The 59,726-nt window shown below is 35.8% G+C and overlaps 8 protein-coding genes and 3 pseudogenes across 8 annotated transcripts; 9 read left to right on the top strand and 2 right to left on the bottom strand.

Moving 5' to 3' along the window:
- Window positions 1-750: 750 nt before the first annotated feature.
- LOC116138546 lies at window positions 751-1,690 on the bottom strand (annotated as a pseudogene).
- Window positions 1,691-2,817: 1,127 nt separating this feature from the next.
- Window positions 2,818-3,747, bottom strand: LOC116138548 (metalloendoproteinase 3-MMP-like). Its single transcript, XM_031424258.1, has one exon. It carries the CDS (start codon window positions 3,745-3,747, stop codon window positions 2,818-2,820), a length of 930 nt encoding a protein of 309 aa, XP_031280118.1.
- Window positions 3,748-8,359: 4,612 nt separating this feature from the next.
- LOC116138566 lies at window positions 8,360-9,841 on the top strand. The gene has a single exon (XM_031424281.1). It carries the CDS (start codon window positions 8,589-8,591, stop codon window positions 9,570-9,572), a length of 984 nt encoding a protein of 327 aa, XP_031280141.1. The 5' UTR covers window positions 8,360-8,588; the 3' UTR covers window positions 9,573-9,841.
- A 4,708-nt stretch (window positions 9,842-14,549) lies between these two features.
- Window positions 14,550-15,479, top strand: LOC116138549 (metalloendoproteinase 3-MMP-like). The gene has a single exon (XM_031424260.1). The coding sequence runs from the start codon at window positions 14,550-14,552 to the stop codon at window positions 15,477-15,479; it is 930 nt and encodes a 309-aa protein (XP_031280120.1).
- A 1,106-nt stretch (window positions 15,480-16,585) lies between these two features.
- LOC116138547 (metalloendoproteinase 2-MMP-like) lies at window positions 16,586-17,524 on the top strand. The gene has a single exon (XM_031424257.1). The coding sequence runs from the start codon at window positions 16,586-16,588 to the stop codon at window positions 17,522-17,524; it is 939 nt and encodes a 312-aa protein (XP_031280117.1).
- Window positions 17,525-18,687: 1,163 nt separating this feature from the next.
- Window positions 18,688-19,560, top strand: LOC116138619 (metalloendoproteinase 2-MMP-like). Its single transcript, XM_031424326.1, has 2 exons — window positions 18,688-18,958; window positions 19,034-19,560. The coding sequence occupies exons 1-2, from the start codon at window positions 18,688-18,690 to the stop codon at window positions 19,558-19,560; spliced, it is 798 nt and encodes a 265-aa protein (XP_031280186.1).
- Window positions 19,561-23,523: 3,963 nt separating this feature from the next.
- Window positions 23,524-24,489, top strand: LOC116138618 (annotated as a pseudogene).
- A 1,820-nt stretch (window positions 24,490-26,309) lies between these two features.
- LOC116138572 (metalloendoproteinase 3-MMP-like) lies at window positions 26,310-27,481 on the top strand. The gene has a single exon (XM_031424287.1). The coding sequence runs from the start codon at window positions 26,310-26,312 to the stop codon at window positions 27,240-27,242; it is 933 nt and encodes a 310-aa protein (XP_031280147.1). The 3' UTR covers window positions 27,243-27,481.
- Window positions 27,482-27,762: 281 nt separating this feature from the next.
- LOC116138617 lies at window positions 27,763-29,272 on the top strand (annotated as a pseudogene).
- A 1,463-nt stretch (window positions 29,273-30,735) lies between these two features.
- Window positions 30,736-31,671, top strand: LOC116138571 (metalloendoproteinase 2-MMP-like). Its single transcript, XM_031424286.1, has one exon. It carries the CDS (start codon window positions 30,736-30,738, stop codon window positions 31,669-31,671), a length of 936 nt encoding a protein of 311 aa, XP_031280146.1.
- A 15,556-nt stretch (window positions 31,672-47,227) lies between these two features.
- Window positions 47,228-48,354, top strand: LOC116138570 (metalloendoproteinase 3-MMP-like). The gene has a single exon (XM_031424285.1). It carries the CDS (start codon window positions 47,257-47,259, stop codon window positions 48,190-48,192), a length of 936 nt encoding a protein of 311 aa, XP_031280145.1. The 5' UTR covers window positions 47,228-47,256; the 3' UTR covers window positions 48,193-48,354.
- The last annotated feature ends 11,372 nt before the right edge of the window (window positions 48,355-59,726 follow it).

Genomic DNA, 59,726 nt, shown 5'->3' with positions numbered 1-59,726 from the left:
TTAGGCCAAACTGATATTGGCCCAAATATGAACCACACCCTACATAATTGTGGCCTTAAGCAACCAATATATGATCCATTATTGCACAGGTTTGGCATTTCTTCACGTTATTTTATTTTCATGTATTGGATAAATCGCAAACTACAATGGATTTGTTGACTTTAATTACAAAACTATGTCTCTATCTTCTTATATATATAAGTTTTGGTAGAAAGGCCTCTTCACCAAAACTTCCAATTCCTTCTTTAATTATCTCTCTTACGTTTATATTATATATAAAGTATCAATGCCAATTTTATAATATCTTCTCTATTATTTAAAGTGAAATGCATGACTTTTTTTCTATCTTAATCTTCAAGAATTTAAATATTAGGGAAAACAAAATAATAAGTTTTATATACATCCATATAAAAACAAAAAATAACTACTATATTTTTTTTTTTTTTTTTTTTTGGTAACCGAGAGGTCCAGGCCAGCTTGTGAGTACTTTAACTAATTTTCAAGGTCCATTAAACATCATATAAGCTCAAAGGACCAGGTAAACTACAATTTTATTGTAGTAGATGACCTCAAAGTTTGAACTCAAGAAAGAGAGCAAACGTGACCGTCAGACCAATCCTTTGGGCTGGGTTAACAAAAAATAACTATTATTAACGACAAAAAATTGAAAAATACAAATAACTTTCTCCTTTCGCGGTTTAGCCTATCCATTGAAGGATGATAAATTAATCAATAAATCAATAAATGTCTTCAAACAATATTATACAAAGTCCTGATCCCTTGAATATCGTCTCCATGCAAACCCTTTGCTCTTCCAGGAGAGAAAGTAGGGGCCATGATAGCATCCTCAACTGAGCTATGATGGAGTCCAAGAAGATGACCAATTTCATGCAAAGCAAGAGTCTCCAAGTCAAATGCCCCAGGTGTTGCCCCCACTGACCAATTCTCGTCTGAATCATAATGAAACCTCCCATCCGTCGGGGCATATGCATGAGCAAGAATTCCACCGGGACCATCAAAAGGATAACCATCTCCATGATCACCACTTTCAAAACTAATCGTAATATCTGCTTTACTGATGTTCCTAGTCCAAGAGAATGTGAAATGTGTGTTTGCAGCCCATGTTGCAAAAGCTCGCCTAACAGGTTTCACGGCATCAACTCGGATCCCCGGAAGAAAGGCATACGTGAGATGATACTTCGTTGATGGCCACTTGGGGTCCTTCAAAAAATGAGAAATGAGATACTGTATGGAAGTGGGTAGAGCCATGGTGGTCCACCGTTTTCTTGCCGGACAGCATTCTGGTAGTACCATTGACAATATCCGCCATTGCACATCGAGACATACTCATTTTGGACACAGTTTTGGTATCCAAAACTCCAGTAACGTTTAGATGGTAATTAAGCTGATAGGTTTTGAGAGCAGATTCTAGTATCTCATCAAAATCATCATCGTCCGAGTGCGTTTGATTTGCAGAAGTCTTAAAGTTCAAGTAACCAAATTTTTCCAGATACTTCTTGAGCTCATGGACACCTTTGACCTTTTCACCTTTGTGACAACCTTGGAGATGGTTGAGGAACTCAAATGGTGAATGCTTTTTCTCATGGGAATCTGCGAAAGCTGAATGAGAGAGGAGAGAAAGGAGGATAAGGAAGGAAACTGAGAAGAGGCTAATAGCTTTTGACGCCATTGTTGAAAATTATTGATCAACCAGAGAAAAGCTCTTGTTAATTGTTTTTGTTGTATCCCAAGTTTCATTGCCTTTATATATAGAGAGAGAACTCCTATAAAGTGCATCGATGAAGTGAAAATTTCATTTGAGTAGCTTGTTACACGGTAGTGTAGCAGGACTAGTTTTACTTCGTCTTTGGGGACTTTAACAACTTAGGAACAATTATATATATTGGAAATATTAATGTTTGGCGGCCACTGGTATATTTCTTCTTTTTTTATATTAAAAGAGTTTGACCTAGATGCCATAGCATTGAAGAATGAGTCCAAGCAAAAGTTGAAGATTTAGGATCTCAATTATTTGATGTAGTAAGCTCTAATTAAGTTTATTATATTACTGAATAATTCATATTTTATTGCAAAATCAATTATCACGATCCTTTAACATAGATATAATACTGTCAAGTGGAAATTAATTATCTAAATTGTTCAAACAATTAAGCTGAATCGAATGAATAATACTATATGTATAAACTTTTGATACTAACTTATCTATACAAATTGATGTGTTTTAATGTATTAAATAATTTAATTAACGATAATTTAAACAAATTAGAGTAAATAATGTGTTGTGAGGTTTTATGTTCAAGTCATGAGAGGGACAATTATCAGGTTTACCCAAAAAAGTAGTAAGTTTAACCATTTCTATTATCCAATATGGTAGTGTTAATTACATATGCAATTAATTTCCGGATTCTCTCATATATATTAAAAGTTTTTTTCACTAGAATTTCTTCCATTGAAAGCTTTTTTTCAGCTGTAAAATGAAAACTTGAAAATCTTGTTTGTGTTTTGAACTTATTATTGATTGTCATCGCATGGTGTCATTAGGTTGTATAGCCTTCTATTCATGGTGGTGGTTATGATATATGAAGCATGGCTTGCGCTGTGGCTGTGGCTGTGGCTGTGGCTGCGTCTTTTTCTTTGATTCAATCTACTGGTGATGAAAGGTGGTGAATTAGTTTTGGGTTCTCGTTGATTAGTAATGGAAAGAACTATTACCATAAGAAACTGAAAAAAAAAAAAAAAAAAAAAATCCTTTGCCCTTCAATTATTTAAATCAATCAACCCAAAATCGGATTTTCTTCAAACATTATACAAAGTCCTGATGCCTTGAATATCATCCCCATGCAAACCCTTCGTCTCTCCAAGACTAAAAGTTGGGAACATGATAGCTCCCTCAACAGAGCTATGTCCAAGTCCAAGAAGATGCCCAATTTCATGCAATCCAAGAGTTTCCAAGTGAAATGCATTCGGGTTTGCACTCACAGACCAAGTCTCGTCCGCATCATAATGAAACCTCCCGTCCCTTGGGGCAAAAGCATGAGCTAGGGTTCCACCGGGGCCATCAAAAGAACTACCATCCCCATGATTGCCACTTTCAAAACTAATCGTGATATCGGCGTTTCCACTGTTCCGGGCCTCTGAGAATGAGAAATGTGTGTTCGCAGCCCGTGTTGTGAACGCTCGTCGAACGGGACTAAAGGCATCAGATCTTGTCCCCTGCAGGAATGCATAGGTTAGATGGTACTTGGATGATGGCCAATTAGGGTTTCCGGCAAAAAATGTAAAATGAGCAACTGTATGGAAGTGACTAGAGCCATGGCGGTCGGCGTTTTTCTTGCCAGTGCGCATTCTAGTCGTGCCATTGACGATATCCGCCATTCCACATCGAGACATACTCATTTTCGACACAGTTTTGGTATCCAAAACCCCGGTGGCATTTAGATGATAATTAAGCTGGTAGGTTTTGATTGCAGACTCTAATAGCTCATCAAAATCATCATCCTTCTCAGCCTCTACTTGATTTGATTGAGTGTTATTGCTCAAGTAACCAAACTTCTCCATATATTTTCTTAGCTCATTGACGCCTTTGACCTTTTCACCTTTGTGACAACCTTGCAGATTATTGAGAAACTCGAATGGCGATGGCTTTTTGTCATGGGAATGAGCCAAAACGACTGAAAGATAGAAGAGGGAAAGGAGGACGAAGAAGGGAAAAGCTTTAGTTGCCATTGTTAACTATTGATCAACCAGAGGAACTTGCTTGCGCTGTAACCAATATTATCATGTGTCTATTTATAGAATGGATTAAGGTTAAAATGGTGATTAATTTGGAAGTTAATATGTTGTTCGTTACACAACAACACATATATAAAATGACTTCTACTTTTCAAAGTCTCTGGTGGCCGACACTATTATAAACTGGTAAAGATTTGAACATCGTTATTAAGACGAATTTTTTTTACAGAAATCTTGGGGACCTGGTCGTATCATACTACAGTAAATCAAGAATAAATTCAAGAAAAGTTCATGACAAACACTTCAAACATAATCATAATCATAATATACTTTGAAAGTTTTTGATAAGAATTGTCATTCTATATGTTTGTTTGATTTTCCATAAATAACAAAAGAGATGTCTATCATTATATTAATTATTTTAATAATGGAAGGAAGATTCCTAGAAGGCCAATATTATTTTCATAACACAGAAGAGTAATTGACCCGAATGACAAAAATTGAAAAGTAGTAACTCCTCGCTATGTTATTTGCATGATTTGCGGAGAAAAATTATTTTATAGCGAATTACCATAAATGAGGTTGAGCATAATTCTGCAAAGAAGTAGTCCATGAAAAAATGCTCAACACCATTTGATTGAATAGTTAATGCTTTGAAGAAACCCTCCACTTCAATTGATATTTTTTCAAGAAAAACAAATATGAGATAACAAATCTCATCTTTGACTAAGATTTCGAATAGCTAATAATTAGATTATGTTAATATTTGTCGATTTGAATCTTCACTGCTGCTAATAATGAAGATAACCAATAATAATAATAATAATATTGGTATAATATTGGTATAATATATAATCATTTAAAGGAAAGGAAAAGCTAAGGTGCTGGTATTGCTGGAAATTAATATTAATTATTTGAATTCTATGTTTGGTTTGATATGTTTGTTTGATTTCAATTAATTATATTTACAAATTAATATTTACGTTCTAGAATTAAATTTAAAAATTAATATTTACGTTCTAGAATTAAATTTAAAAATGTCTAAGATAAATTAAATATTATTTAATCATATATTATAAAATGGACAATGACGATTATATTTCGACGTTGTAGACGTTTAGCTATGAAATACATTCATCGTTGAAAAGTTTTGTTGATGATTTTTACGTTTCATCGTTAATAGTTTTAAGTGATGAAATATAAAGTACCATCATGCTATACCTTAAACAACACATACAAAGATTACGTCATTATTAACTTTAGGCGACAACAACTCATTTTTATTGCGCTATATGTTAGGCAACAAAACGTCACATTTCGTCGCTGTATATTTTACGCGATGCAAACAATTATAGCGTCGTTATTAACTTTATGCAACAAAAATACACATTTCATCGCAGTATTTTGTAGGCGAGCAAAATTCACATTTTGTCGCAGTATAGTTAGACGGCATAAACACAATTTCATCGTGGTATAGTATCGACGACACAATAAAGAGTACTTGCTATTAACTTTAGGCGACAACAACTAATATTTCACCGATAAATAGTTTTAGCGACGAAAATGGTATAGGCGATAATTTTTTGGTTTGTCACCAAATTTAGCGATGAATTTTAACAAATCGTTGCCTAAAATCAAACGTGACATGCCTACCGCGACGATCGTGGTGAAGATTTTCTTCTGTCTCTAAACATATTCCGTGACAATTTCTAGGTTTTTAGCAACGAAAAAATTCATAGTTAAAAGCCGTTTTTGTTGTAGTGCTAATTAAGCTTGGATTGGAATACAGCCATGTGATTGAGTTTTTGGGTACTAAAAGTGTGGTGTTTATCAACCTTTATTAATTGTTATGATGGGTGAACCCAAATGAAATTATTGGAATACAACCATCGTCAAAGTTATACTCTCTGTTATATAATATATTTTTATTAATAGATTTAGATTAATAGATATCAACCTTATATGTATGGCCGGGTAGGAGCCTGGAAATTTTAGAAATTGAGAGAGAATTTGTGCCAATAATTTTATCAATCTTGGATAATGTAGAGGAGATATTTGACATCGAATGACGTCTTATTATAAAATCACTACAAGAAATTAAATCCTACCCACGATGTCCGGCTCCAGGACTAGGAACAGAAGAACGCTTTATACCTCCAAATCCAATAATTCCCGAAACCTTAGGGTGCGTTTGGTTTAGTATTTTGGATAGGATTTTGAGGATAGTATTGGGTTATTGAATAGGGGAGTATTACAAGGTAAATTTTAAAAATTTGTGAAAAAGCCCTTAGGTTTACTAATTTAACTAAAGATCCTAACATATAAAATGACAAAAACACCCCCACCACCTGCAGTGTCAGATTCCGGCCACCACCGCCGGAATCTGGTCGGAAAATTTCGTTACAGCACAGACCGGTCGGATCTGTGCCGTAACACGTCGTTATGGCCTTTTCCGGCCAGATCCGTGGTGGCCGGAAGTTCACCGATGTGGCCTTTTCCGGCCATCACCGACGGTGGTTGCCAGAATCTGACAAGTTGGGTTGATGGGGGTGTTTTTGTTAATTTTTAAACTTTTTTCAGGGGGTTTTTAGTGAAATTAATAACCTTGTGGGGTTTAAAATAATTAAAAAATAGGGTAATATTTCTGGAATACTGTGCCAAACATTATTTGGAGAATAGGATCCAGAATATGGATAAAAATATTAAGCCAAACATGCAGAAAAAATTCCCCTTAAAGATTCAAAACATAGGTGTATTAAAGTATTCTTTCTATAATTAGATAGTACAGCAAGCCATCGGTTGGTTGCTTCAGTTAATAAGTTTCGCCAAAGACAACATATTGTTTAAAGGTAAGTTGTTATTGAGTGAAGTTGAGCACACCATAAGAACGTTTTTGTGGCCTTTTTGCAGTAGTATATTTGAGGAATAGGGAAAAGGAGAAGCTTGAGAGGAGATTTTGACATTTTGTTAGCAGATTTGGTGCATTGGGTTGTAGCAGAACCTGAAATTTTGGGTACCATATTATGGGCCAGAGGCTTCTTTTTTTTTTATCAGTTATCCACTTTGTATGGGCTTGAAGCTTGATCTCTCATGCTCACAGGGACCATCCATCTTGTAGGACTGTTGGCCCTCCAAAAATGCACATATTATATTAGGAAAAATGAGAAAAATATGACTTTGTTGAACTATCATTTAGGTTTGAGGACAAGAAAGTTACAGAAACAGAACATAATCACATATGTTCAGATAATCATTTTATTTCCCAATCTTTGTTCAACTCAACAGATTGCCACTCTTATGCACTTACTGAATGGTCATTGCTAGATATTGGATAGGGTTTAGGCCATGTCTTGAATTCGATGTCTTAGAGTCTATTTGACTGAGTTTATGAAAATTAGCTCTTGTTTAACTCAATAGATTGCCACTCTTATGCACTTACCAGAATGGTCACTGCTAGATATTGGATAGGCTTTAGGCCATGTCTTGACTTCGATGTCTTAAAGTCTGTTTGGCTGAGCTTATAAAAATTAACTTTTGTTCAACTCAACAAATTGCCACTCTTATGCACTTATGAGAATGGTCATTGCTAGATATTGGATAAGCTTTAGGTCATGCATTGACTTTGATGTCTTAGAGTCTGTTTGGATGAGCTTATGAAAATTAGCTTATAAACATTTGAAATTTTAAACAGTTATGTGTTTTATTAATATACTCATATATGACAGATAAGTAGTTGATACGTTTAATAAAATGTGGATTATAAATACATTTTATTATTAAAATAACTAAAAGAGTATTAAATTATTTTATCAGATAATAAATTATATTAACTCAATTTTTTACTATAATATTATCAAAATATATTTTAATCATATTACAATATAATTTAATTTTAGAATTAAAAAACCAAATACTTTATAGACAATTATTTTATAAAAATATGCGTAGATATAAAAGTAAGCTTATATAATGAAATTTTAGAGGATCACAAACACCCTTCCTAGATGTTTCCTAAAAGAATAGTGTTTTTATCCATTCTCCTATGTTTTAGGTTAAATAAAGCATGACTTATTTGATAAGTTTTATGTTTTACTAAAAGGGGACGGTTGACACATACCAAAAATTTGCTGTAAAGACAAAGTGGTACTCAAAAGGTTTAGAAATGACAAACACCCACTTTCTACAATATTTTGTTAGGAATTTCCATCTGTTAAAAGATAAAAATGGTAAAAAGACTAGAATACCCGTCGATCTCCATTCCCAACACGCGCCCGCAAGGGTTGGTGTCACTGTTTATCATTGAACTTCGCAGAAAAATGCTAAATCTGGTCAAAAAATCGATTGATGATGCAAAAGGGCCGTGCAAACGGGCTTGGGGTAAGAATGAAATTACTATACTGACAGAAATCCCTAACAGAATATGATAGAAAGTATTTGTTTGTCATTTTCAAACCTTTTGGATATCAATCTGTCATTATGCCAAACTTTGGGTAGGTGGGGGGTTTTTACTAAACTACTGGAAGGAGTTTAAGGGACAATCTAACCCAAGAACCCAACTCCTCCGAAAGAGCGATAAATAACAGCCAGCCAGCTCAAGAAGATCGAACAGAGAAAGAAAGAAACAGTCACGTGTAAATTTCAATGTGTGAATCAAAACAAACAAAAAAGTCAAATGCACTAGAACACTGCAACCTCTTCGACAGTGAAACATCATAATGACTTCTAATCACCGTAATCTTGTATTCTCAGACACCAAATCCCATCTCTCACCTAACTCTAACTCCTCCAAACCAAGATCTCTTTTCTAACAGTAATAGATTCTCCAAAACTCAGCCATGGGGCTCCTCACCTTCACCGCTGCCGGTGGTGGATTCATTCTGATCGGTATATGGGAGTCTCTTTCCTCTTTAGACCCGTCTGAAACTCAGCTTTCCGACCCGTCAAAATCTCGACTTTCTGACACAAACAAAGAAAGGAGAGACCTTTACTCATCTTCTTTGAGTTTCGTCATTGTTTGCTTTTTTTCATTTCTGTTTGTGTTGAACTCTTTGGTTTCTGTGTTTAATGCTGTGAATTTTAGGGACAGAGTTGGTTCAGCCCTTCAGTTACAAGTTCTTGCTATTGCTTCTTTGTTTTTCCTTTATTCGGTTCTTGGTTTGTTGAGGAATTTTAGAAGTTCATTCTCTTTGCCTTCTTCAGTTCTTGATTTGGTTCTTCTCTTTGCTTTTGTGGAGGAGTTTTTTTTGTATTATTTGCAAAGGAAGGACACTAGTGGGATTGAGAATCGATATTTTGATCTCTTGCTTGTACCGATTTTAGTGTGTGTGATTTCAACTGTTCTTGAATTGAGATTAACAAGTTCAAGATCGAATTTTGCAAGATTGGGTCGAGGGGTTGGGTTGGTTTTGCAAGGAATGTGGTTTCTGCAAATGGGGTTGTCTTTTTACACTAATTTGCTTGCTCATGGATGCTCTTTGCATGAAAAGAGTAGAGGGAATTATACTATAAGGTGTAAGAGTCATGCAGATTATCATAGAGCTAGAGCTATTGCTACACTTCAGTTTAATTGCCATCTTGCATTGCTTGTGGCTTTGGTTGTGGGGTTTTATTCAATGATGGCAAAAAGGAACGGAATTCGTGGTGGTGGTGACTTTATGAAGTATAGGCCGCTTGGAGCTGAAATGCAGCCTATGGAGATTGTGAGTAATTTCACATTGGATTCTGATGAGGACGAGATTATCGAAGAGGAGAACATTGCAAAGCCAAAGGTCGAAGTAGGTGTCAAGGGTCTTGAGAATGGTCATGGTTCTCATGATTGAGGTAAATGATTATATCGAATGCTGGTTTTGTCTGATGAATTAATCATTGTAAACTCTATTCTTTTATGATATTGTTAACTTTGTATAAAAGAGAGGAGAAATTGATATAAGGCGTTTGTTGTTATGTAGATTTGCTTCCAATTTTACACTTTAATACTGTGTTGTGATGTTAATTTTACTGAGACTGTGCTTGGTGGCTTAGTGCCTTATTTATGCTGTTAATGTCTCAGTTTGATGCTGATATTGAGCTGTTAATTATTGTTTAGTTAAAATCATCAATCAGGCTGTTCTGTTTCTAGAAATAATCGAAAATATGATTATATTTGTTCGGACGAAAGCTGAAAGGATTGGTCACGGGACATAGGTGATCTTCTTAAAGGGATCATTTGGTGAAGAGTACTGTTGTTCTTATGTATGTGCATTTGTTCTATGAATTTTTTTATTTTTATTTATTTTGTTTCCATTTGCTTTTCAATGGTCAAAAATGCAGTTAAGGGCAAACAAGTTAATCTCTAACTAAACTTCCTTAGGAGTAGTTAGGTATGATTGTAAACTCTTTTCATGCTGATGTATCACCCTAGGGATTTACTGGTGTTGGCATTGTTGCCACAGCCCGTCATGAAACCTAAAAAATTTTCTGCCGTTAATGTCTTGCTTAGTTGTTTTTCCCATTTATCATCACTTCTTACAGTTGCATGCATTGAGCCTTAGATTCACCTAGGATCCCACTGAAATTAATAGGCTACACATACATTATTGGGGTATCATCACCACACATGCTAACTTGATGATTGTGTTTTGGGTTAATATCTTATGTGATATGAGTTTGTGCCTCTGTTGGAGTTGTGGTTAGATCATGTTAATAATATCTCTAGAGATTATCTTTTCGTTAAGGCTTTTTTGGCGGTGTGTTTCTGTTTTACAGTCAATTCATGCATTTCTTTGGGTTTGCAAACCTAGAAAATCAAGCAATTTGTGCTTTTAAAGGTGCTGGGTAGGTGGAGTGATTAGTGTGATATGTTACCATAGTTCTGTGAAGTAACCCAAACACAGACAGAGAGAGAAAGAAATACTGATAAAAAATGAGTTTTAACTCTAATTTTCATCAAAAGTAACCACCTAATAAAAAAGTTAAACTAGCAAATAAGAGTCCAAAAGTAATACACAAGTCTAACTAGCACAACTGGTTAACCAGAGAGTATAAGCATTTAACCCCTAAACTGAAGTTTCTTTAATGGTTTCGTTAGGTTTACATAGCTACACATTGGATTTTCTTGCAATAAATAGTGGTTTAAGATGAAAGTGCAGAACATCTCTGTTCTCAGTGCGGCTATGCTGGGTGAGTTTGAGCTCAGCAAGCTATATGTGCCTCTAGAGGTGCGGAGTACATGGAGTGATATGTGAGTATAATGCAACAAGCTCTGTAGAAAACAGAAGTGTTTAACCCATATACTGCAGTACAAAATATAGACATGGTTCAAAGCTAATGAAAGTTTCATTTAAATCATTTATGATGGAGGAGAAGTGGAGTCAGTACCACAAGCTTATTTGGTAGTTTTTATTTCTGCTCAAGGGTTTATATGTTTTACTTAGTTCTTCTTCTCAAGTTCTTGAGCACACTGAGTATCAGTCAAGGAGAATTTACAGTTGCAATTGTTGCACGGATCTTTTCTTTTGCATCGATATATTTTTGGCATCGAAATTTTATTTATTCGGTTTTCATGTTGCTAATTAGTGGTAGACATCTATGAGGCAGTGAAATATTCTTTGTTAGTAAGTGAAAGAAAGAATTTTGGCAGAGGTTCCACCAGCAATCTCTTTCTATCCTGGAATTTATTCCCCAGAAAAATTTAGCAAACCACAATTCTTTAAGTGGAAGCATGAAACACGTGGGGAAACAGAATCATCAAAGCTATGCTGGTGGAAATCAAGGGAGAGACCCTGATGCTTTTACAAACTCTGTTTACTAGTTTAATAAGATAATGATCATCAAATAAAGGAAAATNTGGTAGACACCTATGAGGCAGTGAAATATTCTTTGTCAGTAAGTGAAAGAAAGAATTTTGGCAAAGGTTTCACCAGCAATCTCTTTCTATCCTGGAATTTATTCCCCAGAAAAACTGAGCAAACCACAACTCTTTAAGTGGAAGCATGAAACACGTGGGGAAACAGAATCATCAAAGCTATGCTGGTGGAAATCAAGGGAGAGACCCTGATGCTTTTACAAACTCTGTTTACTAGTTTAATAAGATAATGATCATCAAATAAAGGAAAATATGGTAATTGAATTCAGTAATACAGAAATAGAATCCATATTAGTAGAAAAGAAAACAACAGAATGAAAGAGAGGATCAGATATCAATGTAAGCCATTTCTCATGGACACATATGAGCCCAAAGATGCATTTTATTTATGTACTATAATCGAATTGCAGCAGCTATATTTTAGTGGTGAAAGAGTGATTCTTTCTATTAACTTGTGTAATACTTTTAAGGGTTCATTCGATTTCATAAGAAATGGAAGGATTGAATTAAATAAACTCAACTCCAAGGGGTTGACGACTAAGGAGGTTTGTTCTATTATTTGACTTTCTGGATTTGAACTTTGGAGTTATTTATCACATTATGATTTACTCATATTGTGACTTACCTGATTCTTTGGACTTGTAATGTATTCAAGGGATCTCATTGACACGGATACGCTGGTTACCAACCAAAAAAAAAAAAAAAAAAAATTGAATAAACTCTCCTAAATATTAAGTCAGCGTGATCAACAAATGACAAAACAGAGACATGGACTGACGGGTAGAAAAGGTGGGAATGTGGTTATCTTATAAATTTTTTAGTTGAAACTTTATCTTATAAAGAAGCAAAGAATTTTATTTGAGAAGATAGTGGGCAAATCACATTTGTTTGTTTTCCTATTCCTATCCTACCCAAAATATATATTTGTTTTATTATTCTCAAAAGTCATTCATATTCTATTTAACTATTTTTAAACCCTATAGGTTTGTTAATTTAGCTAAACACCTAGAAATAAAATATTGAAAATTAAAAAAAAACACCTCCATCCACCTATTAAATGCTGGTTGCTGGCCACCACCGCCTGAGGGTGGCCAAAACTGGCTGTAATGGCGTAAAACTGATTGGATCTGACCGATTGTGCGCTGATCTGACATTTTCCTACCAGATCCATTGTCGGCTGCTAGCATTTAATGGGTAAGTGGGGGTGTTTTTGTTAATTTTCAATGCTTTATTTTAGGGGGTGTTTAGCTAATTAACAAACTTAAGAGGTATTTTTATTAATTTTTAAATCTTATTCTTGTAATAACAACTCTACCCAATTTTTTTTTTAAAATACTGCTCAAAATAATAAAACAAACACAACCTAGATTTCTAATCTATTGTAGTTGATATAGTAAATATATGTGCAGGTTTTCCTCTTGGAATTATAACAATTGCAAATGCATTGAAGAATAAGAGCATTTTTGTCTGGAGAGATGCCTTGGTGGATCAGCTAAGATGATCTAATCCTAGATGTGTTCCAAATATGGATGGAACTTTGCACTCCACTATGAGAAGTGATGCAGCAAAATCATTATTTCTTCTTAATTTGCTGTCTGTGTATGGTAGCTAATCCTGTACATTTAATAATTTGGTTATCTTTTATCTTTTTTTTTTTTTCCTATTTTAATTAGCATACAGATATAATCCAAGCTGTATATTTCGAGACACATTCAGTGACAGAAGCTCGACCTTATGTAAGTATTAAGGAATCTGCTCTGAGTACTCTCGGTATCGGACACAAACCTCCGGAAGTCATCGAGGAATCGAAGTACAAGGATGCAGGAATATCTGGAGGTGATAAGTATTCTGTTCCCAGTCCAGGTATCGGAAACAAACCTCCGAAGGTCATCAGAAAATCAGAATTTTTGATGTTGGAGAAGATAATAACTATAAGGTTTCAGGAATTAGTGGATTTGGAGGTATAAAGTGTTCTTCTGTTCCTAGTCCTGGAGTCGGACATCGTGGGTAGGATTTAAGTTCTTGTAGTGATTTTATAATAAGACGTCATTCGATGTCAAATATCTCCTCTACATTATCGAAGATTGATAAAATTATTGGCACAAATTCTCTCTCAATTTTTCTTTCCTTTAAAAGATTATATATTATACCAATATTATTATTATTATTATTATTATTATTGGTTATCTTCATTATTAGCAGCAATGAAGATTCAAATCAACAAACATTAACATAATCTAATTATTAGCTATTTGAAATCTTAGTGAAAGACGTGATTTGTTATCTCATATTTGTTCTTCGTGAAAAAATACCAATTGAAGTGGAGAGTTTCTTAAAAGGATTAACTATTCAATCAAATGGTGTTGAGTGTTTTTTCATGGACTACTTCTTTGCAGAATTATGCTCAATCTCATATATGGTAATTCGCTATAAAATAATATTCTCCGCAAATCATGCAAATAACATAGCGAGGAGTTTCTACTTTTCAATTTTTGTCATTCGGGTCAATTAAAATAATTAATATAATGATAGACATCTCCTTTGTTGTTTATGGAAAATCAAACAAACATATAATGTTATTTAATTAAATATAGAATGACAATTCTTATCAAAAACTTTCAAAGTATATTATGATTATGTTTGAAGTGTTTGTCATGAACTTGTCTTGAATTTATTCTTGATTTACTGTAGTATGATACGACCAGGTCCCCAAGATTTCTGTAAAAAAAATTGGTCTTAATAACGATGTTCAAATCTTTACCAGTTTATAATAATGTCGGCCACCAGAGACTTTGAAAAGTAGAAGTCATTTTATATATGTGCTGTTGTGTAACGAACAACTAATTAACTTCCAAATTAATCACCATTTTAACCTTAATCCATTCTATAAATAGACACATGATAATATTGGTTACAGCACAAGCAAGTTTCTCTGGTTGATCAATAGTTAACAATGGCAACTAAAGCTTTTCCCTTCTTCGTCCTCCTTTCCCTCTTCTATCTTTCAGTCGTTTTGGCTCATTCCCATGACAAAAAGCCATCGCCATTCGAGTTTCTCAATACTCTGCAAGGTTGTCACAAAGGTGAAAAGGTCAAAGGCGTCAATGAGCTAAGAAAATATATGGAGAAGTTTGGTTACTTGAGCTATAACACTCAACCAAATCAAGTAGAGGCTGAGGAGGATGATGATTTTGATGAGCTATTAGAGTCTGCAATCAAAACCTACCAGCTTAATTATCATCTAAACGCCACCGGGGTTTTGGATAGCAAAACCGTGTCGAAAATGAGTATGTCTCGATGCGGAATGGCGGATATCGTCAATGGCACGACTAGAATGCGCTCTGGCAAAAAACAGGCCGACCGCCATGGCTCTAGTCACTTCCATACAGTCGCTCATTTTACATTTTTTGCCGGAAACCCTAAGTGGCCATCATCCAAGTATCATCTCACCTATGCATTCCTGCCGGGGACAAGATCTGATGCCTTTAGTCCCGTTGGACGAGCGTTCACAAGATGGGCTGCGAACACACATTTCTCATTCTCAGAAGCCCAGAACAGTGGAAACGCCAATATCACGATTAGTTTTGAAAGTGGCAATCATGGGGATAGTAGTTCTTTTGATGGCCCCGGTGGAACCCTAGCTCATGCTTTTGCCCCAAGGGATGGGAGGTTTCACTATGATGCGGACGAGACTTGGTCTGTGAATGCAAACCCGAATGCATTTCACTTGGAAACTCTTGCGTTGCATGAAATTGGGCATCTTCTTGGACTTGGACATAGTTCTGTTGAGGGAGCTATCATGTTCCCAACTTTTAATCTTGGAGAGACGAAGGGTTTGCATGGGGATGATATTCAAGGCATCAGGACTTTGTATAATGTTTGAAGAAAATCCGATTTTGGATTGATTGATTTAAATAAAAGAAGGGCGAAGGATATTTTTCTTTTTCCAGTTTCTTATAGTAATAGTTCTTTCCATTACTAATCAAAGAGAACCCAAAACTAATTCACCACCTTTCATCACCAGTGGATTGAATCAAAGAAAAAGACACAGCCACAGCCATAGCACAAGCCATGCATCATATATCATAACCACCACCATGAATAGAAGGCTAAACAACCTAATGACACCATGCGATGACAATCAATAATAAATTCAAAACACATACAAGATTTTCAAGTTCATTTTATAGCTGAAAAAAAAGCCTTCAATGGAAGATATTCTAGTGAGAAAAGCTTTTAATATATAGGAGAGATTCCGGAAATTAATTGCATATGTAACTAACACTACCATATTGGATAACAGAAATGGTTAAACTTACTGCTTTTTTGGGTAAACCTGATAATTGCCCCTCTTGAACATAAGACCTCACAGCACATTATTAACTCTAATTTGTTTAAATTATCGCTAATAAAATTATCCAATACATTAAAACACATCAACTTGTATGAATAAGCTAATATCAAAAGTTTATACACATAGTATTATTCATTCGATTTAACTTAATTGTTTGAACAATTTAGATAATTAATTTCCACTTGATAGTATTATATGTATGCTAAATGATCGTGATAATTGATTTTGCAATAAAATATGAATTATTCAGTAATATAATAAACTTAATTAGAGCTTACTACATCAAATAATTGAGATCCTAAATCTTCAACTTTTGCTTGGACTCATTCTTCAATGTTATGGCATCTAGGTCAAACTCTTTTAATATAAAAAAGAAAGAAATATACCAGTGGCCGCCAAACATTAATATTTCCAATATATATAATTGTTCCTAGGTTGTTCAAGTCCCCAAAGACTAAGTAAAACTAGTCCTGCTACACTACCGTGCAACGAGCTACTCAACTTCGAAAATGAAATTTTCACTTCATTGATGCACTTTATAGTTCTTTCTATATATATATCAAGACAATGAAACCTGGGATACAACATAGACAATTAACAAGAGCTTTTCTCTGGTTGATCAATATTTTTCAACAATGGCGTCAAAAGCTACTAGCCTCTTCTCAATTTCCCTCCTTATCCTCCTTTCTCTCCTCTCTTATTCAGCTTTCTCAGATTCCCATGACAATAAGCATTCACCATTTGAGTTCCTCAACCATCTCCAAGGTTGTCACAAAGGTGAAAAAGTCAAAGGTGTCCATGAGCTCAAGAAGTATCTGGAAAAGTTTGGGTACTTGAACTATAAGACTTCTGCAAATCAAACGCACTTGGACGACGATGATTTTGATGAGATACTAGAATCTGCTCTCAAAACCTATCAGCTTAATTACCATCTAAACGTTACTGGAGTTTTGGATACCAAAACTGTGTCCAAAATGAGTATGTCTCGATGTGCTATGGCGGATATTGTCAATGGTACTACCAGAATGCTGTCCGGCAAGAAAGCGGTGGACCACCATGGCTCTACCCACTTCCATAAAGTATCTCATTTCTCATTTTTTGAAGGAAACCCCAAGTGGCCATCAACGAAGTATCATCTCACGTATGCCTTTCTTCCGGGGATCCGAGTTGATGCCGTGAAACCTGTTAGGCGAGCTTTTGCAACATGGGCTGCAAACACACATTTCACATTCTCTTGGACTAGGAACATCAGTAAAGCAGATATTACGATTAGTTTTGAAAGTGGTGATCATGGAGATGGTTATCCTTTTGATGGTCCCGGCGGAACTCTTGCTCATGCATATGCCCCGACGGATGGGAGGTTTCATTATGATGCAGAAGAGACTTGGTCAGTGGGGGCAACACCTGGGGCATATGACTTGGAGACTCTTGCTTTACATGAAATTGGGCATCTTCTTGGACTTCATCATAGCTCAGTTGAGGATGTTGTCATGGCCCCTACTTTCTCTCCTGGACAGGCAAAGGTTTTGCATGGGGATGATATTCAGGGCATCAAGCCTTTGTATAATGTTTGAAGAAATTTGATTTTCGATTGTTTTAATTTATTTATTGCTTCTACATAAAGGATGGTTGCTTGAAGCTGATCCAAAATAAATGTAAAGGAAAAGCATATATATGTACAAGCAAAGAAATTTTATAATGGCAGAAGCTAATTATGAGAATCATAGGGAAAATAATAAGCCAAAGCTTATGAGAACGACTGAGAAAATAAACAAAAATAAACATTGTATATTATTAAGCTGGTAAGAAAAGTTTTTAGTAGAAAACATTCCAGAAATTAATTGAGAAAGAAATTAATTGCAAAGGTAATTAACACTGCCACCACCTTTGGATAGCTCAAGTGGTAATACCAGTATTATGATATATGATTAAGGCGTATAATCTCTGGTTTGAATACCCTTAACTTTTAAGATTTAAACAAGTGATCATAATAGTGGGATATTGTGCTAATCACCTACAAGAATTAATTAAAATGCACACAAGACGTCCACAAATAAAGAGACTTATTTAATCCCTTTTAGTTACTTCCAATATTTTGATATCACATAAGAGATAATTATGCTCCCTGTTCTTATAATGATATGACCATTTAACTCTTCAAAGAATATGTTGTCAAGCCAAAGCCATTTAAAAATAATTTCCCAATCTTTTTGCATGATTTCTATTTTGGTTGGTGGTCAATCATAAAAAATAACGTTTAAAGGCCATGCTTTTATTGTGCCAAGTTAAATCTCAATCACCACGAATATATTTTCAGTTTAATTGTTGACAATTTAGATAGTTAATTTCCACCGGCAGTACTATATTCTTATTTGGTATGTTTAACGATCGCAATAATTAATTTTGCAGTAAAATATGAATTATTCAGTAATATGATAAGCTTGATTAGAGCTTACTAAATCAACTACCACATCAAATAATATGAGATCCTTAACTCTTCAAGTTTTGCTTGGACCTCATTCTTCAATGTTATGGCATCTAGGTCAAACTCTTTTATTATAATAAATGAACATATATACCAGTGATCACCAAACATGAATATTTCAAATATATATATAATTGTTCAAGTCTCCAGAGACTAAGTAAAACTAGTCCTGCTACACTATCGAGTAACGAGCTAGCTCAACTTCGAAAATGAATAATTAATTATCGTTTTTGACCTTCATCAATACACTTTATGAGAGTTCTCTATATAAGGAGTAAGGACATTGAAAAGTTTGGTTACTTGAACTATGACATTTCCGCAAATCAAACACATGCTAATGACGATGATTTTGATGAGCTATTAGAGTATGCTCTCAAAACCTACCAGCTCAATTACAATCTAAACGTTACTGGAGTTTTGGATACCAAAATTGTGTCCAAAATGAGTATGTCTCGATGCGCAATGACAGATATCGTAAATGGCACAACTAGAATGCGGTCGGGCAAGAAAAGGGTTAACCCCCTGAGTATGTCTCGATGCGCAATGGCAGATATCGTAAATAGCACAACTAGAATGCGGTCGGGCAAGAAAAGGGTCGACCCCCATGGCTCTACCCATTTCCATACAGTCTCGCATTTTGCGTTTTTTGAAGGAAACCCAAAGTGGCCATCAATGAAGTATCATCTCACTTATGCATTTCTTCCGAGGACACGAGCTGATGCCGTGAGACCCATTAGGCAAGCATTCGCAAAATGGGCTGCAAACACACATTTCACATTCTCTTGGACTCGTAACATCAGAAGAGCTGACATCAAGATTAGTTTTGAAAGTGGTGATCATGGAGATGGTAACCCTTTTGATGGCCCTGGTGGAACTATTGCTCATGCATATCCCCCAACGGATGGGAGGTTCCATTATGATTCAGACGAGAATTGGTCAGTGGGGGCAACACCTGGGGCATTTGACTTGGAGACTCTTGCTTTGCATGAAATTGGGCATCTTGTTGGACTCCATCATAGCTCAGTTGAGGATGCTATCATGGCCCCTACTTTCTCTCCTGGAAGGGCAAAGGGTTTGCATGGAGATGATATTCAAGGGATCAGGACTTTGTATAATATTGTTTGAAGAAATTTATTGATTTATTGACCATCCTTCAATGGATAGGCTAAACCGCGAAAGGAGAAAGTTATTTGTATTTTTCAAATTTTTACAGTTAATAATCGTTATTTTTTGTTAACCTCAAGAGATTGGTCTCGTGGTCACGTTTGCTCTCTTTCTTGAATTCCTGAATTCAAACTTTGAAGCCACTTACCACAATAACATTGTAGTTTATATGATCCTTTAAGCTTATATGATGTTCAATAGTCTCCGAAGATTAGTTAAAGTACGCACAAGTTGACCTGGATTCTTTGGTTATAAAAATAAAAAATAAAAAATACAGTAGTTATTTTTTGTTTTTATATGGATGTATATAAAACTTATTATTTTGTTTTCCCTAATATTTAAGTTCTTGAAAATTAAGATAGAAAAAAGATTATGCATTTCACTTTAAATAATAGAGAAGATATTATAAAATTGGCATTGGTATTTAATATATAATATAAAGGTAAGAGAGATAATTAAAGAAGGTATTGGAAGTTTTGGTGAAGAGGACTTCCGACCAAAACTTATATATATAAGAAGATAGAGACATAGTTTTGTAATTAAAGCCAACAAATCCATTGAAGTTTGCGATTTATCCAATACATGAAAAGAAAAAAACGTGAAGAAATGCCAAACCTGTGCAATAATGGATCATATATTGGTTGCTCAAGACCACAATTTTGTTGGGTGTGGTTCATATTTGGGCCAATATCAGTTTAGCCTAAATGGGATTAGGTTTATTATTACTCCAGCATAACACTGAAAAACTTAATTTGAAAAATATTAAAAATAGAAAAAGAGAGTGAATTACCGATACTTTTCATTATTGTAGTCTACAAATTTCTGAAACTCAATAAAACTACTCTATTTAAATGCTGGATATAATTTTTTCATTGAGAATGAACCAGTGTAAATTGACTATTTTTGTTACCAATCTACTTTCATTGTTGTGTGTTTTGGCTTTGATTTCAACAAATTATCTACATTTACTAAGAACTGTAGTGAAAACGATTAAGATAAATAAAAATAAACCCAGTAAGTGTACTTAATCAATTAAAATATGTTTGCTCAAGCTAGGAAATTTTGAGAATAGTTTCACATTCTTTCTTGTGGATGATAATCTTTTTAAATTAACATTTAGGGGGTGTTTGATTAATGGAATGTTGGATTACTGGGAATGTTGGATTACTGGAATCTTATATTATCTTGAAAATTACTGGGAATCTTTACGAAAATGTGTTTGGTTAGTTGGTGAGTATGTTATATTAATATGTTTGGTTAGACAGAATAATTGGTGGGTATGTTATTTAAATTACTAAATTACCCTCTTTTTAAATATTAATATAATATTATTTTTATTAATAATTTTTGAATAGTTTCTTTTAACCCCCAATATTTCAGATTTAGCTAAAACACCCCCACTTATATAAAATTTTAATTTATGATAAAATCACCCCCACCCCCTGCCGCCACTGCAAACCACTGCAGAAAGTCTCTGAAAGTCACCGTGAGTAGCTCAACATGACCATGAGGCTCTGTTGTGGCCATTTCTGGCCATATTGATGGCCGAAAACGACCATATCAGGCTAGATCTGGCCGTTAACGGCCAGACCCATCAATCTGGTTGGAAATTGCCAGAATAGATCTAGCCATTTTTTACCAGATTTGCTCTCGATATGACCTTTTCGGCTCTCGGTCATGGTGGGCTACTCATAACAACTCCAGGTGACTTTCGACAACTTCCTGCGACGGTCGGCGATGGTTTAGCTAGCGGTAGCAGGTGGGTGGGGGTGATGGCTTGGGTAAGCTGAAATTTATTTTGATTTCAAAGCTAATTTTGTCCAAAAAATTAATTAAATGGGGTGAAATGGTAAAAGCAAGATTCATGTAAATAAATTTTAAAATAAGGGTATTATTGTCCTAAAATTTTATTAATAAGGGATATAATTATTAAAAAAAAAAAAAGATTATCCAAGTAATCTTACAATACCTAAGAAAATGGAGGTAATCAGATTACTTCCAATATTACTAATACAATATTGATATTTGAAGATTACCGGAATCTTATATTACTTGACAAACCAGATATAGTAATCAAGTAATATAAGATGACTTAACCTCAGTAATCCCACATAACCCCCAACCAAACGTCCCCTTAGAAATATCCCACAAGCTATGGGGTTCAAGTCTTGAAAAATAAAAAATCATATTCAACCGTTTTCGAATGATGATAGGGTTTAACGGACATTCCAGTTTCAGACTCCAACTTACAAAACAAGTATAGAGAATTTCTTAATTATAAAAATAGAAAATCATAGTTTGGCAATAAAACTCAATTAGCTAGCTATGTTGTATTTTAAAATTAATTAACTTGATTGGTTGCCGTAATGAATTACAATATACAGGGAACGTTATTGTCTCAACAAACGATGCAAATAACTTAGCAAAGCGTTACGATTATTCAACTTGGAAGACTTATTGAAGTCTAATTAATATAAATGTAATGTAAGAAGTCATATGATAATGAAATATTCAAGTAACTTTGGTCGCGGGCAAGAGGACTGACTTTGAGTCGCCCTGTTTACATCTGTTTGTCAATTTAGGAATTGATTATTGGCCCTTTGATTTGGTCTCATTCCACCGACTCTTTTGTGGGTGCGATTTGAGTTGTCTTCTCCTCTCGTTTACATCTGTCGAATTTAAGTAGATTCTTCTTTTGTGGGTGCAATTTGAGTCGTCGTCTCCTCCTCTTGTTTATATCTGTGGAATTTAAGTAGAGTTTACTGTATATTGCCCTGCTACGTATCTTCCTTTCGACAATGATATGATCATTTCGTCTTTTGATTGCTTTTTGCTCCTTGCATGCATTTTACTTTATTTATTGAAACTAATATAGACTTAGTTATAATTTACCCCCTAAGATAGGCATCATAAATAACAATATACCCCCTCTCTTAGTATTCCCTTCGTTTTACTGTTTAATTTTATATAAAATGTACCAGTCAGATGATGAAAACACTAATGGAAATTTAGGAATGAAAATCAAGTTGAGCTGTGTAAGAGGCTCAATTTTGGCTAGAACTTGACTCGGCATTAGTTGAATCGAGTTCAAGTTCGAATAGTTTGAGTAGTCGTTCGAGTCGAGTTCTATCATAGTAAAACATGAACTCAATAAAAGCTCAAATACTTGAATTCGATTGAGGTTTGAATACTTGAATTTGATTGAAGCTCATATTTTCAACTCAAATAATGGAACTCGAATCAAACTTGACTATACGAATTTGAATTCCAATTTTAGGTACCGCATTCGAGTTCAAACTTGATTTCTCAAACTCGAATTCGAACTCAAACTTGAATTTGGTACTGTAACACTCGAGTCGAGTTTGATTAATCAGATACTCGACTCGACTCGACTCGACTTGATTTTACCCTTGGAATAGTGACCTAAGGGGTAAATTGTTATTTCATATACCTTTGGGGGAAAGTTGTGATAAACTCACTAATATATAATTGTCTTTTAGTTTCTTCAAAGTCTTCGATTCATTTTACAATAATCTCTGGTCCAAAAACCTAGAAAAGTACTAGTCATGCTACAGAGTAAGTGCATGCAACGATACACTCAACTTTCAAAAACATTAAGCAATACCGTCCCCATTAACCACCCTTAGGCGGTTGCGTGGTTGAATAGAAACTTTTGGAGTATTATCCAAAAAGTCTTAAGTTCGATTCACCTCGGTTGCTAATAGAAGTGACCACTAGAGGTTTACCCAACCATTAACTTCAAGGTCTCGAGAATTAATTAAGGTATGTACAAGCTAACCCAGACACCCTAGTTATTAAAGGAAAAAAAAAATATGGTCCCCATTAGCGTCATCAGGATTCTTCTCACGTAAGAAATATATAAATACCCATCTAAACATGTCATACAGCGCAAGCAATTAACAAGAGCTTCTCTAGTTAATTAGTGAATCGATTAGCAATGGCATCTAAAGCTTTTCCCCTCCTCTCTTTCACCCTCTTTGCAGTCCTCCTTTCACTCTTCGCTAATTCTGTTTTAGCAGACCCCATTGAAAAAAGAATCCAATCTCCATTTCAGTTCATCAACCATCTCAAAGGTTGTCACAAAGGTGAAAATGTTAAAGGCATCCATAACCTCAAAAAGTATCTCGAAAATTTCGGTTACTTGAATTATAAAATCAAACACATGCCAATGATGATTATTTTGATGATCTCTTAGAGTCTGCCATCAAAACCTACCAGAAAAATTATCATCTTAAAGCCACTGGAGTTTTGGATGCCAAAACTGTTTCAAAGATGACAATGCCTCGATGTGGAGTAGCAGATATTATTAATGGCGCAACTCGGATGCGGTCTGGCCACAAAAGACACCACAATGCCTCCAGCCATTTCCATACTGTCGCTCACTATTCATTTTTCCCCGGAAACCCTAAGTGGCCAGCAAACAAGTACCATCTCAGCTATGCCTTTCTTCCAGGGACTCGAGCTGATGCCATGAACCCTGTTGCTAAAGCTTTCACGACATGGGCTGGAAATACACATTTCAAATTCACACAGACTCAGGACGCTAGAAATGCGGATATCACGGTTAGTTTCCACAGCGGTGATCATAGAGATGGTCACCCCTTTGATGGCCCTGGCGGAACCCTTGCTCATGCTTTTGCCCCAACGGACGGAAGGTTCCATTACGATGCAGATGAGACATGGTCTGTGGCTGCAACCCAAGGCTCATTTCACTTGGAGACTGTTGCATTGCATGAAATTGGGCATCTTCTTGGACTTATGCATAGCTCAGTTGAGGGGGCTATCATGTACCCTTCCATTACTCAAGGAACAACAAAGGGTTTGCATGCTGATGACATTCAAGGCATAAGGACTTTATATAATGCTTGAGGAGTACTGGAGCTTCACTTTTAAGTGAAAAGAATAACTTAGATTACGGTACCAGAATAAATGCAGAGGAAACACAGAAGCTCTGTTTTTGTTTTTCCTTCCTTTTTATTGTAGTTTGATTTCTATATATTTTGCGATCAAATAAACTTGTTAAAACACACGATGAACTAGTTCAATTGTCCGACCATGTATATATATGAATTTCTCCTTTTAAAGTGTGAAGATTTAAAGAAGAAAGAACAATGTTAAGATCTAATTTGTATTTAGTTGATTGAACGAAAAATACAACCAAAATCTCTCTTATATACAAAGGAGAGAATACATGAAAGAATTGGTAAAGTAAAAGAGTTCAGTAGCTCGTTTGAGCTCAAAGTAAAGAAGGTCAACTGAAAACGACAGCGTATTGGTGAATTACATTTGACCCTTTATGTTTTACAGAACTGCAATTTGCACCCTTTGCATTATATGGTTGAAATAAAGCAATTAGTTGTATCTCAATTTTGCAATCGTCAATAATGAAACAGCTCTAGAGGCTCCTTCAGAATTCAGATTTTGTTTTAGGTTGTTTGTTTCAGTTGTCCATAAGCAAAGCCAGTAGCATTTTGACGGCAACTTGGTTCAATGAAATGTTTGATTAATTCAAAGAACTTTCTTTTTTACTCCAAATGAGGCGATATAATAATCCATATAACATAATTATGTAGATATTATGCTCACAAAAATACACTTAATTTGTGAATTCTGATAAGAATCTCAGATACATATGCTCTTGTTTGAAGACAAAGTACTATATATACACTCTTTCGGGCATAACGTTAACCAAAGGTGACCCTTGTGATCGATGATATCGCGGACCCAAAATTGTATTTTTCCTAAATAGATTTGATAATTAACAAACATGGCTTTAATTTGTCATTAGAAGCTTAATTAATTCTCCCATGGAAATGCAGATCGACTTGTATCATCATCTTCATCTCTCTCTGCATTTGTCTACTAATTAGTTTCATTTTCAGTCTTCTCTTCTCAAAGTCCAGCAATACCGAAAAGCTCCCACCAGGATCTCTTACACTTTTCAACTTATTGCAAATTTCTTATGACATCGAAAACCTTTCTTTGAACTTGGACCAGTCATCTCTAGCTTGATCAGCTGAATATTATAGTTAACTAAATTAACGTTGAACAAATTAATGAAGACTGGGCTACTACTCTTTTGTAGTTAGCTTAGCATCATTCCAAAAGCAAAGCAAGTTCGACAAAGCAGCTAGACCTTTACCATGTAGTCTACCAGAGAGAATGATCTTTCTCTCCATCGATCATGCAAATGTCTTCTAGAAGCTGTGCTAAACTTTCAGTTTGATTAGATTTACTACGAATTCTCATAATGTGAAATCAAATCTACATGTAAGAATTTTTATGATAATGAAATAGAGGAGCAACTTCTCCTGCCGGTTAGAGGGTCTTCTCTTGATAATAGGAGACTTTGTCATAGAGTTTAAGTCTTTCTTTTTCGTATTTTGTGGGTACAAATTAAGTCAGGTCTTCTATGTTATATATGAACGTAATTGTGGTCTGCTAGGCATCTTCGTTGATAGTGTAAACATTGCATACAACAACGTTCAAATTAAATTTAGTAATTGGTGATCCTTAATTTGATAGCTTGTTCACATTGAATGGTAAAAGTCATGCTACCGTGTATAGACCGTCTCACTCAACTTGGGAAATGATTGATCTCAGAAGAACTCTATAAATAGAGAAAAAAAGAATTGTTAGATACAAGCACAGCCAATTAACATTCTCTACCAAGTTAATTGATTTTAGCAATGGTGTCTAAAGCTTTTCTCCTCTTCTCATTTGTAATCCTCCTCCTTTCTCTCCTCTCTCATTCAGTTTTAGCAGACAACACCAATGACAAAAAACAATCACCATTTGAGTTCATCAACCATCTCCAAGGTTGTCATAAAGGCGACAAAGTTAAAGGCACCAATGAGCTCAAAAAATACCTTGAAAAGTTTGGTTACTTGAACTATAGCTCTTCCACGAATCTAAAGCATGCGAATGATGATGATTTTGATGAGCTATTAGAATCAGCTATCAAAACCTACCAGCTTAATTACCATCTGAAGGCAACTGGAGTTTTGGATGCCAAAACTGTATCCAAAATGACAATGCCTCGATGTGGAATGGCAGATGTTGTCAATGGTAATACTCGGATGCGGTCTGGCCACAAAAGGCAAAATGCCTCTAGCCATTTCCATAATGTCGCTCACTATGAATTTTTCCCCGGAAACCCTAAGTGGCCAGCAAACAAGTACCATCTCACCTATGCATTCCTTGCAGGGACCCCTGCGGATGCCATGAACCCTGTTTCTAAAGCTTTCACAACATGGGCTGGAAACACTCACTTCAGATTCTCACGGACTCAGGACATCGGAAACGCAGATATTACGATCAGTTTCCACAGTGGAAATCACGGAGATGGTAGTCCTTTTGATGGGCAGGGTGGAGTCATAGCTCATGCTTTTGCCCCAGACGACGGCAGGTTCCATTATGATGCGGATGAGAGATGGTCTGTGGGTGCGACACAAGGTGCATTCGACTTGGAGACGGTTGCATTGCATGAAATTGGGCATCTTCTTGGACTTGGGCATAGTTCAGTTGAGGGGGCTATCATGTTCCCTTCTATTTCTGCTGGAGTGACAAAGGGTTTGCATGGAGATGACATTCAAGGCATCAGGGCTTTATATAATGTTTAAAGAGTTATTTCAAGATTTCCTACCGTGAGAAAAGAATAAATGAGAGTTTTGGTACCGAATAAATGAAGGGGGAAAGAGAGTCGGTTATACTTTTATTATCAGGAATGGAGACCATATACACTAGTAAATGATCACCATTGCTTTATATTTTATGTTTTTTGGGTATTGCAAATGTGTTCACTTAATTTAGAAGAACGTCTTGATTGGTCCTCACATAAATAAAAAAATGATTCATGTTGAAAGAGATTTCTTTTTAATTAGCACATAAAATTACAATATAATGACTAATGAAATACAAAATTCCTGTAAGTTTTCATCTTGTTGTTTATATATATTCATAGATACCTCAATAGCCGGCGAAAGAATCAGAGTATTTAACGTAGCAACCAAATACATACTAACAAAACATTAAACATGAATACGTCAATGAGGCTAATCGAACATTCGTCCGGAAGCTCTTTATATATCAGGTTTCAAAACATACTTAGGCATTGTCCTTAATTACATGCTTGATTGTCCCATGGATTTGCAGACTTGTATTGTTATCCTAATCTCTCTCTGCGTTTGTTTACTAATTAGCTTCATTTTTCGTCTTCTCTTCTCCTCAAAAACTAGAAATACCAGAAAGCTCCCACCAGGACCTCCCACTCTTCACCTCATTGCCAACTTCTTATGGCATCGAAAACCGTTCTTTGAGCTTGGAAAAATCGTCTCTGATCTTCGCAAAAGGTACGGTCCGATCATCACCATAAAAATTGGCTCCGAACCCACCATTTTCATCACCAACAACACTCTCGCTTACCAAGCACTTGTTCTAAATGGTGCCATCTTCGCAGACCGCCCAAAAACCACATTTGCCGATCGAATCTTTCCAAACAAACGTAAAGGCGTAAGCCTCTTCCCCTATGGTGCAACTTGGCGCTCCCTCCGCCGAAACCTTACAGGTACATCAGGAGTTCTCCACCCTTCTCGTCTTATATCCTGCTTTCATATCCGTAAATGTGCCTTGGACAATTTAATTCATCGCCTTAAACAGGATTCTGAACACGGCGGAGGCATCCATGTAGTTGATCATTTTACGTACACAATTTTTTCTTTGCTAGTTCTCATGTGTTTCGGGGATAATCTTGATGAGAATACAATTAGGGAGCTTGAATGCTCACAAAATAAATTTTTTACCTGTTTTCCTAAAGTAAAAGTGTTTCTTATCATGCCAAATTTGGGGAAGATCTTATTTAGAAATCGATGGAATGAGTTTGTAAATATCCTTAAAGATCGAGAAGATATGTTTTTGTCCTTGGTTACAGCCAGAGAGAAAATGAAACAAGGTGAAGATAAGGGAGAAAACATAGATCAGTTTGTGTCATACGTTGATACCTTATTGGAATTACAAGTTCCAGATGAGAACAAGAAGTTTGAAGAAGGCGACATAGTATCTTTAAGCGATGAATTTATCAGTGCTGGAACTGATACAACGACAACAGCATTGCAATGAAGAAAAAATTTTGGCTGAAATGAGAGGCGTTGTTGAACAAGGACGAAAATGGATCAAAGAAGATAATTTGCAGAAGTTGCCTTATTTGAAAGCAGTGGTTCTTGAAGGATTAAGACGTCACCCGCCGACTTACCAGGCGGCGACACCGCTTGCGGTGACTGAAGATACCGAATTGGGTGGCTACCTTATACCCAAAGGTACAACAGTGAACTTCTTGATAGCGGACATGGGAAGAGATCCGAATGTGTGGAAAGATGCTGTGGAGTTCAAGCCAGAGAGATTTCTGTTTAGCCATGGAGAAGAAAGTTTTGATATAACAGGAAGTAGAGAGATTAAAATGATGCCATTTGGTGCAGGGAGGAGGATTTGTCCTGGTCTTGGTTTTGCTATTCTTCATTTAGAGTATTTTGTGGCAAATTTGATTTGGCATTTTGAATGGAGTGCTGTGGATGGTGAAGATATTGATTTATCAGAGAAGATAGACATCACCATAAAGATGAAAAATCCATTGCGAGTTCATCTATCTTCGCGGTAGATTTGATTATGTTATTTGTTTACATAAATATTGCTCTGAACCCTTTTAATGTAATTCTTGTTGATGGTTGAAAATTTTTATGTATAAATTTCTACATCAAGCAGGAACCCATCAAATTTGACCTTCTTTTATTCCTTGCATAATTTTTTTTTTTTTTCTGAATTTAAAGAACATAGCAATACATGATTCTTGTATTATTCATCATATCACCCTATATAAATTTTTGGGATGATCCAAAATCTTAAGTAAATGGAGTGCGCTTTGTGCAAGGTCCACTAGCAGACACTGAAAGTTGAGAATGGGTCTAATTAGTATTCTTGGCTCATTTTAATGGATAATGTCCCAGAGTTCTTGTAAAGGTTTGGAGCCCTATTATTTCCACCAAATGAGGTGAGATTATTTTGTCGCCTATTTGGTCATTGTCTTCTGGCTCTCTTTGGTTTTGTTCCTAACCCGGGGCATGTCTTGAGATATGAAGATTTTTTTTGTGTATTTACATAGTCTTGTATAGGCTATTTTTTTGGGTTCTAACCCAGGGGATTGTCCTGAGGTAGGTTAACCGCCTTTTATAGGTCTTTTGTACATTCTTTTTCTCTTTTCTAATGAATCATATATATGAACTTACAATTGCGGCGTTAAAATATACAAATTGTTATCTTGGCTAACTACAAGCAACCTGTAAACAGCTGAGACTCCGCTGAGATTGGAGAATACTTCCATTAATTAACTTGCAATTATACAAGATTGAACTGACATTGTTGAAGGAGTATATCAAATTATAACTTCTTGCTTCTTTCTGAGTTGATTGCATGAAAATGCATTGACATGAAAGCATGTTGTGTTAAATTTCTGTGACAGACAGTCATACCAAAAACTATATATATTCTGTCTTTATGTCTGACATTTAAATTAAATCCCAGAGACAAATTGTCAGCATCTTGAGTACGTAAAGAAAAAGATATTGCTTGGTCTGCAAGTAATCACTAATGAATGCTGGCCTCCTAGAGTTTACTTTTGCCATTCTCACACATTTTTATTGATTACACATATGGTTGTTCAATGTCAAAATCATTGATTGTAATACCATTAATATTTAAGGAGGATTACACCAGAGAATAACATTTCTCTTCCCCAATAATGTAAAATCAAATCTACAAGTAAGAAATCTAATGATAATGAAATATAAAATTAACTATTCCTACTGGCTAGAGGTCTTCTCTTGATAATATATAGGAAACCTGTTCTACAAAAATATTGATTTTGAATTAATGTAAATTTTATGATAACTTGTTCACATAAAAATTAATATCATTAAATAGTAAAAATCATACTACAGTCTGTGGACCGACTCACTCAACTTGGGGAGACGAATGATCTTATAAGAACTCTGTATATGGAGATCAAAATGTGAGATACAAGCACAGCCAATTAACATTCTCTACCAAAGTTAATTGATTTTAGTAATGGCATCTAAAGCTTTTCCCTTCTTCTCATTTGTAATTCTCCTTTTTCTCCTCTCTCAATATTCAGTTTTAGCAGACAACACCAATGACAAAAATCAATCACCATTTGAGTTCATCAATCATCTCCAAGGTTGTCATAAAGGCGACAATGTTAAAGGCATCAATGAGCTCAAAAAATACCTTGAAAAGTTTGGTTACTTGAACTATAGCTCTTATACAAATCAAAAGCATGCGAATGATGATGATTTTGAGGAGCTATTAGAATCAGCTATCAAAACCTACCAGCTTAATTACCATCTGAAGAAAACTGGAGTTTTGGATCCCAAAACTATATCCAAAATGATAATGCCTCGATGTGGAATGGAAGATATTGTCAATGGTAAAACTCGGATGCGATCTGGCCACAAAAGGCAAAATGCCTCTGGCCATTTCCATACTGTCGCTCACTATAATTTTTTACCTGAAAACCCTAATTGGCTAGCAAACAAGTACCATCTCACATATGCATTCCTCGCAGGGACCCCTGTGGATGCCATGAACCCTGTTGCTAAAGCTTTCACAACATGGGCTGGAAACACTCATTTCACATTCTCAGTGACTCAGGGCATTGGACACGCAGATCTCAGAATTGGTTTCCCCCATGGATATCATGGAGATGGCAGTCCTTTTGATGGGCATGGTGGAGTCCTGGCTCATGCTTTTGCCCCAGACAATTGGAGGTCCCATTACGATACGAACGAGACATGGTATGTGGGTGCAGTAGAAGGTGCAATCGACTTGGAGAGTGTCGCATTGCATGAAATTGGGCATCTTTTTGGACTGGGACAGAGCTCAGTTGAGGGAGCTATCATGTTCCCTACTATTCCCCCTGGAGTGACAAATGGGAACTTGCATGGCGATGACATTCAAGGTATCAGGGCTTTATATAATGTTTAAAGAATACTTACTTCAAGATTTAGAAGCTTTACTTACCATGATTTAAAGAATAAACTCTGAATAAATGAAGAGAGAAACATAGTCGTTCTACTCTCCACTTTTTATTAGTTTCAATTTCAAAGTTATCTTATATATATGTCAATGAGGTTAATTAAGAAGCAAACATATATCATTAGAATGAATTATTGTAAATTAATTGAACATTAATGTCAAATTAATATACTCTTTGTACCCCGGAAACATACTGAGGCATTGTTCTTTGAAGCTTAATTCTTCTCCGATGAATATGCAGACTGGTATTAGTATCGTCATCTCCTTCTGCATTTGTTTACTAATCAGCTTCACCATCCACGCCAAAAAGCTCTCAGCAGGACCTTCAACACCTCACCTTATTGCCAACTTCTGTGGAATCGAAAACCTTTCTTCGGACTAGGAAAAATTGTCTCCAGTCTTCGCAAAAGGTATGGTCCCATCATCACCATAAAAATGGGCTCCAAACCCACAATTTTCATCACCAACAACACTCTCACTTACCACACTTGTTCTGTAGTCTTTGCAGACCACCCAAAAACCGCATTCGCCGATCAAATTTTTCCAAACAAACGTAAAGGCATAAGCGTCTTCCCCTGTAGCACAACTTGGCGTACCCTCCGCCGCAACCTTATAGGTACATTAGGAGTTCTTCACCCTTCTCCTCTCATATCCTACTCTCATATCCATAAACGTGTCTTGGACAATTTAATTCATCGCTGTAAAGATTCAAACCAATTACCAAATTCAACTTAAAAAACTAAAATTAAGAACAATCACAACACACACAAAGCAATCAACCAAGAAGAACACGATTTACCGTGGTTCACTTATCCAAGATTTGGATAAGCTACATCCACGTTGAACTCCACAATTGAGGAGCTCTTTGCACTAATTAGAACCTTTGTTACAGATTACAATCACCCTTAGTCTACTAACCTCACTCTCTTCCCATTTAATGCTTTCTTCTTTACACCTACAAATCTGCCCCAAGGGAACTCTACCTGGAAACCCTTGCACCCAAGAGTAAACTCAACCCTCACAAAGTGATTGAAAAACACTTACTGTAATGACATAATTTGCAGCAAAGCAAGACAAGAAAAAAATGCAGGCTCTTATGTGATACAACAGAGAGAGAAAGATGTTGAATGAGCTACAGTTTTTGTTATACTTCAGACGAGAGAAGGGAGACTTTTATACTGTTGTCCAAGTGGCATCAAGACAGCCATCAGATTAGTTCAAGCAATCCAACGGTTAGAAAAGCGTAAGTTAAAAAAGGGCAACGTATAAGATAAATGGTACAACGCCGTTTCTAACTTCACCTTCAACAATCTCTACCTTGAAGTCAGACTTTCTAGCAGCAACACACCAACTCCCACTTATGCAGAGAACTCATCATCAATTGCTTCTTAGTTCTACTCCTTAATGCTTAGCCGATGAACAACAAATCCAAGCAACTTGAATTTGGTAACAGTGACTATTTTTGTGCCCATATCCGTAGGATTGCCTTCAGTTGGAATCTTCCTTATGTTAATCACTTCCTTGGCAATTAGATCCCTCACAAAGTGGTATCTTACATCCACATGCTTGGTCCTCTCATGGTAAACTGGGTTTTTACTTAGATGTAGAGCACTTTGGTTGTCTGAATACACTATCACCATACTGTCCACCAAATTGGCTTCCTTCAAAATTCCTTGAAGCCACAATGCTTCTTTGAAGGTATCAGTTATAGCTACGTATTCCTCTGTTGTAGACAATGCAACAAGGGGCTGCAGTTGAGACTTCCAACTGATGCGATTCCCACCCAAGGTGAAACAATAGAATGTGGTTGATTTTCTTGTATCTATGTCACCTTCTTTGAGCTTGTACAACCATCTGCATTCCACAGGTTTATACGCTTTAGGTTTAGGGACCAAAGACCATGTCTCATTTACCTTTAGTGACTGTATTTCTTCCTCCATTGCAATCACCCATTTATCTTTGTCCTTGGGTCTCATCTCATAGCAGCCTCATAAGTATCTGGTTCAAACCTCTGAACTTTAGTCCCTACCACTAGGGTAGTGTAGATCAGGTCTGCATCGGAGTATTTGGCAGGGGCTCTGATCTCTCTTCTAGTTTTGTCCCTTTGCCAATTGGCACTGTGTTAGGTTATCATGAAGTGGTTCTTCAGCCTCTACAGTTTGGACAGGGTCATTAGAGGTTGTATTAACTTCAAGTTCAGTTTCTTGGTCATGCCGAGGAGTATCAAACTGCTGTGGAGTATGCTCCACCTCAATTGGTGTAACTCCAGTTCGACCAGGACTTATTTCATTGTCATTAAGGATACCTGCATTTCGGTTAGTGAATTTACAAGGGAAAATAGTTTCATTAAACATAACATCCTTGCTAATTATGATTTTTACCCCTGGTGAATCCATATTCCATAGTCTATAGCCCTTAGTCCCCTCTTGGTATCCTAAGAATACACAATTTAAGGACCTAGGCTCTAATTTCCCTTCACTCATGTGTGCATATGCAGTACACCCAAAAACTCTCAAATGGTTTAGGCTAGACTTTCTTCTTGACCATTTTTCTTCCGGCGACATATACTCTATGGCAGTGGAAGGGCTTCTATATTCACTAAGTATGCAGATATGGTCAAAGCTTCTCCCTAAAATGTTTTTAGTAAACCTGAAGTAAACAGGAGGCATCTAACTTTTTCAAGCAAGGTTTTATTCATCCTCTCAACAACACCATTTTGCTGAGGAGTTTTTCCAACTGTCTTATGTCTAAGGATCCCCTATTCCCTACAGAATTTTTGAATTCTACGTTACTGAATTCCAAACCATTATCAGTCCTAAGGGCCTTAACCTTCCTATCAGCCTGATTTTTCACTAATAGTTTCCAGTTTTTGAACCTAAGTAAAGCCTCATCTTTAGACCTAAGTAGGTAAACCTAAACCTTCCTACTAAAGTCATCTACAATTGAGAGAAAATATCTATTCCCCCTATGAGACTTAACTTGATCTGGACCCCACAAATTAGCATGCAGATAATCTAAACAATGAGTGGCAAGATGTATACCTTTTGAGAAACTCATACGATATTGCTTACCCAACACACAAGTTTCACATAAATCAAGAGGAGAGATAATGTCCTTACCAAATGTCCTTACCAAATAGTCCCTATTGTGAGAGGATGGTCATCCCCTTTTGGCTCACATGCCCCATTCTTAAATGCCATTTTTCTGTCACATTAGAATTAGAAGAAACAAGAGTAGTATTGGATTTATCAGAATAGTGGTTCCCATACATAATATATAGCCCATTCTTTTTTAAACCCTTTAGCACTATGCTATTATCTCTATACACCTTAAGGCTTAAGGCATCCATTTATTGCTTTATAACAACATCCTAATTCATCTAGTGTTCCTAGAGAGATTAAGTTTCTTTTTAGATTAGGGATGTATCTAATCTTAGTCAACATTATAAATTTCCCATTATTCAATCTTAAGGTTACACTCCTTGTTCCTCGGACTCTGCATGCATTGTTATTGCCCATAGACACTATTTCATGTTCATCATTTTCAAAATCTTGAAACTACTCTCTATTTAGACTCATGTGAAAAGAGCACCCTGAGTCAAGAACCCACTCCTGAACCTAGTCTGATCTAGACACTGTGAGGATTTCAGATTCACTGATATTGTCACGAGTGGAAGCTACATTACTTTCAGTGTTTGATTGTTTATGTTTTTTAATCCACTCAAAACAATTCTTTTCAAACGTCCAGTTTTATTGCAATAAAAACACTTCCTAATTTCCCCTTTACTCTTGACAGATCCTTTCCCTTTCTTCTTATTCTTTGAACCAGTGACACGTTGTGTATTGTTTCCTGACTGGCCAGATTCTACTCTACCATTTACAAACAAGTTATTCCCACTCCTTTTTAGAATTTTTAATTCTAACTCCTTAGCTTTTAATCCAGCAATGATTAAATCAAGACTAGGTATGGTACCCGTATATTGTAAAGCATTTTTAACAACTTGGTACTCTTCTAATAAAGAATTAAGGAGTATCATGGCTAAGCTTGTATCTCCTAATTCTTGATATGTTCCCTTTAAAATTAAAGTCATTTTCAAGAATTCATCCAAATTAGCTTCTATAGACTTAGAGCTATCCATTTTATAAACAAATAAAGCACCCTTTAAGAAAGCTAAATTTGGATCAGATTGTAAAAAGTATAGTGAATCGAGTTTACCCCATAAAGTCAGTAGAGTCTCCATGCCATCTACCTTCCTCAAGACTTTGTCCGAGAGATTCATTATGATGAGGTTGTATGCCTCTTCATCAACTTCAGCTTTTTTCTTTAATTTTTCTTCTGGCCACTTCATTGCATCCTTTTCCATTGCAATGGCAACCATGTTGTGTGATAGTAGCACCTTCATCTTCTTCTTCTGACTGTTGAATCGATCTTCCCATCATACTGGGTGATCTCCATGCGTGTTGTAGTCATACCAAGTTTCTTGATACTGATATCAAAAAGAGTCCCAATCGAAGAAACCCTAGAACTCAAAACTAATTAATTTGTCACAATTGAACCCTGATTATGGACTCTAATCTATCTAGGACCTAAAAGAATTGACTGATCAAGAAAACCCCCAAATTCGATAAACCTTAGATTTCAAGAAAAAATACCAAATCACAAAATTGATAACTCGAATCTTAGATTTAAGAACCCTTGAACTCTAAAGAACTTACGGATCGTGAAAGCCCCAAAAAATTCGACGAACTCTCAATTCAAGAACAGACCTAGAGATCGATGCACCGCAGATTTCTAGCTCTGATACCACTACAAAGATTCAAACCAATTACCAAATTCAACTTAACAAACTAAAATTATGAACAATCACAACAAACACAAAGCAATCAACCAAGAAGAACACGATTTACCGTGGTTCACTTATCCAAGATTTGGATAAGCTACATCCACGTTGAACTCCACAATTGAGGTTGACACTATTTCTGTACCTCAGTCTCAATCAGATAACAGCTGATGAAATGATTTGATTTCACGTTAACCATACCATTGATAGATTGCGGTTTCGCTGAATCTGAATCTATCGGGTGGTCATGATGCCTTGCTAGGGGCCAATCTTGGTCTGTGTGTAGTGAGATGATTAATTGGTTTTAATTGCGATACTACTCACTATCGATATGATAAAGAGCCTACGGGTCAACACTTAGAAAATAATTTAAGAATCAATTTGTGAAAAGAGTATTTTGGTAATCTCACAGTGCAATTAAATTTGCTGAGGTTGTTGCCTGTATTTAATTTTAATATTAAAATTAAATTAGTGAGATTATATTTAAATATATCTATGCATATATTTAAATGAATTATTATTATTAATTGAATGTTAATATATTATTATATATTAATTGATTTTAATTATAATAATAATTAATTAATTAAAATACCATAAAGGGTGTGTTTGGTTGCAAGGGTGAACTAAGGTTGAAGCCCATGGTTATTCCTAAGTGGAATAGGGTTTTAATTGTTGCACTATGTAAGTGCAACTTAAAATTAAAACATTATAGGATTATTCATTCAATTAAAACCCTAGCCGCCCTATCTCTCTCTTTTAAGAAGAAAATTTTTCTTGTTCTTCTTTTTTGATTCTTGAAGCCCTTGATTCTTCTAGCAAAATAATCAAGGGTTCTTCGGATTATCTTCGTGTGGACTTCCGTGAGTGTGATCTTACTTTGGATTGATTGGTGAAAAATCACTTGAACAGTAGACGGTGAACAGTATCATGAATAATGTTCCTATCCAAAATCAGAGATATTTAAAGGAGTCTCCAAACGTATGTAAGTATTCTAATCCTTGAATGGATTTACTTTATACATATTTTTGTTTATAAACATGTAAACAGTATAATCTATACTCGGATCTAGGCAAAGAAAGGTAATTGATTTATCGATTGAATTTTTGTTTTCCACTGCGTATGGTAGATCAATTACTTACATGAAGATGAGAGAACAAAATGTAGGAGATTTGAGAAGGGCCTCAAGGGTAGGATCCAAACAGTAGTGGCCTCACACTGCCACTCAGAGTTTGGGAAATTGATAGAGGCAACTAGGAGAGTTGAGAGTACTTTGGGAGAGTTTGATAAGAGAGAAATACAAAGATAGAAGTATAATGACCGTGAGTGGATAGTTGATGGTCATAGTAATAGGAATCAGAAAAGAGAGGATAGTTTTTTCGGGACTTCGGGTAGTCCAGGACAAGATCAAAGACAGGTTCCAGGTTAGCTGTCAGTGGGTAGTGATAATTGGAATAGAAGGTTCCAAGATAGTAGACAACCGAGTTTTGGTAGTAGGGGGGATCAATGAGTACAATGCAACGAGTATGGGAGATTTCATTTTGGACAGTGTCGGGGAAGGTCCTCAGGTTGTTATCATTGTGGGCAAAGTGGTCATATTAAGAGGAATTGTCCTATTCTGACCCAGGGTGGTAGTGTCACTCAGAGACTAGTTCAGTAGAGGTTTCAAGTTCAAGGGGCACAGGGCAGTATTGCAAACAATAGTAGTGGGTGACAAAGGGGATTAGGGCGACCCCAAACTCAAGCTCGTGTGTTCGCCTTGACACAACAAAATGCACAAGCCACTCCAGTTGTGGACACGAGTATGTTGTTTAACTTTGAGCATGAGGATCATAATTTGATTAATCCTAGTTTTATACATTCAATTGTTTACTAGGCATGCCAACAGAGAGTTAGAGATCCTTTGGCGTGTAGATTGATGGTAGTCACTCTATAGGAAACTCATTATTAATGAAGAGTGTGTACTAGAGAATGTGTTGCGAGACTTATAAAAGGACCCATATCCGTGTATTACTTATAGTAAATTTCAAGGACAAAATTTTATTAAGGGGCGAAGTTGTAAAACCCCATTCTAATTATATATATATTCTCTTTGATTTTGTTTATAAGAAGAGACTTTTCTATCAAATTTTAAAGTTTGGTTAGGGATGAAAACGAAGAAATGGAAACTGTTGGGTTTGCATGTAGCAAGGGCACAAAATTTGGAGGTTTTTGCAAGGAAAAGATGATGTGGTAGGGTTATACTAGAATTAAGAGAATTTGAGGCCATTGTGAAATAAAAAAAATGTTTTATATAAATCAAATGAAGAAGAAAAAAAAGGGAAGAAGAAAAAAAAGGGAAGAAGAAGTGTTGGCCGAGAGGTAGAGTGAGAGAGAAATGGAGTAAAAATGGAGGCTAAGAACAATTTGAAGCAGATCACTTCGATCTGAGCTCGGGTAACTCATGCATGGGGGTTGGGAAGACAAATTTCTTAGTTTCTTTCTTGTTACAAAGGGTGGAAGATTGATCTTGGTTCTTTGGTGTAGGTGTTGAGGAAAGGAGTGCTTGAGACTTTGAGTTGAGATCGGTTGAGTTGAATTTTTGTGAGTGGATCAGATGAAAACTTTCCTTAAAATTTCAGATCTATGCTTGCATGTAAATTGTAGTTCGCCATTTTTGTGCTTTGATGAGATTTGAGCTAAATGTGAAGCTTGCTTGATTGACTTTCTCTTGTATGTTTTTGGACGAATTCTAGAGTAGTTGATTTGAGTTTTAAAATGGACTGTAATTTGCTTGCTAATTGAACTTGCATGCATTTGGTTGTTTCATTAAATTGTGATGTTGGATGGATATTTAATTACATACACTCGGCTGGACAACATTTGGGAGATGCTTGAGTTATGTTTTTGATTTAAAGGTTGGTTGGTTGAATACACTTGCATGCTCTCAGTTGGAATGTCTTTGAGAAAATTTATTTAAATTGTGTTTGGAAATGTTGGGAAATTAAGGCAGCTTGAGTGATGGCTGGGTAGTGTTGGTTGTTGATTTGGGTAGACTTACTATGGTTGTGCATGTGGGCTCAGGTTATGGGTAGAGAAAGGACAAGTGTTAATAGGCACAGATTTAATAAGAAATGATGTTTTGTCTAGTAACTAAGGGATGGACCTACATACTTTAGTATAATATTTTATATTCATATATTTTATTATAACTCCTTAAGATTGAAGTATTAATTATTGACATTGGAACCTTGGCTTCTGAATATGTTGATAAACTCCCAAAAAATTTGAAATGGTTTTATGGTGATAACGACTTTTTATATATATAGAAAAGTAGAAATTAAGTGAATAATTAAAAAGGGTTGAACTATCAGTTTTGAAACATGTTTAGAAAATTGCAATTTCACCCTTGTATGTGATTTTTGAATACTATGTCATGATTTATAAGCACTTATATAATATGCTCTTGACTTATATGTTACTTGAGATTATGCATGAGAGAGTTATGGTGCTAGAACCACCCTACGAAGTACCCATCCCCCAGTTTCAAGCTTTGCCCATGCGAGACAAGATTTGCTGTGTATTGAGATATTCGATCTTTAGGCTCTGCGCATGCGTATTGAGATATTTACTGCTCTGCCTAGGCGTCGAGTTTGTCCGCCAGGTATTGAGATGGTTTCTTTAGGCTTTGCCTGCGCGATAATAGATCTTGTCGGGTATTGAGATGTTTCTCCTAGCTCTGCCTGTGTGTGGGACACCCACCCGGTATCGAGATTTTTCCCCAGGGTACTAGTTGTGGTGAGAACCTTCAGTATTAGTTTATTGTTTCGGAGCAAGATATCAGTTTATAGTTTTCAGATACCGGCCTACAATTTTCTTTATCAGTTAATAGTTTCAGTAACAACATCAAAATTAGCTTTTAGTTTTAGAATGTTCAAAATCAGATTTAGTTTTCAGTATTAGAACAGTTATGGATAATTTGCATTAGTTATATGAAACATTCGATGTTTGTAGCATGATTTATAGAAAAACATTGTTTTCATAAGCATAAGCATTTACAACTATACTTTAAGTTCTCATAAAAGTGTTTTTTAGCATTTAGTGACGAGCTAGGATTCAGAAATTGTTTTCAGTTTAAATGATCAGATTACAATACTTAGAACAATTAGAAACGAGTTATGAATACATACATGAATGATTGCTTGCTTCCATAACATGTTGTTTTCAAAATTTCATAAGAACTATTGCGTGCCATAATTATTGTAGAAGATATGTTTTGCAAACTCCCCTTTTTCCCCGCTCACTAAGTATTTCAACTCACCCCTTTTCAAAAATGTTTTCCTCCCCCAAGTTCACAAGGAGATCATGCTGAGCAGTGAGTCACCACTCAAGGTTGTGCCATGCATCGACATCTTCTTGTGTGTGTATTATGGCATATGTTCCAAAAAAAAAAAAAAGAATGGTTTATGTTTCTTTGTAATAGTCTTATGTTTTTGTTGTAATTAAGCAAGACTTGATACTTTGTTTCCAGATTTTCATGGATTATGCATTATACTTTTACAAACTTCCTAAATATGTATATGTACCTATTCATAAATATATTTCTAATTAGATTTTCATACGGATTATTTATGTAAAGTATATTCAGGAAAACAAGATTCAGGTTTCATAGTTTTCCCCACACGGCACGTCTCGGTCATTCGAGTCTTTTGGAAGCACTCGGATCCTATGGGATGAGGAAGGTCGGCACGGGTCATGTTAGCCAAATACTTTGAGTGTGGAATAGACAGAAATTTTGTTGAACAACAATTGATAAGGAGACACGTTATTGGTAATTGAAGATGGCATGCAATTAATGAGGAATGCAGATGTTTGAAAGGCAAGCCACCAAAAGTGTAATGGCATGGATGCATGAGCTAACAAAGTTAGACCGATTTTAACAATGTATCTATGTTTACGTTCACTACGACCATTTTGTTGATGCACATGAGAATATGAATATCTATATTGAATACCTTCAACAACTAAGTATGACACAAGACCCTTGTATTCACCTCTTTGATCGGATTGGAGACATTTCAACTTACCATTAAATTTTCTTTCAGCCAAATGATGAAATTTAATGAAAACAGACTTAACCTCAACTTTTGTTCAAAGTGGAAATAACCAGGTGAACCTGCTGAAATCATCCAAGAAATGCATATAATACCAAAAGTCTTCAGTAGAGACTAGAGGGCAGGACCCTATATGTCACTGTGAACAAGTTCAAGCAGGACAGTTGCTTTTGAGTTGGACATGGGAAAGGAATTGCGATGCATTTTGGCTAAGTGACAGGCATCATAGAATGGTATGGGTAAGGTTGGTTTGGTGTCTAGAGATTCATGTTTTATCATGCTATTTAAGATCCTTTCAAATGTTGCTAAATGAGGGTGGCCTAATCGCATGTGCCAGGTAATAGCATCAATTCTATGTCTATTTGAAACATTGACAGATGCATTTTTGTTAAAAGATTTGATAGCAAAATCATGACCATCAGTAGTATTAATAGTAGTGGTAAAAGTGCGTTTTATTATCATGCAAACAAGCAGTGGTACAAGATGCATTAGACTCACGGACATGAGAGTTTTGCAATGTGTGATTATTTATATTACAATTGGAAGAACCAGCGGAAATGTCATCAACAAGAGAAACATTACAGGAGCAAGTCGAAGACAATGTGTTTGAGTGTGAGTAAGAAGGAAAGTTGGATGGAAGAATCAGTTGGTAGAGGCCTGCTCTAAGCTCTCCTTGCAGCAGGGGTGCTCTGGTGACTTTATCCTTAACAACACAACAATCCGCATTAAACTCAACAACAACATTATTGTCCTTGGTGAATTTAGATATACTAAGCAAATTTTTGGTTATTTTAGGTACACAAAGAACATGTTTTAAGTGCAAACATTTATTTTGCAAGGTACCACGTAAGGAAGTAAAGCCAGTATGTGTAATGTGTAGAAACTCACAACTTCCTACTTAGAGTTAATCAGATCCATCATAGTCTTTGCTGATGCTTAGCTGAGACAGATTAGAGGTAACATGTTCTATTGCACCAGAGTCCATGTACCATATGGGATCTTGTAGAGTAAATGCTGAAGCCGTGTAAACTGACATGCCTAGCAAAAGAAGTTGAACTTGATGCAAACGAAGCTGAGCTGGAAGACTAACCAAAATTGTCCAGCATAAGTAGCCTGGACTGATGACTGAGGTGTCATGTGGGGATTATTTGAAACACCAGAGTTGTGGTACGGTGGTGGCATTTGAATATTTCCAAAACCTTATTGTACTGAAGGTGGAACATTTGAGGAGCTAACACCATGCATGTAGTTCTGACTTTGATCACTAGGAACGTGAAACCCACTAGAATTGTTATACGAACTGCCAGGATATGTTCTGCCAAATTGACCAGAGCCATTATACATGGTCGAAGAATTGATGACGCCAAGTGGTTGCATACTGATATTATTATAAAGGCTTTGAGATCCAAGGCTTTGTGCATTGCCACTATAGTTATTGTAAAAACCTTGTGGTCTAGAACTTTGCATATAGCCACTATAGGCTGAGTTGTAGCTATGATAACACTGAACATCAATATGTCCAGTTTTATTGCACACTTGACAAACAGGTTACCTCTACCATTGTTTTTCTTCCGCAACCTCTACCATAATTGTTGAATTGAGCAGGTCTAAAAGAACTAAAGTTACCATAACTAGGTCCAAAGTTATTGTTAAACTCTGAAAAACCTTGCTGACCAATTTGAGCACCACAACTGGATTGTCCTATCTGTGTAGCTACAACAAGATAGACAATTTGGCCACTAGTTGATAAACTGTCAACTATCCCTTTAATTTTCCTAATGTAATCACTGATACTAAGGCTGTCTTTACTGGTGTTTTGAAGCAAATTTTTTAGGTGAAGTGCACGAGCTTTAGAGTTAGTTATGAATTCCCTTTCTAGTGCAAACCAAATATCCGCAGCATATTGGCACTTAGAAGTAACGAAATTTATCAATTCGTTTCCATAAAGTATAGGCTGGATTAATCTTTTCTTTCATAACCAAATTCATTAGTTTGATTATTAGCAATATTTTAATTAGTATTATCGCATTTCTCCAATATCAAAGGGGTGGGGCAGGGAACTAAACTTGTTAAGTGATCCTCCAACTCATGAGCTCCTACTCCAAATAGCTCTTGAGATCGCCAAAAATTGTAGTTGTCTCTAGTGAGTTTTGGGTAGATAACTTGGAGGCTGGAGGAAATCGCTGAAGGGACAAGATTGATTAAGTTGTACAACATTCTGTCTATGTTGTTTGCTGAATGTGAGCTCTCATTGTTATCTACCATTGACGTTAATCAAGGTTGCTCTGATACCATGTAAAGACTAGGGTTTGCAAGAATCTGTTGAGAGTAAAGAAGAAGAAACAAAAACGAATTTGGCTATCTAATTTATGTATTGAACTAACTAACTGAAAACTGGTACAAGAATCAGTTTTATAACTGATTTTACAAACATGAAACGACATCATTTTGGAGCTGAATTCTCAGCTACTTGCTTACTCAAAACGACAGTGCTTTGAACTGTTCTGTAACCTCAAAACGTCACCGTTAGACTTAATCTTCACACTTGGGCCTTCCTTTTCCATTGAATCTTTCAACTCATTCGGTGAATATAATGCACTGGCCTTCAGAAAATGAAATTTCTAATTCAGCCCCTGATTGGTAGTGATCAACATCCTGTTATGATATTTAGTAAACTATTATTTGATTTCTGTAAAAAAAAAAAAAAAAAAAAAAAAACACAATATAAGACTTTGATAGCTCTTCTGTCGATTACACATGGTTATACAATGTCAAAATCATTGATTGTAATACCATCATTATTTAAGGAGGACTACACCAGAGAATAACATTTCTCTTCCCCAATAATGCAAATGTGCCTTCATTGTAATAACCTTTAAATGTAGGTTCTAATACTAATTCTCATAATGTAAAATCAAATCTACATGTAAGAAATCTAATGATAATAAAATATAAAATTAACTATTCCTGCTGGCTAAAGGTCTTCTCTTGATAATATGAATAATACTTTGGGTACTAATGGATGGGTACTAATCTGTGTACTAACTAAAGCATAGTATCCGTACTATGCGCATAGTACGGGTACTATGCTTTAGTTAGTACACAGATTAGTACCCATCCATTAGTACCCATAGCATCACTCTGATAATATATAGGAAACTTGTTCTACAAAAATATTGATTTTGAATTAATGTAAATTTTATGATAACTTGTTCACATAAAAATTAATATCATTAAATGGTAAAAGTCATACTACAGTGTGTGGACCGACTCACTCAACTTGTTCACATAAAAATTGATAGCTCTTCTGTCGATTACACATATGGTTGTACAATGTTAAAATCATTGATTGTAATACCATCAATATTTAAGGAGGACTACACCAGAGAATAATATTTATCTTACCCTATAATGCAAATGCCTTCATTATAATAACCTTTCAATGCAGGTTCTAATACTAATTCTCGTACTATAAAATCAAATCTACGTGTAAGAAATCTATTGATAATTAATTAATTGCTAGAAAAATAAATTAATTGCTATTTAATTGAGGAAACCAAGACCTCAAGGCAACGCCTTTTTTGACTATTAAAAATGCACCTCTTTATTACTTCATCTCTCTTATATAAAATATTACAATTAACAAAATATAAAAATAATAGTAGCTAATGCCTAGAAAATAGGAGATGATCACTCTAATAATCACGTTTGCCACAGTCAAATATTATCTTTATTTGACTAATTCAACTATAACACATTAAAAAACAGATAATTTAATTAAAAATATATTTATTTTTTAAGAACGTAATATCCCGTTCCCCTTGAAAACACCCTTGTCCTCAAGGGTTTAATTTAACTAAGGTGGCCATGGAATCAGGACTTCCACTAGTAATTTTCAACTCTTCATCTGCATCATTGTCATTGAGACAAGCTTGAATCATGAACAATTTTTTGCAACGATGTTTGAGACCTAATTTTTCATTACATTTGAAGCATAATCCCCTTTTCCTTCTTTCATCTATTTCTCCCATTGTTAGTCTCTTGATTGGCATTGTTGCTGGACCACTTTGAGCTTCATAATTTGTGGACGAAACTTTGGATGAGACGAGATCACGGGCTTTGTTCCTAGCTTCGTAAAGCTTGGCTAACCCAATGGTTGAGGATAATGTTGAAGGCCTTCCCGCTTGATCTTCAATTTTTATATCTTCCTTTAATCCATTGATAAAACAACTTATCTGCTTTTCTAGTGCCAAATGTCTAGTTTTGGAAAGCAATTTTTCAAACTTAGTTTGATATTCCTCAACGGATCCTTGCTGCTGCAATTTGGTGAGTTTGTTTAAGGAATCAAAATATTGGTTTGGACCGTAATGACAATGAAGCCCATATTTGAATTCTTCCCAACTAATAACTGGTGTTTCCTACTTCAGGAGTTGATACCATAATTGGGTGTCTCCTTCTAAATAAAAGGATGTAAGCGACACTCTATCAGTTGATGGAGTGTCAGGAAACTAAACTCGGCATATCCAACTAGTAGGGTCTTCTTGGCCGTTAAAACGAGGAAAAATCAATTTGACTAACTTTGGTGTGTACGTGGAGTGAGAGCCATCCCCACTGCTACTACCATGAGCCCCACTGAGGCGGGTCTTAGCTCCAGAACTCTCTCCTTGCCTTGAAATTTGATCAATTCGGAAATTGAGTTGGGAGAATAATTCTTTTAGTTGATTGATGATGGCTTGCTATCCCCCTGACAGGGACTGCACTTCCTTCTCCAATTACTCCACTCTCTGATCCATGCCTGAGCTCTGATACCACTTTGATATGAACTGGTTTTTCTTTTTACAAGTACCTATATTGTAGAGTAGAGTTAGCTGGAAAAATAAATTAATTGCTGGTTTAATTGAGGAAGCCAAGACCCCAAGGCAGCATCTTTTTTTACTATTAAAAACGCATCTCTTTACTGCTTCATCTCTCTCTATTAAAAAGTCATGATACCGTGCATGGACCATCTCACTAAACTTGGGAAACGAATGATCTCAAAAGAACTCTATGAATAGAGAAAAAAAAAAAGAATTGTTAGATACAAGCACAGCCAATTAACATTCTCTACCAAGTTAATTGATTTTAGTAATGGCGTCCAAAGCTTTTCTCCTCTTCTCCTTTGCAATCCTCCTCCCTTCTCTCCTCTCTCATTCAGTTTTAGCAGACAACACCAATTAAAAAAAAACAATCACCATTTGAGTTCATGAACCATCTCCATGATTGTCATAAAGGCGACAAAGTTAAAGGCATCAATGAGCTCAAAAAATACCTTGAAAAGTTTGGTTACTTGAACGTAGAGTAGAGTTAGCTGGAAAAATAAATTAATTGCTGGTTTAATTGAGGAAACCAAGACCTCAAGGCAACACCATTTTTTACTATTAAAAACGCACCTCTTTATTGCTTCGTCTCTCTTTATTAAAAAGTCATGATACCGTGTATGGACCGTCTCACACAACTTGGGAAGCGAATGATCTCAGAAGAACTCTATAAATAGAGAAAAAAGATTGTTAGATACAAGCACAGCCAATTAACATTTCTCTACCAAGTTAATTGATTTTAGCAATGGCGTCTAAAGCTTTTCTCCTCTTCTCATTTTTAATCCTCCTTCTTTCTCTCCTCTCTCATTCAGTTTTAGCAGACAACACCAATGACAAAAAACAATCACCATTTGAGTTCATCAACCATCTCCAAGGTTGTCATAAGGGCGACAAAGTTAATGGCACCAATGAGCTTAAAAAATACCTTGAAAAGTTTGGTTACTTGAACTATAGCTCTTCCACGACTCAAAAGCATGCGAATGATGATGATTTTGATGAGCTATTAGACTCAGCTATCAAAACCTACCAGCTTAATTATCATCTTAAAGCCACTGGAGTTTTGGATGCCGAAACTGTTTCAAAGATGACAATGCCTCGATGTGGAGTAGCAGATATTATTAATGGCGCAACTCGAATGCGGTCTGGCCACAAAAGACATCACAATGCCTCCAGCCATTTCCATATTGTCGCTCACTATTCATTTTTCCCTGGAAACCCTAAGTGGCCAGCAAACAAGTACCATCTCACCTATGCATTTCTTCCAGGAACTCGAGCTGATGCCATGAACCCTGTTGCCAAAGCTTTCACGACATGGGCTGGAAATACACATTTCAAATTCACACGGACTCAGAACGCTAGAAATGCCGATATCACGGTTAGTTTCCACAGCGGTGATCATAGAGATGGTTCCCCCTTTGATGGCCCTGGCGGAACCCTTGCTCATGCCTATGCCCCAAGGGACGGAAGGTTCCATTACGATGCAGATGAGAGATGGTCTGTGCGTGCAACCCAAGGCTCATTTCACTTGGAGACTGTTGCATTGCATGAAATTGGGCATCTTCTTGGACTGGGGCATAGCTCAGTTGAGGGGGCTATCATGTTCCCTTCTATTTCTGCTGGAGTGACAAAGGGTTTGCATGGAGATGACATTCGAGGCATCAGGGCTTTATATAATGTTTAAGGAGTTATTTCAAGATTTCCTACCGTGAGATAAGAATAAATGAGACTTATGGTACCAAATAAATCAAGGGGGAAAGACAGCCAGTTGTACTTTCCATATTTTATCAGCTTCAAAATTTCAAAACAAAATGATACTTTTATTATCAGGAATAAAAACCATATACACTAGTAAATGATCACCATTGCTTTATATTTTATGTTTTTTGGGTATTGGAAATGTGTTCACTTAATTTAGAAGAACGTCTTGATTGGTTCATATATACATATATATACTAATATTGGTAATACTATTCCATTGGTCCTCACATAAATAAAAGAATGATTCAAGTTGAAAGAGATTTCTTTTTAATTAGCACATAAAATTGCAATATAATGACTAATGAAATACAAAATTCCTGAAGTTTTCATCTTGTTGTTTATATATATTCATCACCAAATACATACTAAGAAAACATTAAACATAAATACGTCAATGAGGCTAATTGAACATTCATCCGAAAGCTTTTTATATATCAGATTTCGAAACATACTTTGTAAATCCCCATGCTAATTATATATATATTCCCTTGGTTTTGTTTATAAGGAGGGACTTTTCTGTCAAATTTTAAAGTTTGGTTAGTGGTGAAAACGAAGAAATGGAAACTGTTGGATTTGCATGTAGCAAGGGCACAAAATCTGGATGTTTTTGTAAGGAAAAGATGATGTGGCAGGGTTATATTAGAATTAAGAGAATTTGGGGGCTGTTGTAAGAAAAAAAAATTGTTTTATATAAATTTGGGCTGCTCGCCCAAATGAAGAAGAAGAAAGTGGGGAGAAGAAAACCGAGAAAAAGAAAAGAAAGAGAGAAAGGAAGAGAGAGAAGGGAGAAAAGAAGGAAGAAGGAAGAAGGAAGAGAGAATGTTCGGCCGAGAGGAGGAATGGAAAGAAAAAGATAAATGAGGGAGAGAAAGTGAGGTGAAGAGAAGGATGATGCTTGGGGCAGCTGGGTATTTCGGGTTGAGCTAAATTTTTTTTGTGTGAGTGATTTCTTTAAAACTTTTCCAAAATCTGGACCTTTTTCGATTGCTTGTTAAGTGAATGTATTATCTCATGCTGTTTGATACAACTTACTGTTGACTGTGGCTTTCCTTGCTTGCATGTGTTCGGCTGAACATTTAATGAGTGAAACTTCTTCAGATCTGGTCCTAATGAAATATATTTCTGTTGCATGTCACTAGATCTTTCCTAAAAACACAAGACTCATGTTTGTATATTGATGTCTTGTTGAGAGTCTTGTTATTTTGCGAAACTGATTAAAAATCATCCCTTCATGCTTCGGCCAAGTTGTAACCAGTGTTAGTGTAAGTTAATCAAAAACTGATTTGTGCTGCTGGATAATATGCTTGGGTGTTTTTTTTAGCTGGACAGTAAACTTGATGGTGTTGGAAGCATGCTTTAAATAATGAATAAATGGGCCTGCTGTGATTCTTTTTTTTTTTTCTCTTATTTATATAATTATAACTCGCTTGAGCCGGTTGTAACTATTGCACTAGTTTTGGTCTATAAATATGTGACTTCATGCAACATATTTTTGGTATGAAAAGGGATGGTTTCGTGGAATTTTTTTATAATGGAATGTGTGCTTATAATGAGATGGAAATGGCGTTATAAAAAGGAATAAAATTTCGGCTGGTTAACATGCTTGGAAAGGCTGAAACTTTTGCTCTAGAATAAAATAATCACAAATGTTTTCTTGCTTGTTCCCGACATGGGGAAGTTTCTTTTTACTTGTAAATGAAGTGCTGTAAATGAGGTGTTTGGCTTGGTGTAATATAAGTGATTAAAAGGCAGGTCAAAGGGAGTTATTTAATGTCCAAGAAGAATTTATTTTGGTTTATTTTATTCAATTATTTGTGAAAATCCCTGAAGGCACCAAAGAAAATTTTAAGTACTTGTTTATTCATGTTATTTATTCTAGTATGAAATATTATTATTATTATTATTTGCTCTTTGGTTTAATTATAATTAAATGTGTCATATGGTTTTGGCTTTAAAAGTGATATTTGTTCATGATTAGTATCGACATATGCTACGATCATGTGATGTGAAGTAATTTTTAATTTGGGTTAAACCTCAGTTTCTGAACATGTTTAAAATTACGTTTCACCCTATATGTGATTTTGAATAATGTCTATATGCATGATTTATAAGCACTTATATAACTCTTGCTTATATGTTACTTGAGATTATGAATGAATATTTGTGGTGCTACAACGACCCTATGAAGTACCCTCCCCCAGTTTCAGGCTCTGCCCATGCGATGCAGGATTGCTGGGTATTGAGATATTCGGTCTTCAGGCTCTGCGCGGCGTATTGAGATATTTAGTGCTCTGTCTGGGCGTTGAGTTTGTCCGCCAAGTATTGAGATGGTTTTCTTCAGGCTCTGCCTGCGCGATGATAATCTTGCCGGGTATTGAGATGTATTTCCCACTCTGCCTGTAGTGGGATGCCCACCAGGTATCGAGATTTTTCCCCAGGGTACTATTTGTGGTGAGAACCTTTAGTATCAGTTTACTGTTTCGAAACAGGATATCGTTTAAAGTTTTCAGATACCAGCCTACAGTTTTCAGTATCAGTTAATAGTTTCAGTTTTCAGTATCTGATGGATAGTTTACATTAGTTATATAAACATTTGATGTTTGTAGCATGATTTATGGAAAACATTGTCTTTAGAAGATAAGCATTTACAGCTATTCTTTAAGTTCTCATAAAGAATTTTCAGCATTTAGTGATGGCTAGATTCAGAAATTGTTGTCAGTTTAATTGATCAGATTATAATACTTAGAACAATTAGAAATGAGTTATGCAGCATACATGGATGATTAGTGCCACCATAAAAGAATGTTCATGGAATCATGTTGTTTTCTGTATTTGATAAGAACCATTGCATGCCATACTTTTGTTTGACGAATGTTTTGCAAACTTCCCCTTTCCCCCCTCACTGATATTTTAGCTCACCCCCTTTCAAAAAAATGTTTTCCCCCCCCCCAGGTTTACAGGGAGATCGTGCCGAGCAGTGAGTCACCCCTCAAGGTTGTGCCACGCGTCGACATCTTTTTATGTGGGTTTTACATTTACGTCGTATTGTATCTTTGGACTTTCGTTTCAAAAACTCGTGTTTCCCATATGTATTTCCTTTTGTTTATGTTTCGAATGTGTTGTATAATGAAAAACCTGGTACCACAAGTTTCCTAAATTTTTTTTCTTTTGTAAACGAAAGATGTGTAGACGTTTTTTTTTTTTTTTTTTTTTTTTGAGATGTGGAAATGAAAATACTATGATGTTATTCAAAGAAGTAATTTCTTTAACATTTTCATATTTGTTTTCTACATGGCACTTTTTGGGTATCCGAGTCCTGTGCGGCACCGGGATCCTCCGGGATGAAGATACCGAATTGGGTGGCTACCTTATACCCAAAGGTACAACAGTGAACTTCTTGATAGCGGACATGGGAAGAGATCCGAATGTGTGGAAAGATGCTGTGGAGTTCAAGCCAGAGAGATTTCTGTTTAGCCATGGAGAAGAAAGTTTTGATATAACAGGAAGTAGAGAGATTAAAATGATGCCATTTGGTGCAGGGAGGAGGATTTGTCCTGGTCTTGGTTTTGCTATTCTTCATTTAGAGTATTTTGTGGCAAATTTGATTTGGCATTTTGAATGGAGTGCTGTGGATGGTGAAGATATTGATTTATCAGAGAAGATAGACATCACCATAAAGATGAAAAATCCATTGCGAGTTCATCTATCTTCGCATAAATATTGCTCTGAACCCTTTTAATTTAATTCTTGTTGATGGTTGAAAATTTTTATGTATAAATTTCTACATCAAGCAGGAACCCATCAAATTTGACCTTCTTTTATTCCTTGCATAATTTTTTTTTTTTTTCTGAATTTAAAGAACATAGCAATACATGATTTTTGTATTATTCATCATATCATCCTACATAAATTTTTGGGATGATCCAAAATCTTAAGCAAATGGAGTGGGCTTTGAGTGTTGCGCTTTGTGCAAGGTCCATTAGTAGGTGCTGAAAGTTGAGAATGGTTCTAATTGGGCTTCGAGTTCTTGTAAGGGTATGGAGCCCTATTATTTCCACCAAATGAGGTGAGATTATTTAGTCGGCTATTTAGTCATTGTCTTGTTCCCAACCCGTGGCATGCCTCGAGATAGAAAGATTTTTTGTGCGTATTTACATAGTCTTTTCTAAGCTTTTTTTTTGGATTCTAATCCAGGAGATTATCCTGAGGTAGGTTGACCATCTTTTATAGGTATTTTGTATATTCTTTTTCTCTTTTTTAAGGAATCATATATGAACTTACAATTGTGACGTTAAAATATATAAATTATTACCTTGGTTAGCTGCAAGCAACCTGTCAGTAGCAGAGACTCCACAGGGATTGAAGAATACTTCCATTAATTAACTTGCAATTATACAATATTAAACTGACATTATTGAAAGAGTGTATCAAATTATAAATAAAAGAGCAGGTGTAAACTAGTTGACTTAATGAGTGAAACATCTTGCTTCTTTCTGAGTTGATTGCATGAAAATGCATTGACATCAAAGCATGTTGTGTTAAATTTTTGTGACAGATACAGTCATAGCAAAGGAGTCATACCAAAAACTATATATATTCTTTCTCTGTGTCTGACATTTAAATTAAATCCCAGAGGCAAATTGTCAGCATCTTGAGTACGTAAAGAAAAAGATATTGCTAGGTCTGTAATGTAATCACTAATGAATGCCGGCCTCCTGGAGTTTACTTTTGCCTTTCTCACACAATTTTATTGAAAATATATGACCAAAAACTGTTTAATAACGGGGGTACTTGTCCAAAGTTTAGGGNGGGCTAAGTTCTGTGCAGTGAATGGAGTGGTAGCAGGAACATTATTTGCGAAAGACATGGTTGAATCGAGGAAGGTGTGTACCCAAGGAAAGCTCTGATACCATATAAGATTTAAGAAAGAGACGTAAATATGAGAATGCAGCTTTATGCTACTGCTGTTGTATTGATTCATATATATAGAGTTACATGATAGCAAACTACGGTTACATGAAATCAGAAATGCGTACAAAGTCATATCTCTATTATTCAAATACAGATAATAACAAGATGAACAAACTAGAATCTGTTGTAACAGATTGATCCTATTAATCTGACTTATCCTCTTTGTCACACGTTTGAATTTGAATGCCATATTTATCCTTAACATCATGTTCCCTACTATTCTCCCTGGAGTGACAAATGGGAACTTGCATGGCAATGACATTCAAGGTATCAGGGCTTTATATAATGTTTAAAGAATACTTACTTCAAGATTTAGAAGCTTTACTTACCGTGAGATGAACGCCGAATAAATGAAGAGAGAAACAGAGTCGTTCTACTCTCCACTTTTTATCAGTTTCAATTTCAAAGTTAGCTTATATATATGTCAATGAGGTTAATTACTAAGCAAAAATATATCATTAGAACGAATTACAGTAAATTAATTGAACATTGATGTCGAATTAATATACTCTTTGTACCCCGGAAACATACTGAGGCATTGTTCTTAGAAGCTTAATTCTTCTCCCATGAATATGCAGACTGGTATTAGTATCGTCATCTCCTTCTGCATTTGTTTACTAATTAGCTTCACCTTCCATGCCAAAAAGCTCCCACAAGGACCTTCCGCACCTCACCTCATTGCCAACTTCTTATGGCATCGAAAACCTTTCTTCGGACTAGGAAAAATCGTCTCCAGTCTTCGCAAAAGGTGCGGTCCCATCATCACCATAAAAAGGGGCTCCGAACCCACCATTTTCATCACTTACCACACTTGTTCTGTAGTCTTCGCAGACCGCCCAAAAACCGCATTCGTCGATCGAATCTTTCCAAACAAACGTAAAGGCATAAGCGTCATCCCCTTTAGCGCAACTTGGCGTACCCTCCGCCGCAACCTTACAGGTACATCAGGAGTTCTCCACCCTTCTCCTCTCATATCCTGCTCTCATATCCATGAACGTGTCTTGGACAATTTAATTCATCGCCTTAAACAGGATTCTGAACGTGGGGGAGGAGGCGTCTATGTAGTTGATCACTTTACGTACATAATTTGGAATGGGCCTCCGATTGTTGGGCTTTCTGCAAGGTCCACTAATAGATGTTGAAAGAGTAGAGAATCTTGCACTACGAGAACCGTAGTTATTGTTATGGGATAATGTTGATCCTTAGCATGATCCAGACCAGTTTGAAGAGTTGAATCTGGCACTACAAGAAGGTCAATTTGGAGGTCCTTGGATATATTATTATCGCCTGTAGGAAATTAATAAATAGAGTCCTTAAGTGGATAAAAGTGCAGAAGATGAATTCAGAACTGTGGTTTACATACGCTGCATGCATTTTACAATATTTAAGGTGAAGTAATTTTGGTAGATATGTCAGTACTTCGTCTTTATGAATAATTATCTGAACAACACAACCACCTAAATTTATTATGAATTATTTCAACGCAGCTTGGTTTTTAGTTTACAAGTAAAAAACCAGTCACCATCTTTAACCACATCTGGGTAGTCAAATGAAACGATAAAGACTCTTAGATATATTAGATATTTTGAATTCAATTCCACTCGCTTGTTAATAAGAGTGACTATCGGAAGGTATATCAAGTCGTTAACTTCATGTTTAAGGGGATTAGTTAAAGTGCATACAAGCTGAACTGAACACCCTCTGTCACAAAAAAAGAAAAAAAAAATCCAAACTAATTAATATTATTAATTATTTCGTTGGAAAAGGCAAATTGGGATATTATTCTCTTTCACTTTACGCTCTACAAGTTTATTTTTGAATTTTACGTAAAAGTATTTCACCTAGAATACGTCTATTAAGTTAGAAGAATCTGAACTTTATAAATTGAATCTCAAACTTCTTTAGCTAACAATGTGAGTGTGAGATATAACTGATCACCTATATTTAATAGATTAACTATCATCTAATATATAATATATTTAATAAATGATAATCAATGCATATATGAAAAGTCAATAGTTTAATGGAAGGGAAATGATAAAGCCATAGAAGGTTGTGCACCAATTTTATGCATCTATGACGTAGAAAAATCCTGATCGNTTCTCATATCCTCTATATTTATAGGTGATATGAAAGGTATTCTACTCCTAATATGAATCTTTTTTAATTCCTAGTAGGATTCTCATAGTTCTATTCTTATTTAGAAAGTATTCTTCTATAGATAGATTTCCTAAACAGATACAAATTTACATGAAAACAAATAGGAAAACGAACCATAATATCCCAACAATCTCCACTTTTGCATATTTTCTGTTACAGTGAGGAACATGACGAAGATAAATGCTCCACTATCACAACATCTAGGTCTTAGAGTAACCATGCTAAATTTTGGCATCTAGATCTAAAAACCACTCCACCTACAGTTTCAATTTGAGCTCGTTGTAGTTAGTCTCTTTTGTGCTCCACCATCTCGAAAAAACTCATCTCCTAGGTTGCAACTTGGAGCTTTGATATATATTGTAAGAAATTCTAAAATAATACATATAATAATAGAGAGAGGAAGAAAACTTGTTCTCAAGGTTTTTTTTTTTTTTTTTTTTTTTTTTTTCAATAAGTTTTCTATATCCAAAAAAAGAGGTTACAAAGTAACACAAACGGCCTAAAGGCTGAACAAACTAAAACAACAAAAGCACACACGCCTTTATCATAATAGCACGCAGGCTCAAATAAAAGAAAAAAGGTATAAACACCCACAAAGGAACATGTAGGCTCATAAATAGAAACACAAAAAGAGGCACAAACACCCGAAGAGAGCACATGAACTATACAAAGAAGAAAAGGAACAAGAAACTAGGATCATTGTTCTTTCTTCATACTCTTCTTACCTTTAGGCATCGGTAGATCCGAAAGACGGGAGGACTGGGGTTGGAGTGTGGGCCACTCCATCTTAGAGTGGAGGTCTACCTCGACGTCTTCGGTGGGGGTAGCAGGAAGCCAAGAACCATGGCTAACAACCCTTCTTGACCATTAACAGAAGACTCGTTAGTCAATTGGTCCATCATCTCCTTTTTAGGGGCTTTGTGGGGTAAAAATCATGAGCCTCAATAAGCGGGCCACCACCTAGGAGAACATCCTTGGTGGTGCTTAAGGGAGGAATCTTTGAGGCCCCAGGAGGTCTCAGTATCGGGTCACCACCTGAGAGGGCATCCTTCTAGTTAGCGAGGTTCTTTCTCATAGGGGGAAAGTTGTAAAACCCCATTCTAATAATATATATATTCCCTTTGGTTTTGTTTATAAGGAGGGACTTTTCTGTCAAATTTTAAAGTTTGGTTAGTGGTGAAAACGAAGAAATGGAAACTATTGGGTTTGCATGTAGCAAGGGCACAAAATCTGGGTGTTTTTGTAAGGAAAAGATGATGTGGCAAGGTTATATTAGAATTAAGAGAATTTGGGGGCTGTTATAAGAAAAAAAAAATTTTGTTTTATATAAATTTGGGCTACTCGCCCAAATGAAAAAAAAGAAAGTGGGGAGAAGAAAACCGAGAAAAAGAAAAGAAAGAGAGAAAGGAAGAGAGAGAAGGGAGAAAAGAAGAGAGAAAAGAAGGAAGAAGGAAGAAGGAAGAAGGAAGAGAGAACGTTCGGCCGAAGGAGGAAGGGAAAGAAAAAGATAAATGAGGGAGAGAAAGTGAGGTGAAGAGAAGGATGATGCTTGGGGCAGCTGGGTATTTCGGGTTGAGCTAAATTTTTTGTGTGAGTGGTTTCTTTAAAACTTTTCCAAAATCTAAACCTTTTTCGATTGCTTGTTAAGTGAATGTATTATCTCATGCTGTTTGATACAACTTACTGTTGACTGTGGCTTTCCTTGCTTGCATGTGTTCGGCTGAACATGGAATGAGTGAAACTGCATCAGATCTGGTCCTAATGAAATATACTTGTGTTGCATGTCACTAGATCTTTCCTAAAAACACAAGACCCATGTTTGTACATTGATGTCTTGTTGAGAGTCTTGTTATTTTATGAAACTGATTTAAAATCTTCCCTTCATGCTTCGGCCAGGTTGTAACCAGTGTTAGTGTAAGTTAATCAAAAGCTGATTTGTGTTGCTGGATAATATGCTTGGTTGTTTTTGGCTGGACAGTAGACTTGATGGTGTTGGAAGCATGCTTTTAATAATGAATAAATGGGCCTGCTGTGATTTGTTTTATTCTCCTATTTATATAAGTATAACTCGCCTGAACCGGTTGGAATTATTGCACTAGTTTTGGTCTATAAATGTGTGACTTCATGCAGCATGTTTTTGGTATGAAAAGGGATGGTTTCGTGGAATTTTTATAATGGAATGTGTGCTTATAATGAGATGGAAATGGCATTATAAAGAGGAATTAAATTTTGGCTGGTTAACATGCTTGGAAAGGCTGACATTTTTTGCTCTAGAATAAAATAATCACAAGTGTTTTCTTGCTTGTTCTCGACATGGGGAAGTTTCTTTTTACTTGTAAATGAAGTGCTGTAAATGAGGTGTTTGGCTTGGTGTAATATAGGTGATTAAAAGGCAGGTCAAAGGGAGTTATTTAATGTCCAAGAAGATTTTATTTTGGTTTATTTTATTCAATTATTTGTGCAAATAACCGTGAAGGCACAAAAAGAATTTTATATACTTTGTTTATTCATGTTTATTTTATTCTAGTATGAAATATTCTTATTTTTATTATTATTATTATTATCATTTGCTCTTTGGTTTAATTATAATTATGATGTGTTATATGAGTTTTGGCTTTTAAAAGTGATATTTGCTTATGATTAGTATCAGACATATGCTAAGATCATGTGATGTTGAAGTAATTTTTAATATGGGTTAAACCATCAGTTTCTGAAACATGTTTAGAAAATTGCAGTTTCACCCCTATATGCGACTTTTGAATATTATGGCATATATGCATTATTTATAAGCACTTGTATAATATGCTCTTGAATTATATGTTACTTGAGATTGTGAATGAGATATTTGTGGTGCTACAACCACCATACGAAGTACCCATCCCTTAGTTTCAAGCTCTGCCCATGCGATGCAAGATTCACTGGGTATTGAGATATTCGGTCTTCAGGCTCTGCGCATGCGTATTGAGATATTTAGTGCTTTGCCTAGGCGTTGAGTTTGTCCGCCAGGTATTGAGATGGTTTTCTTCAGGCTCTGCCCACGCGATGATCTTGCCAGGTATTGAGATGTATTTCCCAACTCTGCCTGTGTGTGGGATGCCCACCAGGTATCTGAGATTTTTCCCTAGGGTACTAGTTGTGGTGAGAACCTTTAGTATCAGTTTACTGTTTCGAAACAGGATATCAATTTAAAGTTTTCAGATACCAGCCTACAGTTTTCAGTATCAGTTAATAGTTTCAGTTTTTAGTATCTAATGGATAGTTTGCATTAGTTATATGAAACATTTGATGTTGTAGCATGATTTATAGAAAACATTGTCTTTAGAAGCATAAGCATTTACAACTATTCTTTAAGTTCTCATAAAAGAATTTTCAGCATTTAGTGATGAGCTAGGATTCAGAAATTGTTGTCAGTTTAATTGATCAGATTGTAATACTTAGAACAATTAGAAATGAGTTATGCATGCATACATGAATGATTAGCTACACCATATCATGTTCATGAAATCATGTTGTTTTCTATATTTTATAAGAACCATTGCATGCCATAACTTTTGTTTGACGAATGTTTTGCAAACTTGCCCTTTCCCCCACTCACTGAGTATTTTAGCTCACCCCCTTTCAAAAAACATGTTTTCCTCCCCCCCAGGTTTACAGGGAGATCGTGCTGAGCAGTGATTACCACTCAAGGTTGTGCCACGCATTGACACCTTTTTATGTGGGTTTTACATTTATGTCGTATTGTATCTTTGGACTTTCGTTTCAAAAACTCATGTTTCCCATCATGTATTTCCTTTTGTTTATGTTTCAGAATGTGTTGTATAAGTGGAAAACCTGGTACCAAAAGTTTTCCTGAATCTTTTCTTTTGTAAAACGAAAGATGGTGTACGTTTTTTTTTTAGATGTTAGAAATGGAAATACTATGATGTTATTCAGAAAAAGTAAGTCCTTTAATAGGTTTCACAGTTTTTCTACATGGCACGTCTCGGGTATCCGAGTCTTGTGAGAGCGCCCGAATCCTACGGGATGAGGAAATTCAGGATGGGTCATGTCAACTCTTTCTGATAAAGTGGCATCATTTGTGTATGGTCTCAATTCAGCCAGACTTGCTTGGCTTGCCTTGGCTAACAAATTTGCTTCTCCATCTCGAACTCGCATTAACCACTTGAAGCGGCTCCTCCAAACGTTGAATCAAGGTTCCATGAAGTGTGCAGCTTATCTTGATTCGGCAAAGCAAATAGCAGCACAACTAGGAGATGTTGGTAAGACCATTGATGATGATGATTTAATTGCTTATATTGTGAGTGGTTTGAATCATTCATATCACCC

The sequence above is a fragment of the Pistacia vera genome, unplaced genomic scaffold (genome assembly GCF_008641045.1).
Source record: "Pistacia vera cultivar Batoury unplaced genomic scaffold, PisVer_v2 Contig342, whole genome shotgun sequence".
In the NCBI taxonomy this organism is placed as follows: domain Eukaryota; kingdom Viridiplantae; phylum Streptophyta; class Magnoliopsida; order Sapindales; family Anacardiaceae; genus Pistacia; species Pistacia vera.
This window is presented reverse-complemented; position numbering and strand designations above follow the sequence as displayed.

Excerpts from the sequence above, each read along its gene's own strand:
- LOC116138547 (XM_031424257.1), top strand. The coding sequence starts at position 16,586 with ATGGCGTCAAAAGCTACTAGCCTCTTCTCAATTTCCCTCCTTATCCTC.
- LOC116138571 (XM_031424286.1), top strand. The coding sequence starts at position 30,736 with ATGGCATCTAAAGCTTTTCCCTTCTTCTCATTTGTAATTCTCCTTTTT.
- LOC116138549 (XM_031424260.1), top strand. The coding sequence starts at position 14,550 with ATGGCAACTAAAGCTTTTCCCTTCTTCGTCCTCCTTTCCCTCTTCTAT.
- LOC116138548 (XM_031424258.1), bottom strand. The coding sequence starts at position 3,747 with ATGGCAACTAAAGCTTTTCCCTTCTTCGTCCTCCTTTCCCTCTTCTAT.
- LOC116138619 (XM_031424326.1), top strand. The coding sequence starts at position 18,688 with ATGAGAGTTCTCTATATAAGGAGTAAGGACATTGAAAAGTTTGGTTAC. Across the intron at positions 18,959-19,033 it reads CAAGAAAAGGGTTAACCCCC|ACCCCCATGGCTCTACCCAT; the intron begins TGAGTATGTCTC and ends AGAAAAGGGTCG.
- LOC116138570 (XM_031424285.1), top strand. The coding sequence starts at position 47,257 with ATGGCGTCTAAAGCTTTTCTCCTCTTCTCATTTTTAATCCTCCTTCTT.
- LOC116138572 (XM_031424287.1), top strand. The coding sequence starts at position 26,310 with ATGGTGTCTAAAGCTTTTCTCCTCTTCTCATTTGTAATCCTCCTCCTT.
- LOC116138566 (XM_031424281.1), top strand. The coding sequence starts at position 8,589 with ATGGGGCTCCTCACCTTCACCGCTGCCGGTGGTGGATTCATTCTGATC.